Source organism: Spermophilus citellus (genome assembly GCF_964194105.1).
Source record: "Spermophilus citellus genome assembly, chromosome: 5".
Lineage (NCBI taxonomy): Eukaryota > Metazoa > Chordata > Mammalia > Rodentia > Sciuridae > Spermophilus > Spermophilus citellus.
Genome location: NC_138186.1, coordinates 22,723,434 through 22,787,432, shown reverse-complemented (window position 1 = coordinate 22,787,432; position 63,999 = coordinate 22,723,434). Strand labels below are relative to the sequence as shown.

Sequence of the window (63,999 nt, the reverse complement as noted above, 5' to 3'; positions counted from 1 at the left end):
AGATACATAATCCAATAAAGTAACTAATATGATGCTTTCAAATTGAGGTCCCCACTGTATTCCTAGTTCAGTGATTAGTTCCCTTCATTCTCTCTAACAGCATGTTCTCATTTAGGGATCATTGTAAATATTTTCATATTAGCATGTTTTGGATTATCTACATGACCACTTTATAGCTGAGGACTCAACTTTCAGACTGTGTTGATGCTGAAGAGTATTAAATAAAATGTGGTAGAGGATAAAAAAGGAGAGCAGTAGATCTTAAATGAATGATGCATCATTCTATGAACTCACCAAGCAGTATCTAAGAAGGTTCTATAATCATTTAAATAGACACAGTGGTATGAAGAGAGAAGAGATTTAGGTCAATTAAATATACCCCTTAGTATAGCTGTACTGAACTCAATCAAATTGGCATCAAAAAGTCCATATCATTTTTGATTGAAATAGCAACTTAGCTTCTACAAAATGGCATCACAAATCATATAGAACAAGTCATTCAGCCTGGTTGCTCTTGGAGAAAATGAAAATTCCATTCCTTAAAAGGTTCTCAACTAACCACTTCTTCTTCCTCTTTCTCCTACTCCTGTTTTTCCATTGCCTTCTCCAGGGTTGTGGGAGAGGAAACCCAGGGCCTCACATAGGCTAAGCTTGTGTCTACCACTGAGCTGTGCCCCTACTCTGGCCCCTGATTTTTATCAGTACATCTCATCATAATTATACTCTTCTTTCCTCACTGAATATCTGGGACACTTTGGTAGTTTTGTGTAATATTATTCCACAGGGCTTGAAAGAGAAAGTTCTGTTCTGGCAGGGAGGACACAGGGACCTTGGACTGGTTTCTTCCACAAAGTGTCCATGGGATCCCGATCAAATCCCAAAGACTCCTTCACATCCATCTCCCCTGAAAGACACAAGAAGCACAGTCAACAATTCCCTTAGCACTTTGAAGCTTCTGCTTCTTGTAATGTTTTCTCCTGGGATTAATTAACAGGTGAATGTGTTTTTATCTCATGCCTCTTTGAAACCATGATGGAAATCTGATGGAAGGGTACAGGCATGGACATAGGGAGTGGCCAAGGCTAAAGAACCTGGACAGTCATTGAGTGTAAAATTTGAAACCTAGTTGGAAAAAAACATATGCTGCTGCATGACTAGTCCTACCTGTTCTTTTTCAGGCATAGGGTTTCTTTATCTCACCCACAAGGACTCAAGTTATTTTAACCCATCCTGGGGACTTAGATGCTATCTGGCTCCATTCCTTCCCTGGGCCAGCAGAAGTCTGAGATAGAGATGCTGAAAGCCCAGCCTGAGGGTTTCCTTAGGTATGCCAAATCTGGAGCTGAGGGAATTGGAAAAACTATATCCAAGGTTGACTGGGGGATGAGCAGCAGTGAATCATACAGACTCTCTTCTGGACCAAGCAGGCAGGCTCTGCTGAACCTCCTTTTCTACTAGGCCTCAACTATGGCTTATAAAAAATGCACATATGATTTTGTTTATTGCTCTATTCCACAATAAAATACTCAAACAAACACTAATATGGTTTCCAATAGTTTAAGGCCATATCTGCATGATGAACCTAGCCCTTCCCCTTAAAGTACCTGCCTCAGAAAACTCAAGACTGCTCAAAGAATTCACCATTTGTTACAGCTAACATTTTATGAAAGGGCCTGACCTCACTTTCCCAAAGCATTTACTCTAAAGGGTTTACCATTGTGAGTCTTCCCTCTGTCCCTTGGTCTATAGAAATATGTATCTCTTACAACCCACAAGTGCATTTCTCAAGGCCCTGAAAACCATTCCTTTGGAATGCAATCATCAGGGAGACAAGGGCCTCTGCCTTAGTCTCTGTGGGAAGACAGAACCTGAACTTGAACAATTACACTTTGTACTTTTAAATTTTTGTTCCTCAGCCCTTCCCCCACCCTCCCTCTTACTAGTTCAATGCTCCATTTAAAATATCCAGTCCTTTCTGCACAAAGTTGAAGTTGGTTCTTGTTGGAACTTCTTCACTACTGCCATTGTATAATATTGATTAAAACTTTGACTGGTTTTATTTATCTTTGACGTAGGTATGCCCAAGTCTTGGCTGAAGAGCTGTGAAATGGCATAGGAGAAGCTGGGACTTCACTGGGCACTGTGTTTTCACTGGTGGCTGAGGTCTCTGCATCCTACCTGCCTTGACCCCATTTCATCTTTCCTCTTTCTCACCATTGCCCATGAGAGCGGTCTTCCATGACATACTCTTCAGAATAATCTTTCTAAGACACAACTATGATCATTTTTCTCCCCCTTTAGAATCATTTGGTGTTCACCCAGAGACCATAGGACAGAGGACAAAAAGAAACCCACTTTCTGTGTTGATTACTTTTGTGTGTCAACTTGGTCATCATACCCAGAAAGTCAATCAAACACCAGTCTGGCTATTGCTGTAAAGGTCTTCTTTAGATGTAATGAGCATTTATGTGAGCAGATTGCCTTCCAAAGTGCTCATGGATCACAACTAATCAGCTGAAGTCCTTAAGAGGAAAAGATTGAGGTTGACAATAAAATGTCATTCCACACAATGGAATTGCTCAGCCCTAAAAAGAAATAACCTATCAAGCCACAAAAAGGCACCAAGGAAATTTGCACTCATATTTCTAAGTGAAAGAGGCCAATTTGAAAAGGTACATAGTCTAATGTCACTGGGAAAGGTAAAACCACAGACATGGTAGAAAGATCAGTGTTTTCCAGGAGTGTGGTGCTTGCTGGCCTTTTGCATTTTCTTTTCCTTCTTTCACTCCAAAACAGCACAAATATAACATGTACTGCTCAGAGAAGTGCTTTTATCATTCCATTTCCAAAAGACAGTTATCTCCTTATGAGTTTTAAAACAAATATATCTACAAAATGTTTTATTTACTACCTCGACTTTTAACACACTTTGTGCACTTCTAAACATCCAGAAAGACTAAATTTTTCAAATAAGGACTTAAGTGTGTCCAGTAATGTTGAATAAACTCCACACATGACACTGGTTATATCTGAAAATGTCTTCAAAATTGCATCATTCTGGCCTAGAATCCTTCATTTCTTCCTATTTATTTCTCCTATGTCACATCTGATATAGGCACATGTGTCACTCAGATGTGATGTTACAATTTAACTTATAAAAGTTCTTTTCAGAAGAATGCCTTTCTATGAATTTTAACACACACTACAGAAAATGTATTAGTTTATCAGCTCTACTTTTGTCATATACTGTCAATTTCTTTCATATCTAGAGACTAAGCATTATAAAATTAGGACTTCATTTCCAGGATATACATACTATATACAGTACAGAAAAGTTAAATGAAACACACCTTACAGGACAAGGAGTAAGCTGAGATTTTATACCACATTCTAACAAAAAACCTTGTGTAGCCTCTTCCCTTCTAACTCCCTTAGCCCAGTGAACAATAATAGACAGTAAACCATTCATAGGTGGTTTAACAATTTCATTCAGAAGTGGTCTAACAATTCCAAACACAGTATTTCAAATCAGTTTTTAAGAGCTATTTTAAAAAAAGTTTTATTCAATCACTTTTAGTTTAAATGTGTCAAGCACTTCTAAATATATAGAAGGACTAGACACTCTGCATAAGAAGCTGTTCTCTATGCACACAGCCCTGGTAAATAAAATTGCACACATAGCAATGGTTATAATCCAAGGTATCTTCTAATATAAGCAATTGTCTTTTAACATTTCCCTTCTCACATCCTTCTCTCTACTTTTTGTCCAGTGGACAATACCGGCATAGATAACACTTAAAGATGGTTGAACAACTCTATGTCCAACCATGATAAACAAAAGTTAAAAGAATTTACAATTTAGAAAGCCTGAACTATAGAACATTCTCAGCAAATTATTACAAGAGGAAATGAAAAACAATGATGAAAATCAGCAGAGGGAGGGATTATATAGTGCACCAAAGAAAAATCTAATCAGAGGAGAAACCAAGTCACCTTGAATACAAAAAATAATCAGAAATAACTGAGAAAACAAATCATGTCCCAATAATAATCCTGAATGTTAATGGCCTAAACTCACCAATCAAAAGACATAAACTAACAGATTAAATAAAAAAAAAACAACAATATGCTGACTCCAAGAGACTCATCTCATAGGAAAATACATCCATAGACTAAAGGTTTGGGAAAAATCATACCACTCACAGGGACTGCAGAAGCAAGAAGGGGTTTCCATCCTCATATCAAATAATGTAGACTTCAAACTGAAGCCAATCCAAAAGGATAAAGAAGGACACTACATACTGCTCAAGGGAATCATACACCAACAAGACTTAACAATTATAAATATATATGTCCCAGACAATGGAGCAACTATTTCATCAAACAAACTCTTCTCAAGTTCAAGACTCAAAGAGACCAAAACACAATAATTTTGGGTGACTTTAACACACCTCTTTCTTCACTAGATAGACCTTCCAAATAAAAGCTGAACAAAGAAACTATAGAACACAATAATACAATCAATAACTTAGACTTAATTGACATATATAAAAAATTTCACCCTTCAAAGAGACAATACACTTTCTCCTCGGCAGCACATGGATCCTTCTCTAAAATAAACCATATACTATACCATAAAGCAACTCTTCACAAATACTAAAAAGTAGAGATACTACCTGCATTCTATCAGGTCATAATGAAATGACATTAGAAATCAATGATAAAATAAGAAATAAAATCTACTCCAACACCTGAAGACTAAATAATATGCTACTGAATGAACAATGGGTTCCAGAAGACATAAAAGAGGAGATTAAAAAATTTAGAGGTGAATGAGAACACAGATACAACATATCAAATTCTCTGGCACTCTATGAAAGCATTTCTAAGAGGAAAATTCATTGCATGCTGTTCATTCCTTAAAAGAAGAAAAAGTCAACAATTTAGTGACTTAACAGTATATCTTAAAGCCCTAGAAAAGGAAGAATAAACCAACACCAAAAGCAGCAGAAGACAGGAAATAATTAAATTCAGAGCTGAAACCAACAAAACCAAAAATAAAAGAAAACTTGAGAAAATTGACAGAGCAAGTTGATTCTTTGAAAAAATAAATAAAATTGAGAGACCCTTAGCCACGCTAACAGAGAGAAGAAGAGAGAAAACTCAAATCACTAAAATACGTGATGAAAAAGGAAATATCACAGCAGACACTACAAAAATACAGAAGATAATTAGAAATTATTTGGAAAACTTGTGCTCCAATAAAATAAAAATTATGAAAAGCATCGACAAATTTCTAGAGTCATGTAATTTGCCCAAATTGAATCAGGATGATATACACAACTTAAACTGATCAATTTCAAGTAATGAGATAAATGACGCCATCAAAATGTACCAACTAAGAAAGCCCAGGACTGGACCTACACAGCCAAGTTCTATAAAACGTTTAAAGAAGAACTAATACCAATACTCTCCAATTTATTTTGGGAAATAGAAAAAGAGGCAGCACTTCCAAACTCATTCTATGAGGCCAATATCACTCTGATTCCAAAACCAGACAAAGACACTTCAAAGAAAGAAAACTTCAGACCAATATCTCTAATGAACATAGATGCAAAAATTCTCAAAAAACTCTGGCAAATCAAATACAAAAACATATCAAAAACATCCTGCACCACGATCAACTGGGATTCATCCCAAGGATGCAACATTGGTTCAGCATACGGAAATCAATAAATGTAATTCATCACATCAATAGACTTAAAGATAAGAATCATATGGTCATCTCAATAGACACAGAAAAAGCATTGGACAAAATACAGCACCCTTTTATGTTCAAAACATTAGAAAACCTGGGGATAACAAGAACATATCTCAATATCATAAAGGCTATCTATGGTAAGCCCAAGGCCAACATCATTCTAAATGGAGAAAAATTGAAGGCATTCCCTCTAAAAACTGGAACAAGACAGGGATGCCCTCTTTTGCCACTTCTATTTAATATAGTTCTTGAAACACTGGCAAGAGCAATTAGGCAGATGAAATAAATTAAAGCTATACACATAGGAAAAAATTCAAACTGGCACTATTTGTTGATGATATGATTCTATACCTGGAAGACCTTAAAAGTTCCACCAGAAAACTTCTGGAACTAGTGAATGAATTCAGCAAAGTAGCAGGGTATAAAATCATCACCCATAAATCAAAGGTATTTCTGTATATCAGTGACAAATCCTCAGAAAGGGAAATGAAGAAAACTACTCCATTGTTAATAGCCTCAAAAAATAAAAATTAAAAAAAAAACAACATTGGGAATCAACTTAATGAAAGAGGTGAAAGATCTATACAATGAAAATTGCAGATCCCTAAAGAAAGAAATCAAGACCTTAGAAGATGGAATGATCCACATTGCTCTTGGACAGACAGAATTAATATTAACAAAATTACCATTCTTCCAAAAGCACTATACAGATTTAATGCAATTCCCATCAAAATCCCAATGTTGTTCCTCATAGATATAGAAAAAGCAATCATGAAATTCATGTGGAAAAGTAAGAGACCCAGAATAGCTAAAGCAATCCTTAGCAGGAAGAGTGAAGCAGGTGGCATCACTATACTGGAACTTAAACTATACTACAGAGTAAGAGCATGGTATTGGCACCAAAAGAGACTGGTAGACCAATGGTACAGAATAGACACAGAGACCAACCCACAAAACTACAATTATCTTATATTAGCCAAAGGTGCCAAGAACATACATTGGAGAAAAGATAGCCTCTTCAGCAAATGGTGCTGGGAAAGCTGGAAATCCATATGCAAAAAAATAGAATTAAACCTATATCTCTCACCATGCACAAAACTTTACTCAAAATGGATCAAGGCCCTAGAAATACAACCAGAGACCCTGTGTCTAATAGAAGAAAAAGTAGGCTGTAATCTCCATCATGTGGGGTCAGGCCCCAACTTCCTTAATAAAACTCCTATGGCACAAGATTTAAAATCAAGAATCAATAAATGGGATGGATTCAAACTAAAATGTTTCTTCTCAGCAAAAGAAACAATTTGTGAGGTGAATAGAGAACCTATACCTTGGGAACAAATCTTTACCCCTCGCACATCAGATAGAGCAGTAATCTGTAGGGTATATAAAGATCTCAAAAAGCTAAACACCAAAACAAAAACAAACAAACAAAACAAAAAACCCCAAATAACCCAATCAATAAATGGGCCAACGACCTGAACAGACACTTCTCAGAAGATGATGTACAATCAGTCAACAAATATATGAAAACAATGTTCATCATCACTAGTTAGAGAAATGCAACTCAAAACCACTCTAAGATTTCATTTCACTCCAGTTAGAATGGCAGCTATTAAGAATACAAACAACAATAAGTGTTGGCAAGGATGTGGGGAAAAATGTATACTCTTACATGGCTGGTGGGACCGCAAATTGATACAGCCAATAGAGAAAGCAGTATGGAGATTTCTTGGAAAATTGAGAATGGAACCACCATTTGACCCAGCTGTTCTTCTCCTCGGTCTATACACAAAGGACTTAAAAACAGCAGACTCTAGGGACATAGCCACATCAATGTTTATAGCAGCACAATTCACAATAGCTAAACTATGGAACCAATCTAGATAACCTTCAATAGATGAATGTATAAAAAATGTGGCATATATACACAATAAAATATTACTCAGCAATAAAAGAGAGTAAAATCATGGAATTTACAGGTAAATGGATGAAGTTAGAGAAGATAATGTTAAGTAAAGTTAGCCATTCCCAAAAACAAAAATGCCAAATGTTTCTTTGATATAAGGAGGCTGATTCATAGCGGGATAGGGAGCAGGAGCATGGGAGGAACAGACAAAGTCTAGATGGGGCAGAGGGGTTGGAGGGGAAGGGAGGGGGCATGGGGTTATTAATGATGGTGGAATGTGATGATCATTATTATCAAAAGTACAGGTATGAAGAGTATGAATATGATATGTATACAACCAGAGATATGAAAAATTGTGCTCTATATGTGTAATAAGAATTGTAATGCATTCTGCTGTCATATATAAATAAAACAAATTTTAAAAAGACAAGCAGAGACTCTTATCAGTTGCTTTTACTGAACCATGGTGAATAAGCATGACATGATGTCTTGGAGATCCAAACATTATGGTTTCAAATGTGCTGAGTTTGGAAGGTTAAGTACAAAAGTTAAAAACTCCATCTATGGGTTTGTATTTATAACAACAGCCACTGCAAGATCCACAAGTTGGAGATGGTGAAAGACTTCTAAGTCACTGGAGGAAAGCAGAGTGACATGAAGCAGAAACTTGACACCAGGATGGAGAAGAAAACAAGCAGCAAAGGAGAGGGGGCTGGGTAGGAGCTGATGTTACCTGCTGTGGGTAAGAGCAGTGTCAGGTCTAAGGCCCTGTGGTCAGGCCCAGTTCTAACACTGTACAGCTACCTGGCAAAATTTCAGCAGCAGACAAAATTGAATACCTCCAGTCAGGGGCATAGAAGAAGTTTTTGAAAAGTACTAGAAGAGATATTATGATTGAATCCTCCTGATACCTGGAATCCCTGGAACAGGTAATGATTTGGGTAGATGAAGTTATATTCTTTTCAACCTGGATATCAAGTGGTACTTTCCAAAAAAAAAATTAGAGGATCCCCAGGAATTTTCTGCCTCAAGAGGACACAAGACTCAAAGATTCCAAGAAGAAATAGTGGAAAGGACTACCTCTATTTTTATGTTCTCATTTATTAGAAGAAATAGGGATGTTCCTAGTGGTGCAAAAGTATCTAAATGGTTTAAATATCAAACCATCATTGATCTTGAGGACCAAGCATAGAACTTGTCACACTCTGAAAGAGCAACAGGTAAGTTTTAGCCCCACATGGAGGGTTTTTTCAGTGTGTTGGAATGGATCAGCCCTGAGAGAGACTCTGTAGCTGACTAATCAAGTCTAGGCTTCTCAAGTCTGATGAAGGGTGCTTAAGTGAGAGACAGGAAAGAAGCAGTAGGAGAAGTCACATTCACATGTAAAAATTGGAGGAGTGCAGTCCAAATTGGCCTTAGAAGAGGAGGGTCAAGGACATGTTTGGATAAGATCTGGCCATTGATCTTCTCACAGAGATGACAGTCAGCTGCCATGTTAAAATTCCAGGCAAGTAGCAGTTTATTCTAATGTAAAGTATTAAAATGGAAATCTGGCCTATGAGTTTCTTTAACCCTTGTATTAGCCACTCTGGTCCTAGGAGAACAAATATCATGAATCCTTTGGTTTTGGATTGATAAGAATGTCAATCTTAAGGATTGATCAGAATGTCTGTGAGACAGAGACTGTTGGACCCATTTTTTTCCCAACTCATGCACTTGGGATGCCCCTCCTAGAGTGTGTGTCACTTTTCCTGCTACCTTTACATGTTAAGGGGACTACATGTTTCCAATATAAGCTCCCTTAATTGGACTTGAAATTACTAGATTTGATATATTAACTGCAGATCCTTCTCAGGATTGAGCAGTTCTGCGCACTGAAAATATCCTTCTTCTTGGTTCAAACCTCATTTATTTCTTTTTCAGAGAAAGACCTGTTTGAACCATGGCCCCTGAGATTAATGATGGCCTGATGTGTGAACCATTTAGATGCCTCTGCACCAGTTGTACTTAGTACCATGTCTTCGTCCAACTTCTGTTGCTAATAATGCAATAACAAAGACTGTCTTTGCTATGAAAAAGGGGGGTTTATTTTGGGTCACATTTCTGATCAGAGGTCAAGTGTTCTTATCTGGTTAGGAACTACTTGCTGACAGAATTCAAGTACAACGCAAAGTATCACAGAAATAGCCCCAATATATATGATCCATTGATTTTTGGCCAACTTGCAATTGTAATTCAGCAGAGAAAGAATGGTCTTTTCCTCATATGCAAATACAAAATATATATAATTATAAAATCTAATAATAATATTCTCATATTTGATAATAAAAATACATTGAGAAAACAAAAAAATCTGATAGTTGAAATTTGGTAAAAATATAAAAGAAGGAACCTGAAACCCCAATTCCTGCCTCACTTAGGAGCACTTACATTCCTTCTCCCTTGGGGTGTTATCCGCTGTATTCTTTGCTTCCTTTGAATAAATATTGCTTTCCTAAATCATTTTTTATTGTTTGCTTTTGATGCATCCTGAAATTTCTTTCTGTGGTGTAAGTCAAAACCTGCCTGAGCTGAGTTGAGGTCCCCTTCTCCCTGTGCAGGATATCCTTAGGGGTTCTCCTGTGACAGTTGCATGATTTCTGAAAGTATGGGAGGGGGTGATGCAAAGAAGTTTGAACAAGCGATTGCAAAGAAGGAATGTTTGGAGTGTAATAAATATACTCATTATCTTGATGGTGGTGAGGGTTTTACTGGAGAATACAATGTTGAAATTTGTGAAATATAAATTAGACATTTAAGTGTTTATCATGTCAATTATACTTACTAAAATTTTACGAACATGTTTTAAAAATTAGAGAAGAAAATGAATTAAATACTTTCAGTTACAAGCTTTGTGGTTCTGTGGATTTATTTTCTGCCCAATCTACTTGGCTGTCTTCTCTAAGTGCTTGAAATGTGTGTCAACTAAAATGAATGTGGTCTAAGGGGGAACATGGTCTAGTTTGGTACATTTTGAGTGAGAGCTGTATTATGAATGGCTTGTTTAACAGGATGTGAACTGTGAGTCCAAAGTAAGAGACAGGAGCAGACACTGTGCAGCACAGTTCAGAAAAAATAAGTGAGACCACTGTTCATAGTGTAAGCGGTAGTGTCCATGGGATTGAAAAGTGGCAAAACATTTTGGAGACCAACTTGGGAGAAGCTTCAAAATGTACCCAATTTTTATCTCCACAACACCATTTTCAAGAAAGGGTATGAGAAAATAGATAGGATATTCATTATGGTCTAGCACCTAATACAAATCATTGTAATCATCTAAGCTTTCAATAAGTAGTTTATAGATGATGAAAAATAAGGAGGAACAGAGAGGAAAGTGGGAGGAGCCAAGAGGAAAACTAGGAGGTCCACTGCTGTCTTTTGTCCTTCCTGCTGCCTGCGCCAGAGACCTCAAACATGTGCCAACAATTTGTTAAAACAATGTGTTGCTATGAAGTTCTAGGTGTGCAGAGACATGACTCACTCAAGGCGATCCAAAAGACATATCAGAAACCGGCACTAAAGTGGCATCCAGATAAAATTCTGAAAATAAAGAGGACCCAGAGAGCAAATTCCAAACAAATGGCTGAGACACAAGAGGAAATTTTCAGATGCTATAAATGAGACATGTACGCCAAATGTGGCAAAGAAGGACGGGTGGAAATCATTTCCTAGTCCTAAATCCAGACGATGACTTCAGGCAACATTTTGGTGGAAGGGACCCATTTTTGTTATATTTGTTTGAAGGCCATTTGAGAATTTTGAGAACAAAAAGCTGCCTTGGAAAGCAGAGGCCATGTTGTGGCTGGTTTTTTTTTTCCTCTGCTTTTAGGGGATTAATGCATTTGGACATGGATTTTTATGGATATGATACAGCTTGGCTCTGTAGGTCAGGGGGGCCTCATTCATTTGCTTCCATGTCATATAGAGGCATGGGATGAGAAACTTCAAATTCATATAAATTCCTGAAAAACTAATAAATGACATAGAAATCACCACAAAGAGATTTGTCAAAAATGGTGAAGAAAAAGTAGAAGTTAGAGAAGATGGCCACAGTTCCTAATGAGCAATGAGAGGGAGTAGCTGCTATGCTAGGATAACAGGTAGTTCATATGCACTAACAGAATGTGGAACTATCACCAGCGCCATGTGAGGATCAACAGGAACTCTTTTTGGAAGATGCTGTTACAGGACACTGGCTTGCTGAGAAGCTGAGGGAGTCTCAGAGTCCCCCTCTTTAAACCCCAACTCTTACAATTGTGCCAGAAAGATTTCAGACGTGTCTCTCAGAGTAACAGGTGTGAGTTCATTAGAAGGAACAGAAAAAGGGAAAAGAAGACACTCTGTCTTGTGAAGGGGGGTCCCCTCAGAAAAGAAGATGACACTCTTCTCCTGCCCTACAGTTGTATTGGGGGTATCCCAGGAAGTTTATAGAAAGTCCCAGCCAGGTCCATCTCTTGAGTTTTCACTGAAAACAGGATGACATCAGATTTTAAAAGTCTCCACCATTACAATTCTAGGTCACTTGGTCCAGAAGTCATGATTAGGGGGAATGATCCTTATCTCCCTGACTTCTGCAAACTGGTCTTCATAAGGATCACAAATGTTCCCCTTCAGGGAACCTTTATTGGAATTTCTGGCCTGTATTTCTCCTACAGATAACAGATAGTATTCTGAGGAATGTGACATATTCTGACAACTTAGGCCAGGCAGAACTGGAGGCAAATAGCTTTTTAAAAAATAAAGCACTTGGAAGTTGGTACTGTGGACACACACATTAGAATTATTCCTTTGACCTCAGTTCCCACTGCTCACATCTCTCTGTTCCCTATTTCAAACAAACCTTAGTTTTAGTGTAATTATACTTAAAGTATTTATTAGCATCTCATCTGAGCCCCTGCTGCTCCAGGAATCCCTGAGAAGCTCCTGAGAATGCCCACATTAATGTGCATAGCATGAGAAGTGTAGTGTGTAGGTGTGGTCAGAGCCACTCAGAAGACCCACAAATGCTCCAAATGGCCAAAGCCTTAGTTATAGTTAAAGCAACATCCCAGGGTTTCATAAATTGACTTTCAGACCACTTGATTCATAATTGAATCAAGCCTTTATCGAAGCACACAAGTGGCGACTGACCAGAACATAAAGCTGTTCCCCTGATCAGCCCCGAACAATTGTAAGGGTGCCCCTTTTAAGCCTGAAAACCACAAAAGGAATGTTTGGGGGTTTAACCAATGCAAGCAAGCCAAGTTACAGAAGCTGGAGATTGCAATCAGGCAGTAACAAAATACCTCAGACTGTATGATTCCTTACATGAAATGCTCTCAATAGGCAAATACATAGAGAAAAATATGGATTAGTGGTTTCCAGAGCTTGGGGAAGAGGGAGCAGTTACTGGAGAATAATTATAAATGAGTATCCCATTTGTTTTTGAAGTGATGTAAATGTTCTTGACTAAGATAATGGTGACAGTTGTACAGCTCTGTGAATACTTGAAATTGAATGATTTCAAGGGGTGAGTATTGTTAAACCATAGTTTTGAGATGGAGAGATCTCTGAAATACAAGCTGTGCTTGTTGTTAGCCTGGTCCATGGGCAAATTCCCTAAGTCACTAGCAGCATTATCATGTAGCAGTTGGAAAAATGTCCACGGGATCTAAAGATATTTTGTTGTAAAAATCCAGGGAGCAGGAGGTGCAGATTACTTTCATTAAATCTACAATATATAGAGAGAAGAGGGATATGACTGGGATAGGAAGAGAGTCAGTAGAAACATGTTTCTGTAGCCTCTTGGTTGGTTGAGTCAATAAACAGAATAAAATTTTGTCTCAATGGCTGATCTTAAAAATATGGGAAAAAATATGCTGCAGTTATTTTTTTCTTTGTTGGTTTAGCTTGAAACTATCAGTTAAACTCATATCTTTTCTTTTCTTCATCCTACTTATAACTGAATTTAGAATGTCTCAGATTCCTTCTCTTTTCAATATTATGGTAAGCATATTCATGTTTTTACAAGCATTATTTATCTGTTTACTTTCACGTGTATTCATTTATTTATTTTTGTATACAGAGAGTAAAGCCAGGGATACCTAACCACTGAACCACATCCCCAAATATTTTTATTTTTTGATTGTCACAGGGTCTTGCTAATTTGCTGAGGTTGGGTTTGAATTCTAGATCCTCCTGCCTCTGCCTCCCTAACTGCTGAGATTACAGGCATGTGCCAAGGAATAATGGTGTTATTAAAAAAATGCCATGGCACCTTCAGTGAAAATTTATGGAAGCCCTCATTCTCGGGTCATTTAAATGGAGGGTTAGCACCTAAGAACCTGATAAATGCCTGATAAATGTTTTGCCTCACCCTAATTCAGGTACTCAGGAGAGAAAACTAATTTTCATTAATTTGAAAACAGACAGGTATCTGCTGATGGACAAACTTCTAGAAAATGTTCCCTGCTTCAGAGGAAGAGACATTTGGTCTGCTCTCTTCTTGGGACAACATGTCAACATGAAGTACTTCCAATTGCTTGAAGTTGGTACAAAGAGGGATGGGGAAGAGTGTGGAGCTTGGATGACATGAACTACTAAACCAATGTGCTCCAGGTGGTCCCTGCCTCAGAACCTGCTGATGGACACACTTGAGGTCCGAGCCATTTTGATTCAGTCTCTGTTTCTGTCACATTGCCAATGAGGAGTAGGACTGCTTATATACCAGTTCCTCAGCCTAAGCACCAAAAGTTGGAAAAGGGATCAGCTGCTTCGATTTTGGACACTGTGTTTTCTAAGAGGGTGCTGCACTGGTAATAATGAGTGGTAGAGAACTGGAAAACAAAGTTTTTATTTTTTTTTTCTGGTGTGGGAGATTAAGGCCAGAGTCTTGTGTGTATGAGGCAAGCACACTACCACTAAATTATATACACAGCCCTTGGAAACAACCTTTTTAAAAATTTATTTTTATATAATTATGAGTGCATAGTAAGTATGCAAAAAATTTGTTTAATTGTAGCAATTTCATGCATGCATATAAAGTACTCTAACTGAATCCACCCTACCTGTAACACTCTCTTGTCCCCCCTTGTGCTTTCCTCACCCCTTATCTTTCCTATTAGTCCATATTCTACTTACATGTCATTTTATATCATTCTCTATACTCCACATATGAAAGAAAACATCATATACTTGCTTTTCTGAAACTTGTTTTGCTTAAACATGATGTTTTCCAGTTTCATCTGTTTTCGTACAAATCACATTTCCTTCCTTTTTATGGATAAATTAAACTCTACTGTACACATATACTTACCACTTTTTTGATGAATTTATCTGCTAATGGGCACCTAGGCAGATTTCATAATTTGGCTCTTGTGAACTATGCTGGGACAAACTTGGGTATGCAGCTGTCTCTTCTACTATGCTGACTTTGATTCTTTCATGTGAACACAGAGAAGAGTGGTATAACTGAATCATGTGGTAGGTAGCACTACCTTTAGTTCCTGATGAAACTCCTTACAATTTCCCATAGTGATGGGGCTAATTGACATTCCCACTAACAGCATATAAGGGAAAGGGACACATTCCATTTAGCTGAATCTCTCCTTTGTGTCAGGCAGGAGGCTCAGAATACAGACCTATATGACTTTCCTCCCCTAAAATCTCAGCCTGTCATTCTGTCTTTTCTTTCTGTCAGTAGGGAAGCCCAGATTTGTAGGATCTGTGTCCTTCCCCAGTCCCCACTGTGTTTTTCCCAGGGGACTTTGTAGCCTGCCTTTGGCTGTCAGTTTAGAGTGCTTTCACTTTCAGAATCCTCTAGAAAACATGCTGTGCCCAACTCCACCCCAGTGTCTCCCTTGGTGTTCCAGTGTAAACCAGTGGGTGACAGAGGCCAGGCTAGGGGAGCAAGAGCAAGGGAATTCATGACCTGACTCAGGTCCCATGGATTTCTTCCCTGGGGCACTGAATGCTTATTGGAAGGTAGGAATTCCCAGATCTAATCAGGCCTGGTAAAAGGTCTTTGGGAGTGCAGAAGCCCCAGAGTGGACCTGAGAGAGGCACAGCTGTAGATCCTGGTCCTGTGATTCAGAAGTCAGCACAAGGCTAGTAGAACTGAGACCTGAGAGAGAGACTCTGTGGAAGGTGGCAGGTGAGGACTTCTCTGTGCAGGGGCTGAAATGGACCAAGGCAAGTTTAGAAACCCCAGGCCACCACTGGGAGAAGGGATGCCAGAAACTGAGATGAGAAAAGACAATCTAAAAAGTCAGTGTCATTGCTGTGTTTAGAAACAGCTTCTTGGGAGATCATGGGGGTCAATGGTACAGCAGGACCTTGCTTAGGGCAAGTCCCAGAGAAGGGCAGCAGGGTTCCAAGAAGACAAAGGTGCTGCACAGCCTCCTGGCTTCTCTGCTTGCCTCTTGCCTGCCCCTGGTTGGCTCTGGACCTCTCCATGTTGGGTGTTCATGCTCCAACACCACTCCCACCTACTGGCCCTATTTTCTCACCTCTCCTCTCTCCTCGGGGAGTCACAGAATAACTCTGCCTTACCTTTCACTGTGCTTTTAAAATCTCCATTATACAGTTCACAACCAGTGCAACCTTTATTTATCTGAGGTTTCCCCCTAATTGATGGAGCTCTTGCTGTTTCCTGAGCATACTTGCAGGTGCTTAAAATCAGGATTCCAGGTACCTTTCCTGCCAATCTTGTGGGTCCAACAATAAATGAGAAAAGGAATTACAATTTCAAGTGATGAGTCAGGGTGGGGAGGAGGGAGCTGTAGACTAGGACATCTGGTACCTCTTGGTATTGAGCCTAGGAGAGAGCAATGAGTGATTTGAGCCTAGTGACAGAGATTTGAAGGGGAACCTCTTAATTTGTATATCACTATTTTCCAAAGCTCAGAGGCGATTGGGGGGATCAGGGTGGGTAGTGGTGGAGGCTGTGATAGAGGAGAACTGCAGCAAACTACCAGGCCAGGCAGGTGGGATGCCATCTACAAAACACGTTTTGAGCTTCTCCCAAGCACCACTGGAGACTTAAGGGAGAGCTCAAAGGATCAAGATACCACTTCTTGTTCTTATCAGAACATGGGACACCCATGTTCTGATACTTCCCAGCCCACTTGCTTTGCATTTTAGTGAGCAGGGGCTGATTGTACTTGGGATCTCATGGTCATGGAGGTCAGAGGCTATTCAGTGGAGACATGTGGTTTGTACTAGGCACAGGATCACAGGGGCTAGAGAAGTGGAGTTGGGTGTAATGATTTGGGAGGGTACTGAAGGCTTGCTTGGGCATGGATTTAGGGGGATCTTTGAGAAATGGGAAGTTGTCAAGGAGGTTTCCCAGAATCTAAGGCCCTCCTCGGGTGAGGGAGGGTCTCACTGCATAGAGCTGCCCCATGGTGTTTAAACCCACTGTCTCTGGCTTCAAGTAGCACCTTCTTGCTCTTTCTTTGACTACTCACTCTTCTTTCTTCAACCTGTCAACTTCTGTTCTCCTCTGCATGCTTTTCTGCTCTTCCTTTACTTGACAGTTTGATGTTATACAGAGATCAGCCCCTTCCTCACATGTCTAATCCACTCCCATGGATTTCACTGGTACTCAGAAGTTTTCTGATTCACAAGAAAAATGAAAGCCAAGCAGAGACCACACACAGTGTCCTCAGCCCCATTTCATTGTGTTTCTCTGTCTTCTTTGCCCCCAGACCCTGCATCATGGATTCTCTTTCAAAAGCAAATGGCACCTTTGCCATCCAGGTTTTGAAGATGCTGTGTCAAGACAGACCTTCACAAAATGTGTTTTTTTCTCCCCTGAGCATCTCCTCTGCTTTGGCCATGGTCCTCCTGGGGGCAAATGGGAACACCAAAGACCAGATGGCTCAGGTAAGCTCACCTGTCACTCAGGAGGAGAGACTGGTCTGCAAGGAGAGGGTACAGAATGAAGGGACGGAGAGAGGTGAGGTGTTTCCTCAAGTGAAATGTTGTGGTGGTTGCTTGCAGGGGTTACTGTGTAATCTCTTTTTCATTTATAACTTTTCTTGTGAGTATTGATAAATTTTTCTTACAATTGCTGATGTCAGTCTATGTTTGGTAGATATGTGTGCTTTCTTTGAAAAGATCAATTTTTGGACTCATGAGCATTTTGTGTTTTTCCCTAAATTCCTCAGGATTTTTTTTCTCCCTTTTCTAACATTGTGTGTTGGGAGTTTTGTTATATCATTATTTCCTTTGGAACATTAAAATAATTAATGCTGCTTAACTATTTTTTGATGAAATTACTTGGTTTGGTAATAGAACATTCATATTATTTTCTAAATTATAAGTCATATATTTAAATATTATATTAAATATGAGAATCATTCTTTAGAAGAGGATAAACATTTTTAGTCTTTATTAAGAATCATCAAGGTCAGTGTGGAAACTCTCTTCAACTGCTGCTGCTGGCATGAAAGACTTACGGATGTCTCCCCAATAATAGCCACTCCAGAGTCCCCTTCTTCTGCTGCAGTCTTGCCAGGGAGAGGTCCTTCCAGTGACACCAAGATAAAAATGGACATAGTTCTAAAGGCTGTGGGGCACCCCTATAATGAAAACAAATTTGGGTTGTAGAGAGAACCTGAACCATGCAAGGACTCATTGACTTCATCAAGAAGTTCCTTAAACTTGTGGCCTTGGAACAGTTGTTCACTTATGAGAATCAGTCCTTTGCTCCTCCCCCAGATGAGGGATATTTGGGCAGTGATGTTAAACTGCTCCTACATTACTGCAAATCTCAGGCCTGGGCATGAGCCACAGAGGAAAAAAAAAAAAAACTTGCTACTCAAAATCATGTTTCACACAAGAAACAGCTCCAAAAAGTTCTAATGCTTATTGTGACAAGAGACTTAACTGATATGATCTATGTGTCTACTATGACTCATGCTTATTCATAAGAAAACAATTGTGGAGTGAATAGACTAACAAAAATATGATTGTGTTAATACACAAATATTCTCAAAAGATTGCCATTACATTATGCCTGTTGCTCCTGCCTGTTACTACTGTTGTTTCAGATTTGCCTCTAAGGTTGAAAAGACTGAAACTACACAAACCTGTATTACCACTTTTGAAAATGATTCAAATTGGCTTCTTGTAGAATTGTCATTCTGCTAATTTCTTTCATGGTCAAAATTAATTTACTAAAAGGTTTTTCTTTCTGGTTTTAAATTATTCAGGAAACTTCAGTTTGTGTGGGATAAAAGATGTTTATATATTTTTTCTTTCAAATTAACTTGTCAAACCAAGTCACATTGACCCCTTTGCTGAATACCTTATATATTCCGTTAGACGGCATTCCAGTTACAAAATAAAAGGTTTGGTAATTTGGTTGTACATCTTTGCCAGGTGACAGGACTTTTCTTGTTAATTTCTGGCTAATATCTAGGCAAAAAAGAAGGTATATTGACCAACTGGAAGACTGAGAAAAATATACATAGCTTAAATTTAATTATGTTGGGAAACGGAAGTCATTTTACAAATTCTAGGAATATGAGTTTTATAGATTTTTTTGAGTACTGTCATTTAAGATTGCATCCCAAAGTTGTGCTGCTTTGTCACTTATTTATACTATGTCAAAAGCTAGTGCTGAGTAAATATGAAGAAAACAATAGTCAACATGTTAGTTATTTGATTGTTACATAGGAAAGTTATTTCTTTAGAAATTGTTCTTAATAATTAGTTAGTAGGTTAATTTCCATGTTGTTGGTATTTTATTTGTAGTGTTATTGATTTTTAGTTTCCTACATTGACGTCATTAAATATAAATTGTGTGATTTACGTATTTCAGAGTCAAATGAAACTCCCTTGTTGAATATGACACCTTTATTGAAATATAAAGTATCATATAGTAATCATATATTATCTCTCTCTAGGATACTGTTTAAGAACTGATTTATTCTTATTAATCATATTGCTCATTTTATACTTTTATTTCCTTTTAAATGTTATCATGATGATTGCATTACTGTCCAAATTTTTCTTGGACTTTTAGTTTTTTGAACTGCATCTTTGTAAATAAATAAAGGCAAGTAATATTACTGTTTTGAACTGCATTATTTTGTACATAAATAGAGGAAAGTTTTTCTCTATTCCTGACAAATTTATGGTTTCCATGGGATATAGGACTTAAGAATAGTCCCTTTTCTGAATCTCTCTTGCCCCTTTCGTTTTGTAATATTGCTCATCTATAAACTATGCAGAGAGCTCTGTGCAGGTACAAAACCCCCGTATCTTACTCAGCAGTTTCCTGGCCCCTCTCTCCACCTATCCCACCAGTGTCACTTCTCAATTAGAATCAACTTCCTCTCAAAGGATAAATTCATGCAGTATTTGAGAAGAATATTGCTTGAAAATTCTTGTGGAGATCAAGATCAAAACTGAGAGGGTTTTCTTGCTTTCCTTCACAGGCAATGTCTTTAAACACAGAGGAAGACATCCATAAGGGCTTCCAGATGCTTCTCCCCCAAGTGAACAATCTTGGGTCTAAGTACTTGCTTACAACAGCCAACAGGCTCTTTGGAGAGAAGACCTATGATTTCCTCTCAGTAAGCTGATTCAACAGAACATTAAAAGTGGAATTTAAAATACCTGGAAATATACAACCCAGAAGAGAGACCCTAGAGACCAGGCAGTATGGCATTTTGGGGAGGCTGTGACAAGAGGATGGAGAGTAAGGGGCCATCTTGGGCAACCTAGTGACACCCTTGTCTCAAGAACAAAATGGAAAACTGTCTTGGGACATAGCTCAGTGGTACAGAATTTGCCTAGCATGCTCAAGGCCCTGAGCTCAATTCCCAGTACTGAAAAACCAAGCAAAAATAAATAAATAAGAAAACAAATAAATAAATAGGTAAATAAAAGGATAATATTCCAGAGAACTTGAGAAACTCACAGTAAACTGTTTTTTATAAAGACCCCAATTCTACAAACATAACTTGTATTATTTCAATTTTGGCAATATCTAAAATTTCATTTATTTTCTCTCGAGCTCAGGAAATATCTCCTAACAAACTGAAATATTTCACCATCAAGTAGCTTAAGATTTGATCATGTTTTTAATTTTAAGAACAACCTAAAAATAGCCTTCAGAATGCCTTGAAGCTCACTGTCATTTTATTGAGCAACCTGGCCATTTGAACTATTTCTCTCCAAAGACATTTAAGGCGTCCTGTCTTCAGTTCTACCATGCGGAGCTGGAGCTGCTGTCCTTTGCTGAAGCTACAGAGAAGTCCAGGGAGCATATAAATACTTGGGTCTCTAAAGAAACAAAAGGTCAGAATTATAAGTTATTTCCCTCTCCTCCCACCCCACCCCTGTTCTCCTCTCTTCTGTCCTCTACCTCTCCTCCTCACTGCTAATGTCACTGGTGTTGCAGAACCATCAGAGCAAGGTTGCCTGGCTGAGCCTCTTGGTGCCTGTGAACCTTAGTGGCTCACAGAAGATCTGATCAGTGCTCAGGTTTTCAAAACCAGAGAATTAATGCTGTCTGTTTTCCTAGGGCCAGAGTGGCTGATGCAAGTGTCAATAGAAACCTGTAGGTCAGATTTCCCATGTAATACTTTACATGTCACTGGCCTGTATTGTTCACACAGCAGATGACTGTCATCTATGGGAACAGATCAATGGCCAGATCTTCCCAAGTCATGCCTTTGGCCTTTCTCTTCCTGGGGTCAGTTTGGACATCACTTCTCCCACTTTTACATGTTAAGATGACTTCTCCTACTTCTTCTTTCCTATCTCTCACGTAAGTGTCCTTCATCAGACTTGAGAAGCCTAGACTTGATTAGTCAACATCTCTCAGGGCTGATCCATTCCACAGATTGAAAACACCCTGCTTGTGAGGTTAAAATGTACTCATTTCTGTTTTAGAGAGTGACAACTTCTAACTTTGGTCCTCTAGGTCAATAATGGTTTGATATTTGAACCATCAGTCACTTACACATCTCTAGGAATGTCCCTATTTCTGCTAACAAATGAGACAGTAAAAAATAGAGGTAGTTCTTTCCACTACTTCTTCTTGGAGTCGTCTCTTCTTGTGCCCTCTAGAGGCAGCAAATTAGCAGGGATGCTCTTAGTTCCTTGGAAACATACCACTTGATGTACAGGGAAAGAAGGACATACCTTCACCTATCCAAATTATTACCTGTTCCAGGGATTCCAGGTGCCAGGAGGATACAATCATATTATCTCTTATATAGCTTCCAGAAACTCCTCCTATGTCACTGCTCTGGAGCTATTCAATTCTCTCTGCCCCAGGAATGTGGCCAGGTATCTGTACAATGTTAGAACTGGGCCTGACCACAGGGCCTTAGACCTGAAGCTGCTTTTGCCACAGTAAGTAATGTCAGCTCCTACCCAGCCCCTCTCTCCTTTGCTGCTTGTCTTCTTCTCCAACCTGGTGTCAAGTTTCTGCTTTGTCCCAACCTGCTTTCCTCCAGTGACACAGAAGTCTTTCACCATCTGCAATTTGGTGGCTCTTCCAGTGTCTATCATCATGAATACCATTCACAGCTGGGATTTTAGACTTTGATACATATCATCCAAACTCAGCACATATGAAACCATAACGTTTGGATCTCCAAGACATCATTGTGATGTTTATTCACCATGGGTTCAGAAAAAGCAACTGACAGAATTTGTGCTTTTCTTGAAAGGTAAAATTCCAGAGTTGCTATCAATGGGCTCGATTGATGAGCAGACCAGGCTGGTTCTTGTCAATGCCATCTACTTCCAAGGAAAATGGGACGAGACATTTGACAAAGCATGCACAACAGAAATGCCTTTCAAAGTAAACCAGGTAGGGAGAGACTTTAAAAAATTATGCTAGTCTGAGGAAGAAATTGAATAGAAAATTTAACTTTGTAAAGGCATAATTGGTTAATAATAATTTCAAACTTATCATCTCTTTTAATGAATTTTAATCTCAATGGAAAAATGACTTGAATAAATAATACTTGCTATCTATTATGGTTTACAGCCTATTAGCGCTTTAAATGCCTCTGATGAAGTCTCATAATGTATTGGTTGAACCTTATTCTGGACACAAATATCTCCTTATAGACACAAGTTGCTTGGATAAAAAGCAAAAAGAGGTGATATATATATATATATATATATATATATATATATATATATATATATATATATATCAGACATGAGACAGAGTACAAAGAGGGAATGTGAAAACACATATATTGAATCATGATTTTTGTTTTGTTTTTACATTTTTGTGCAATGAGGGATCAACCTCATAACCTTGTCCATGTTAAGCAAGTGGTGCACCATGAAGCTACACCCCAGATTTTTAATCTATTATTCTTTAAATTAAAATAATGTCACATTTAGGTACTAGAGTTGTGCCTCTGTGGCACAGCACTTGCCTAGCATGTGCAAGCCTCTGGGTTCAATCCTAAGGACCACATATAAATAAACAAATAAAATAACTAGTTATTGTGTCCAAGCACAACTAAAAAATATCTTAGAAAATAATCTCACAGTTGAATTGTTGTTAATCATACCTTATCATTATTGATTCAACATCTGCTGCTTTGTATTATTAAAAATGACTGCAAAGGCCCTAGTCAACTTTAAATAAAACTGATATTAGTATAGTTTGCTAAATTCTGTAAACCCTTAAGATGCAATGTAATGCAATAAGGAAGCTTGTATGCATTAAATTCCTCCCCTTATTTATAAGGCATATTTCAGATAATTATTCATTAATTTCTAGCAGTGCTGGACCCCAGCAGAGTTGAGAGTTTTCTTGCCCTTTTTATACCATTTTAAATGCTGTGTTCATGTGGTCATTCCTCTCAGTGGGACGTATGGCCAGTGCAGATGATGTGGCAGCAAGCCAATTTTAACTACATCTACATCAGTGAGGCCCAGACACAGGTGTTGGAACTGCCCTACGCTGGCAAGATGCTGAGCATGATCATCCTGCTCCCAGATGAGGACGTGGACCTCAGTGTGGTGAGTTGGGAGGGGCTGCACTCCTTTAAACTCACAATTTCTGTGGGAAGAAGTGGGTACACCCTGTGCCTTTCCTTCACAGTATCTCCAACCCAAGAGCCCAAATGGCCCAGCCCTGTCCTCCTTGCTTCCTTGCGGTATGATCCTTATAGAAAGAGAGTCAACCATCCTCTCAAGGGTGGCAGTGCACCGTGATGACCTAAAGGGTCTCTGTGAGCAGAGCAGCTCCCATGGGCTTTCCCTCTCTTCAGGTCCCTAATGTGAGGATGAGTTTCCACAAACAGTGCCTCATTCCACCTTAGACAGATGTCCCTCTCCTGGAGAGGCTCACACTGAGAGCCCTTCCTTTCCCCAGTCTCTTTGGCTTGCCAGCAGTGGTTTACCATGTGAAAGCTAAGCCTCCTTCAAAGCAACAAATACCACTAGAAAAGCACCACTGACTAGGCATAGATGCTTTTCACAAATAAACATGGCTTGCTAGTGGATGAATAAGGAGGGACAGCCACAGTCTTCCTGCAGGGAAATCATCTATGGGATAGCACGTGGGGGTGGTGGACAAGTCAGATCTCTCACAAGCTTCTGGGCAGCTGAAGGCACTGCTGGTCCTGTGTGGACAGTCAACAAGGAATATTCATGGAAATGTCTGTGTGTCTGTCGATACCCACCATAGTCTGAATATGAACCTGTGATTCTGGTCTTTCAGGTGGAAAATAACCTGACTTTTGAGAAATTCATAGCCTGGACAAAGGCAGCCTCTTTGCAGAATACTGAAGTGGAAGTTTTCCTTCCAAGATTTAAACTGCAGGAGGATTATGAAATGAAGTCTGTGCTTCAGCGTTTGGGAATGGTCGATGCTTTTCAACCGGGCCAGGCTGAATTGTCTGCCATGTCAACTGAGACAGACCTGTGTCTGTCCAAGGTTGTGCACAAGAGTGTCGTGGAGGTGAATGAAGAAGGCACTGCAGCTGTGGTAGCCACAGCCGTAAACATAGTTCTATTCGGCTCATCATGTAAACCAACATTCTGTGCTGACCACCCCTTCCTTTTCTTCATCAGGCATAATGAAACCAACACTGTTCTGTTCTGTGGCAGGTTCTCATCTCCCTAAGGGTTGTACTTCCTCTCCATGGAAAATTTCCCTCTTTCCATGTCCCCAAAATTTCACTACAGTTCATAAGGATGGGCCTTTAGTTGAACACCAAGTAGAAAAATGAGGGCAGGGTCCTAAGCCTTCTGAACAACTTGCCAGTGTGATCTCATCGTGCACCACACTCAGCTGTCCCCATACTGCCCACTCATTTGTACCATAGAACCAGGTCATGGCCAGTAGGCTGTCCTGATTTCTTGTTGTATTATGCGTGGAGTACAGATTGCATAGGATAGCTTGCAAACTTTCCCCAGATGGCCCCAAACACATTTCTAACTCATTTTAAATGCAATTCTTCTACTTATACTGTGCTTTCCTGGTACTTCAAATTTGTCACACACCTTTCTTAGTATGAATGCCACAATAGTAATAAATGCTGGAATATACTGTTAGTATTATCCAAGTTTATAGAGAAACAAGTTTTAGTCTGAAGGTGTTTCTCAGTGGTAGAGCACTTGCCTAGCATGTGTGAGGCACTGGGTTAGATTCTCATCACCACATATAAATTAAAATAAATAAAATAAAGATATTGTGTCTATCTAAAATGAAAAAAAAAACAAAAAACTTTACCAAACATTTTGTCTATCTTTGACATTCACCATTGCTTTGCATATCATTACAATATATACTAGGAACACAAGGGGACAGAGTCCTTTGACACCTGCTCTTTAATATGTGTTCCCAATTTATACAGTGTTTATGTCAACCAGATTGGACAGTTGAATAGCTTTGATCTACCACATACCCCTCTTGCAACTAGGAAACCTTGCCTGGTAGTATTGCATTTCTCAACCTCCAACCCAAACACTTATATGCCATTAGTCCTTAAAGTTCCATTAATGTCATCTTCTTCAAGATATTTTCCCATTCTCCATAATCAGAGGTACATCTTTGAACTTTCACAATAACTGCCCATGATAGATGCACTGCTTATTTATTAATCATTTTTGTTCTTAGTCTTTGGACTAGGCCTTAAAGTCTCCTAGATTTGTCTACATGCTATAGTGTGGTAATAAATAATTTGATCCTATATGACCTCGGTAGTAATTTGTTAGTTGTTGAACATCACCAACTTTGTTGTTCCTTTTAGATATTTTCATCCCAATGACATTCACATTTTCACAGTCCTGAGCCATCTAATACATGGCTCAAATGTGTTGTGCAACCACAAGTTTTAATGTGTGCTCAAAGGTTTTCATTGCCTCCAAGAAAAACCTGTATCTACTAAGCAGTAAATCATCATCCCTTCCTCCCTCCAGCCACTAGCAACCATGATTCTGCTTTTTGTGTCCATGGATTTCCCTGTTCTGCATATTCCATATAGACTGAATCATAAAATATATTACCTTTTGTGTCTGGCTTCTTCACTTAGTGTGATGTGTTCTAGGTTGAATCCTGTTGTGGCATATATCGGTATTTTATTCCTTTTTTATGAGAATTTGCTTGAATACCTATTTACACTGTTCTGTGTACATATAAATTTAGAAATAGAATTGTTGTTCATAAGATAATTCTATTTAACTTTTGAAGAACCACCAACCACAGTGGCCGAACCATGTCACATTCCTACCAGCAATGTATGAGATTCCAATTTCTCTGCATATCCTCACGTACACTTGTTATTTCTGTTTTCTTTATTTATAAATCATGAACACACTAAAGGTGATTCTTTTCATGGTGTTGGATGCTCTGTCTTATCCCTGCTCCAGAGCCCTGGAACTGGACAACCATGGACGGAGACTCTGTAACTGGGAGCCAAAAGGAAATCTCCTTCTCCTGGTCATTCTGGTCAGATGATTTCGCCACAGAAATGAAGAGCTGACTAACAGAAAGGAGCACAGCTGATTGCAAAAAGTCTAGAATAAGTGGTCCATCTACATTCATGCTATGGGGGGGCCACTCTCTGGTGATCAGATTATAGTTTTCCATTGCTTTTAGGATAGATATTAAGCTTTTTTTTTTTTTTTTTTTTTTTTTTTTTTTTTTTTTGAGAGAGAGAGCTAACCGGTAGTTCCTGATTTAACCTTTTCTCCTCTCACAGTTGCCATTTCTCAATGTCAATCCTTCACTCCAGCCTTACAAATTTTTTTGTAGTTTCCAACTACTCCACACTCTACCTTTTCTCTGGGGCTGTACATACTGTACATAGTTAGCTTCCCATTACTGTGACAGAGTACTTGTGATAATCAACATAAAAGGCGGAACCATTTTTTGTGGGTCACAGTTTCAGAAGTTTCAGGCTTGGTTGGCCTCTTTGGTTGCTCTTGGGCCTGTGTCAGGACAGTTCTTCATGGTGGCAGTAAGTGATGGAGCAAAGATGCTCACTCACTGTGGCCTGGAGAGCAAAGGAGGAGGTGGCTGGTGTCCTGAATATTCCCTTGCAAGACACACCACCCATGGCTTAACTTCCTCCACTAGGCCCCACCTCCAAACATTCTCCCTCCTTGAAAACTGAGGCTAGCCAAGGCCCTGAAGGATGGGAAAGACTCCCCTCCCCTCGCCCACATAACTTGATGGTGGCAGTGACAGGTTGGACACAGGACACTGTGGGCTGCATGTCTCCTAGCCCAATCTTGCCCATCTCAGCTGAGGACAACGCTGAGGACTCTGAGGATGTGGCACCTTTGGGAGACACCATGTGGCCTGGGTGGTGCTCATTGCACAAAGGCTCACCAGGGTGCTCAGGGCCGGTGAAGGTGCAGGATACCCCAAAGCTTGGCCACCTGTTAGGCATCAGAGACAAGCTGACCAGTGTTATGCACACTTAAGTGATACTCTTGTTTGACCAGCATGCCTAAGTTGAAACATTTCTATGTGCCCTTCAAAATTATTTGTGTGTATTTGTGTGTGGAACTGGGGATTAAACCCAATTGTGATTTACCACTGAGCCACATCCTCAGTTTTTTTATTTATTTATTTAGAGACAAGGTCTCTCACTAAGTTGCCCAAACTGACCTCCAACTTATGATCCTCTAGCCTCAGCCTCCTGAGATGCTGGGATCACATGTGTGGTCCACTACTCTGGGTTTAAAATGATTCCTAAACTGCAATCATAAGCATAACATGTAAAAGCTTTTGGCTTTATGGCTATCTACCTATTTTTATCTATTTGGCTTTCTGTTTATACTAAGTGTTAGGTGCAGGATAGGCTGAATAAGTTGTCTGCAGGGCATGCCAAACAAAGTTAGCTGCAGGATGATCTGGCCAGTCAAACTCTCTGTCTGGTTCTTTATCACCTGTTTGCTTCAAGCCCAAATGCCCAAGCCCCTGCTCAAGGCTGAACACTCAATCCCCCCTTGCCATCCCCCCCCCCAAGGCTGAACACAACCCCCCTTGTGCCATCAAGGCAGCTTGCAGACCCAGAAACCTAATTAGATTTGGGCTATAAAAACTCCCTCCTGCCGGGCCCCTCTCTCTCTCTCTCTCTTGCGCTCTCTCTCTCTCTCTTTCTCTCTCTCTTCTCTTTCTTTCTTTTCTCCTCTGTTGCACTGCTGCAATAAAGATCTCTTGGTCACTGTGAGTGTTGTGGTCACTTTCCTTTCACTAAGATAGGAAGTTATTTGTGTTGCTTGGAGGTTTTTTTGGATTTTGATTTTTAATCTCAGCCCACTTGCAAAATGCAATCAAAAAATTAACTTATTTGAGATTCAAGAAAATAGAGATTAGATTAGAAAGGTTTTTTTTCTGAATAAGCTGTTTCATGTGAAAATTTTGACTCAAGGCTTAGATATGGTGTGCAAACAAAAAATCATAATGTTTAGTTGTTGTGTTAGTATTTTATTGCTATGATCAAAATATCCAAAAGAGGAAGAAGAATTTATTCTGCCATATGGTTTCAGAGGTATCAGTCCATGGCTGGCTTGCTCTAAAGCAGAAACATCCAGGTAGATAGGCATGGCCGAGGAAAGATGCTCAGCTCATGATAGCTGAGAGAGAGAGAGAGAGAGAGAGAGAGAGAGAGAGAGAGAGAAGGAACAGGGATAAGAAGTATTTTCCAAAGGCACATCCCCAGTGAATTATTTTCTCCAACCTTGCCCCACCTGCTACAGTTTGTAACTCCTCCCAGTAGTTCATTCATGTCATTAATCCATCAAGTGCATTAATCCACTGATAAAGTCAGAATGACTATGAGTACATCACTTCCCCAAAACCTGACCTCTCGACATTGCTGCACTGTGGACCAAGCCTTCAACATGTCAGCTTTGGGGGGACATTCCTGATCCAAATGACAACAGTCATATAAACATATGACCTTAGATTGGTTCAATTTCTTGTGAATGTAATTTGTATTCAACTCTCATTTTACAAAATAATAAGTACATATTACCATATTATTCTGTCTCTTAAATAGAATTTAATGTAAGTAGATATCTCACAAATGAGTTAATTTAAATTTGTTGATAAGATAAAATTCAGAATGTCTAAAATTAGCCAGGAGCAGTGGCTCACACCTGTAATCCCAGTGGCTGGGGAGAATGAGGCAGGAGGATTATGAGTTCAAAGCAAGCCTCAGCAAAAGCGAGTCACTAAACAACTCAGAGAGACCCTGCCTCTAAATAAAATAAAAAATAGGGCTGAGGATGTGACTAAGTGACTAAGTGCCCCTGAGTTCACTCCCTGGTACCCACCCACAAAAATAAATAAATAAATACATAAAAAGTCTAAAATTGCTAACTTTTTTTTTTCTGCCCATATTCCTGGCCATTCAGGATAATATTTATCTCTGTTAGGTGTTCAAGAAGCAATGTCAATTGCTTTCTATGTTTAAAATGCAACATCAACTTTTAGGTTTGACAAAGAAATAAGGTGTTAACTATGCTGGTCTGATATGTTGGTTTTCATGAGTAATCTAAAATGGGCAAATTAGGTAAATATAAGAAGGTAAATGTTTATATAGATGGAGATAAAACATCTGAATCATTTACATATTAAAATACTCATAAATCAATTGCTAAATATAAATTCAAGAAGTCTTAGCTTTCTAAATTATACCAAGTGTCTATCTATTAAATGTATTTTCATAAACTGTTGGTATATAGGAAAATAACTTTTCCCTGGATCTTTACTCTTAAAAATAAGGCTTTACCAGGTGCAGTTTCACCCACATGTAATCCAAGTGGCTAGAGAAGCTGAGGCATGATGATTGCAAGTTCAAAGCCAGCCTCAGCAATTTAGCAAAGACCTAAGCAACTGATTGAAACCTTGTCTCTAAATAAAATGTAAAAGACTGGGATATGTGGCTCACTGGTTGAGTGCTTCTGGGTTCAATCTCAGGTACAAAAAAAAAGTCTTTTAAAAGTTAATGTTCTAATTAACATGTGCAATTCTATACAGAAAGAAAGAGAAAGGGAGAAAGAGTTTTAAGCTGCATTTTGATGAAAATATTGGAGAGTGTAGTATTTTTAAAAAAGAAGTAATTTATCTAAATTTTAAAAATGTATGTGTTGTTTCAATCTGTAAATTTTAAAAGAGACAAAAAAGTAGAACAAATCTTTTCTCTATTTTAAACAAAAAATTGAGGTGAAAAGATACAAACAAAGTTATAAGGATTAGGATATGTCTTTTAGAGAGTGTTTTTGAATGAGGAAAGATTTTGTATGGTAAAGTATGATGTTTGTCCTAAAGTAAAATGACTGGATTCTTTCAAAATGGGAAGAAAGATAGGCCAAAAATTCAAAAGCTAAAGGTTTAAACAAGTTGCAGATAGTCTAAGCAGGTTGCAGGTTTGTGAAGGACCAATGTCCTAAAAGGAAATGTATGTGTAATTATTCTGGATATAATTAAGAGAAACTATTTGCAGGGTTTTCAAATATAAAAATTTAATCCACTGGATGTAAAACCAGAATCTGGGTTTCTACATTTTTTTAAAAAATTTGTTTTATTCTGTTACTAGGGTTTTTGTTTTGACCTCAAGTGCACCACTGAGCCACATGCTTACCCCACATTAACTTTCAGGATATATAAAAAACTCAAAACACTTAACACCAATAATAATAATAAAAATAACACAATCAATAAATGAAAATACTGACTTCATTGGGCCTGCAGTAGGTGTCTGATAGGTGACTGGGATGGAATGAAAAGGCTGGTTATCTCTGTCTTCATACTAATCTCTGCCCCCCTTTGCTGCCTTAGCACTTGGGTCAATTCCACTCAGCTCTGCTTGTAGACATACTGATTGGTGGTGGGAGCTGCTATGTGTTTTCCTCTACTCTGCCACCCTGGTGCTTTTCCACCAGCTGTAGCAGCACAAGCATCCAAGGTCCTTCTGTGCTATTCTAAGACCCAGATCAAGCCACAAGGCCAGGACATTTGCACAGGATGATGGTGGCAGCTTCAAGAGTAGGTCAGCTGATCCTGGTACAACTCTACTGGTACTACCTGGTGTCTGAGTCTCATACAAAAAATAGTTTCAAGAACTATGCCCTGGGCCAGTGGTAAAATACCAGACCATAGCCCACCCCAGCATATCAATTAAGACCTTCCATCTCCCTTTGTTAGGGAAGCTGTCTGGTTCCTCCATCATGCTGTTTCCCTTCAATGGAAGTCCTACTTATTCCACAATTAAAGCCCTGCCTGCAAGTGCTCCCAAACCTTGGCTCAGTTTTGTTCCTAACATTTCTGAATCAAAAGTTCCCTTTTCCTGTTATACAGAGGGCAGGCTCTTCAGAAAAGAACATCAGAGGAGGTGTGAGGAAGGTAGGGTGCTGTGGTCTGAGCTGAAGGGTGAATCTGGTGGAGCAAAGAGGTTAAGGCGAGCAATCTGAATGCCAGAACAGCATTCGTAACTGCTTGTGTGCTTAGTCTCATTCCCACCATCTACATGGCAGCCTCCATTGGCACAGACTTTTGGTATGAATGTTGAGGTCCAGTTCAAGAAAATCAAGTGATTTGAATAAAAGTATTTGGGAAGACTTTATTAGTGATGAGGCAGATGAAAGGACTTCTAATGATGCACACTTTTCAGGGTACCTTGTCCCTTACTCTGTTCCCATCAAAGCATGAAAGCTCATCCACAAAATACTGAATGCAAACCCCAAGAAGTGGATCATGGTCAAGCAAATCTTACAGCACCCGTGGCTGAGGCAGGGTGAACCATGTGTACCCCATCACTGTAGCAAGGCACTCCCCAAACACAAACACCCAGACCCCGCAATCATGACCATCCTGTTTTACATGGGCTTTGATACATACAAAACCTGGGTGTCTCTGGCCAAGAGAAAATTCCAAGTGGCCATGGCAACCTACCTGATCCTCCAGCCCCAGAAAGGCAAGGGGTGAGGGTGCACATTCCAGGGGAAGCCTGTTCCTCCCAGGGTCATGCCTCATCCATGCCTCATCTCCAATGGCTCTGGCCTCCTGGAGAGCAACACCAGCGAGCCTGCTCTGCGTACCTGCCCCTTGCCTGCTGACACTCATCTGCCTGAGGAGGCCCAAGAGCCAGGCCAGAAGGGCATCAGATGCACCAGCCTGCCTGCCATTCCTCTCCACTTCCTTCCTGCAAGGCCCTCACTCCCAGGGGAGCCTCCCAGTCTGACTCTGGGTCCCTCATGTCCAAGCTCTGGACGATGTTTGTTAGGTGGGCCAGGACAGGCAACAGCCACTCCTCCCAAGATACACCCACCGGCCCAGGCCATGGCTACAGAAATGCCTGGAAGTGGGTGAGGAGGAGGAGCACTGCTAACTGTGCCCGAAGCCTCTGCTGCTGCATGCCATATCAGCAATCAAGTGGCTCCAAAGACAGAGAAAAAAAATGTGCCATGTCCATAAACAGTGAGGCTCCAAGGAGTGCAGAGCTGAGCCAGGAGACAGCAGCTCAGGGCCTGAGTCTCCTCTGCCTCCACCTGTGGAAGACATCAGACTGTTCTGCCTGAGACACTTTGCCCTGCCCTGCCTCCAGTTGGAAAGAAAGGACCCTTCTTCTAGGAGGGCTCATTCTGCCTGAAGTGCCAGGTGGGCAGATGTCAATAAAGCGCAGTGGACAAAGAGTAGGCTTGTGAATTCCTGAGTGAAAATTCTTACTTTGTAAAGAAACTGGTGGGAAAGCCCTGGTAGGTTTTCATTTGACCTAATGTTCAAAAACAGAATGATCAAGAAAAAGGGAGGGAGTAGGGAAGAGAGGTGATGGTGCACTGTTTGTCAGTCTTCCCCAGTGAAAGAGATGACCCATAGCGACAAGCTGAAGGACATGTGGCCTGGAAACATTTACAAATTAGGACAAGAGGTATGCTCTTAAGACACCAGGCTGAGCCGGGCTTGTTGGTACACTCGTCCTATCTCAGCAGCTCGGGAGGTTGAAGCAGGAGGATGGAAAATTCAAAGCCAGCCTCAGCAATGTAGTAAAGCCCTAAGCAACACAGGAAACCCTGTCTCAAAATTAAAAATGAATAAATAAAAAAGCCTGGGGACTTAGCTCAGTGGTTTAGTGTGTCCTGGCTACGAAAACAAAATAATAAAACAAAAACAAAATAAAACCAAAAAGACATACCACCGGATGGAACCTGCAGGACAGCGTTCTCTGAGCCCCTCTGTTAACCTGTGGTTCAAACTCTGCCCACTCTGGGGCACCCATAATCAGCCACAGCCCTCAGGAGCTGACATGTTGGAGTCTTCCAGAAGGCCTCAGGGCCTGGGGTGGATTGGCCCCTTGACTTTTCACCTTTTCAGACTCACATTCCAGCAGATGCACCCTTCCTGCATTCCCTGCCTCTTCTGGGGTGCTGACACCAGGGGGAGGGGAGACAAGTGGGGGAGGAAGAGAGGTGCCACCTCCAGCCCCAGATTCAGGTATTTTGTATCACAGGCCTGGGAAAAGGTGCTCAGGGATCTCTGAGACAGTGTTCTGTGGTGGCTGGAGTTGGGGCCCAGTGACAAGACAGCCACCTAGACTTGGGCCTGGAAATGGAGGTGGAAGGAAAGTCCTTTTTTGTTCTTGGTTTGGACATGAAACTAGAAGAGTCTTCTCTCACTCTTATTTTGTATCAGGTATTTCTCTAGCATCTCTCTCACTTCAGTAAAACACTTTGGGCACTTTACCTTGCAGTGTAAATAATGCCAGTTGGAGCAGCTTTATGGAGGCTGTGGGGTGCAGACTGAGGAGTAGAAGGCTCCAGTCTCCTGGAGAGGCAGCAGGAAATGACCAAGCCCAACCCATTCAAAAGCTCTTTGCTCAAGCACCAAGAGCTTGCCTTGCTCAAACCTGTTCACAGCCACATCCCTAGAGAGGGCCCTTGGTTTTTATCACCCTGCCATAGAAAGAAACCAAGCACCCCTCCAAGACAGGGCCCACTCTGCTTGGTTCATCTTCTCTGCTTAGGCCCACATGAAAACCCTTTTACAATGTAATACCTGAACATCAACTTTTTAAAAATGCTGCTATGCTGACTTTTGTCAAGTAATAGCTCTCATGGGACCCAGGCTTCTGTCTTAGCCTTGGACATAAGAGACCTCAGAGCCAGCCTCAGCACATGGCAGTGACCTGCAGACTACCATAGCCATGGCCCCAATTGTTGACACAGGCCTTTCCTTTTTATGGTGTATTCTTGACTTCATTATTTCTAGACACAAATTCATTATTTACCAAATTTTGTAATAAATTGTGACACATTGTATTTTTGAAAATCTTGCCTTTCTTAATTGCTCTGAGCAAGTACTCAAGCTCAAGGTCTGTGTTTCTTACTGAGCCCTGGGAATTGGGCCATGAGCATTTAAGATGGATACTCTAAGCCAAATCAAAGCTGGTAAAAATTCCAGTGTAGCTAAGGGATTCACCAAAATGTATTTCACCATGACCTTGTTCTAGCAAATGGTTTTCTGGGTGTTCTATGGCCTAGTTTTTCATGGTGCTTTACAGCAACCCATGGCTTTAAATATCCTTTGCAAATTAGGTTTGCCTAGCATGTGCGAGGCCCTGGGTTCGATCCTCAGCACCACATAAAAATAAATGAAATAAAAGTATTGTGTCCAACTACAACTAAATAATAATAATAATTAAAAACAACTACAGTCATCCAAAAGAAGATTAGAATGGGAGGAAAAATGAATAGTAAACGCAGGATACATTGAAGGTACGAAATGTGATGTTGGAAAAAATCCAAATATATCTATAAACACTAAAAAGGGTAACATATCAGTTAAAAGTTTACATGGATTTAAATATTAAATTGTCTACCTTTACCAAAGATATGTCTGAAAGCACAAATCTCTACAGTCTCACTATAAACATGAGAAAAGTGCTACACTACAATGTGACAAAGGCTATCAGGTCACTAGGTAGCAGCAGGTTTTCAGCTCAATTGTACCTTAGGACCACTGTCAAATGTGTGGTCTCGCGGGGACTGAAGTGTTGCTTGCTGTGTGACTACATTTGCAGTGTTTCTTTTTCCTTGCCTTTTGGATTTTTGTTTTAGATATGTCTCTTATAAACTGTGGGCGGCTAAATTCCATTTTTTTAAATACAATCTAATCCTTTTACTGACGTGTTTGTCCATTTATCTTTTTTAGTGATTATAGATATATTAGGATTTTTTTCTACCATCATATTTTGTACCTTCAATTTGTCCTGATTTTACCATTTTTTCCCCTTCATTCTTACCTTTTTTGGGATGATTCCATTTTTTATTCCATTTCCCCCCCTCTATTAATTTGGTACTTGATTTCTATCATTTCAGTGTTTGCCTTATAAACTGGAAAACACAAATATCAATTAAAACCTATAGTTAGGGTTTTAATTTTATCCTCCTCCTGGAGAAAAGGAAGAATCGGCTATTTTAATATATAGATTATACCTTCTATCTTATGTTATTTTTATCCAGCATGTTATATTAGATTTTCAACACTATGAATTATATCATGTTGGTTTTGTTTTATACAATCATTGTATACATTCAACCATGTTCACTATTTTTTCTTGCATTTTAGAACAACTTCTAGAAGTATTGCCCTAAAAGATATAGAATTTTTTAGAATTCCTTTAGTAATGTCTGTTCATAGCAAACTATATTTTTTTATTTTTGTGAAAAGCCTTCATTTTATTCTAATAATTCAAAGACAGGTCTAGATTTATAGTTATTTCTCTTTTTTTTTCAATATATCCATGATACTATTCTACTATTTTGGTTTTCCATTATTGCTCTTGAGAAATTTATTGTCAGTTAAATTGTTGTCATAGGTGATCTATGTGTTCTTTTACAATGAACAGTTTGGGTATTTATTTATTGGTACTAGGGACTGAAGCCAGCGGCACCTCACCACTGAGCTACATTCTCAGATTGTTTTTCTTTATTTTTGAGACAAGTTGCTTAGGGCCCTACTAAGTTGCTGATGCTAGTCTCAAACTTGGGATCCTCCTGCTTCAGCCTCCTGAGCTGCTGGGATTCTGCACCTGGTTAGACAGTTTTATCATGTATATCTGATATTGGTTTTATCTGTCCTACTTGCAGCACATTTAATATGTAGCACATATTAAATCTGAGTACTAATGTATTCGATAAATCCTAGGAAATTCTCAGCTATTGTCTTTTTTGCAATATGGTACTCCCCCATTTTCTCATTCTAGACATCTAGTTAAAACAAGATCAGGTATTTTAATCTATCTCTATGCCTCTTAAACTTTCATTCTTCTCATTTCTTTCCTTATCTATTCAGATCTTTCATTTCACTAATTCTCTTTTCATCTGTGTCTATTCTAACATCAACCTAGTCAGTCTTTAAGTTCAATGTTTATGTAGTTCAATTATAGATGTTATATTCAGTTATTTTTCAGATTTGGTGGTGACCGTGTCTTCAATTTGGTGGTGACCATGTCTTTTATACATGGTTATTTTATGTTCTAGATCTCATAATACCAATATTTGAAGGTCCTGGCTTGATGTTTTTGCATCACATTCATAATGTTTTTGTTTCTTCACGTGTTTGGTAATTTTGGAGGGCTTATATTAAGCTGATCTTAATCAGCAGACATCCTCACAGGCATGAGGTGATGCTTTCCTCTAGAAAGAATTTTAACCTATACCAATGATTGATTGCTATCATTTGGAGCCACTTAATTTCTTTAGATTTTCCCTGACTTCATAGATGTGGGTAGAATAAAGTCCAATCCAAGATTCTATAATACAGATTTTTTTTTTCTACCCAGAGCTGAGAAAGAGATAAGACAGGCTACCTGCCTGTCACCTTTTAAGAGTAGATGTATTCTTCACACCTCTTCATAAGGGTGGAGCCCCTGCGTGCAGGGTCTTGACTCAGCTTCCCACATTACACACATCCAACATCTGCTTTCACTCCCGTTTTTCCAGATTATTGGTGTCAGCATTAGAACCTGAGGCAGCCTAAGCTTCCGCACTTGCTTACCACTCTGCTATCGGAAACTAGTTTTCTTTGGCGGGGGTGAGAGGTTGGGGAACATGCTTGGATGTTTCCCATGATCTTAGTAATGTTCTGGTTTTTCTGGCATGTAAGTTTTACATGCTGCTGTGGGAGGGATTTTCAAAATCCTTGTCTGCCACAGAACAGGAAATGAAAGCCGGCAGGTTCTTTAAAAATTTGTTCTAATTAGTTATACATGACAACAAAATGCATTTTGTTTCATTGTACACAAATGGAGCACAACTTTTCATTTCTCTGCTTGTACACAATGTAGAGTTGCACCATATTTTCAATCATACATGTACCTAGGGTAATGATGTCCTTCTCATTCCACCAAAAGGAAGTTCTTCCCTTCTTCCCAGGACCCCTCCCCCCATTCCAGCCACTTGGCAAAAGAACTCCAACCCACAAAACATTAGTCCCTTGTTTTGCAGGGGGAGGTGGCAGCTTTGATTCCTCCTGGTCTTACTATGAACTTCCCTAAGAATCAATGAAGGTCATTTCCTAAAATTGACTTTGTTCCCACTGATGGGTTCCTTAGCCTGGGTGATCTAGAGCACAACCTCTGGAAAAAAAATGGTTTGGGTTTAATCTCTGATCAGCCAATTGTAATGGTGAGAAGCTGGTCAAGTTGTTTCAACTCTGAGTCTCAGCTCACCCATCTGTAAAATGGAGGTAATAATAAATCCATCTCACAGACTGCTAGCTCATGCTGGGAGAAATCAGCCCAAAGGTCAAAACTGAGTGAAAATAACACCTGATCTGATTCCTGATAAGATTTACCCTCAGTACATTTTCATGAAACATGTATGCATTGCACTTTAGCATATCAGTCCCACATAACAAATAAGGAAGTGTCAGAGCCTATGTCAGGGTCACCAGACACAATTTTAACTCATTCCTGGGGTTAAAAGCCTGGATAAGCTTGCCTCAGTGTGGACTTTGGTTGCAGGATGACACCCTCTATATTGTGATTTCACAGCTTCCAGTCCCAAATCATGAAAGGCTTCTCTTGCCCAGTAGATCCAATTAATCCCTGCATTTAATCTCATTGTCTGCTTAGGTTATTGCCGGGCAATGGAATACTGTGGAAGCCAAGCCCTTGTCTGGGAGCTGTGAAATGGCAGACAGAGTGGGTTGGAGTGGGGCACTGAGCATGGGCCCTATCATGAAGAGCCCACCATGCTAGTGTGAGCCTGAGGGTGTGATCCAACGCTGACTTGTTGCACAGTGGTAGCCAAGCCCAGTGTGGGCTGGTGAAGATGCCCACTCTACACACTACTGCAGCTCTGAACCCCTAAGCATCCATGATCCACCAACCTCAACCTCCAGGGCAGCTGGGATTGAAGGCAAACATTGAGAAAATGGAAGTGGAGCAGACCTGAATAGAACTCAAGGGTTAACCAATAGCATTAGTACTTTCCCCAAATCTGATTAGCGTAACTCTTAACCAACCTAAGCTAGCACTTTCCCAAACCCTGATTAGCATAAATAGGGACCAACAGCATTGACCCAAGTGTTATATGAACCCTGAGACTAGCACTCTCAAGCTGCAACCTCTACCAGGTCCTGCTGCCTGTGGGAGTTGTGCATCTATTCACACTTGATAAATTCTACTTTTACACTCCTCTGCATCAATGGGTCTTTGGATTTCATTCTTTGAATTCACAAGACAAGAACCCAGACAGAAGAAAGTGGCAGCAAGCTACTGGGGTCTGCTGCAACACTGAAGGGCATAGCCTGTCATTGAGAGTTGCACCATGTCGCTCAATGGTAGGAGAAGAAACAGGCTTTCATGGCTGCAGATGCTTTCGGCTTATGCGGACCCCACCCGCGAGGAGAAGCAGAGAAACTCTGGTTTCACTGTGATTGATAAGGTCTGTCAGGGGCTGCTCCTAGGTACAGAGGAGAGGTTGCTCCTATAAACATGTGTCTTGTCAAACGGACAATTCCCCAAGGAAGATCAGAATGTTGCCATCAAAAGGAACAGAAACGATGTAGGACAGGTAAAGATAACTGTTCATAACATCTGCCACATAACAGCACAATTGGTGGCCATGGTCTGTTTTCAAAGCCTACATCTGCCTCTCTATAGTTATGACCCTTGGGCAAGTTGTGACCCTAACTTTGCCTCACCTGTAAGTGGGGGTAGTAACTTGTTCATAGGGCTCATGGGGCTGTTACAAGGATTAAATGAATATTAACACAGGTAAAGGATTTACATCAGCTATTTTTTCTATTATAAACAGCATTGCTAAAGAACAAAATATTTAATTAATAAAATTACTTTCTACTTCCCTAGAATGAATCTTTCTTTCTTTTTCTTTCTTTTTTTTTTTTTTTTTCACTGCTAGGTGCAGAACCCAGGGCCTTAGCACATGCTAGGCAAATGTTACCACTGAACCGCAACTCCAGTCCTAGAATTCATTCCTGTAAACAGAATGCTCTGCTGTGGTCAAACTCTTTTTTCTTGACAGATTGCAATCTGCAGTACTGAGCCGATTAATACCATACCAGGCAAGTGCCTTGTATTGGGATATTCTAAGAAGAGAAACACATTTCTTTTTTTAAAAAAAAAAAATTTAGATTTTAATCAATCTTTGTTTTTTTCATTTATTTATATGCGGTGCTGAGAATTGAACCCAGGGCCTCACTGAGCTCCAACCCCAGTCTCCCCGCCCCCAAACACATTCCTTTAAGGGGAAAACAGTCACCTGAGCACACAACTGTCAGTGGGAGGGCTGTGTGGGACAGGATGGAAGGAACAGCTCAAAACCACCTCCTTCCTCATCCCTGTCCTGTCATGATTTTCTGGGGCTGTTTACCCTGTCTTCAGACTTATGCCCGCTGCTGTCTCCCCAGGGTATAAGGCAACAACTGTGTTCCGGAGTCACCAAAATTTCCCCCCAATTCCTGAGACTTTCTTACATTAAGCAACATACATATCCTTTCTCTTTTTTTACCAACCTCCACCCAGTCACTCAACTACCAAAGAGACCATTGTAAGTCCACCAGGGGCCTGTGCTTGAGAGAAATGGAGTTTTATTACACAGCCAAGTCTTCAGTCATTTCCTTTTCTTTTTCAAACAGTTATTACCATAATTTCCTGCTGCCCTGGTGACGCTGAAGTTATTTTCTTTTTAAGTTTTTCAGCAATAAGATTTAAAGAAACAGTGATTAGTACAGGAAGGTGATGAGCTGATGGTATCTAAGTAAGGTCTCAGTTCTCAAACTGCAAGCAATTTTGCTTGGGAGGCAGAACTAATGCTCTTGGCATATGCAAGGCCAAGTTAAAGACATCATCTCTCAGGGCAATAGGACTTGAGGAACTAGTACGGCAATGGGAAGTCCTACCTTTGAAATTCCCATCTTCTCACCCTGACACTTTGAAGTTGGTAAGAGAGGATGGAGGACTTCCTAATTCTTCATAGTCTGGGTCTAGCAACCTACAAGGACGGGTGTTGTAGTCTGTCTACCTGCCAGGCTCTTGGAGGCTGCAGGCTACTGAGCAAGGGATGGGGAGGGGAGTTATGCTGCTAAATATATCCTGAGCCAACAGGGAGAAGGGACCTGTTGATTTTAAAGAAAATTCTTCTGAAAAAAAAAAATGCTAAAGAAGTTAGGCCCTGAAAAGAAGCCCCAAAAGATAGTTCTAAGAAGGTACTTGGAAAAAGTCTTAAGATTCCTCAGAAAGTCTGAGGACTACTCTGAAAAGTAACTTGAAGATGGCTCCAAAAATAATACTGAAAAATTATCCTGAAAACAGGGAGAAGAAAATGGCTTGGAAAGATCATTCTCTGAAGATGATGAATGTTCAGTGAGGAAAGCCCAAAAGAGAGTGTGAAGACTCAGAAGAGAAGGTGTATCTGGAAAAGTATCTGCTAGAAAATGCAGCTGGAAAAGGGTCTGAAGATGCTGCTGAAGAGGGGGAGGGATGCAGGTGAGAAGCAAGATGAAGACGCAGAGGACAGGAGGACCAAGATGATAACTCCAGCAGGAAGCTGTCTGAGCAGTCTGATGAGGGTGGCTAAGAGTGGCTTTGGGAAGGTTAAGGAAGAAGGGCCCCTGGGCACAGGCTCTTTCTTCAGTAGTGACAACAGGGGGAAGGAATGATGATGACGATGAATATGTGATCCCTTAAACTTGCATTCAGAGAGATTCCTCCATCTACCTGTTCCTGTGCTTCAGGATAATTAGCAGTGGTGTCACGTGACCATGTGCATAGTGGCAGAATGCCATTCAGCTAATGCTTTGAAATTTTCACTGTAACCAGCACATAATGGTTCCAAGTACATGCTAACCAGATGTTCAATTAAAACTTCATAGTAATAATGCAAGTGAAAAGAAAATAGGGGAGATATAAAGAACTAAAACATTAGCTACGAATGGATTAAACTTCCTGGGGAAAAAGCAAAAATTCTCTAGTTGAGTTATGCCAGCTGAGTTATGAAATAAAAACAAACAGAAAAATATAAATCAAGCTCCATGTCCAGAGAACTATCTGAAAATTAATATTATCATGAAGGTTGAACATAGCAAGATAGATATTAAACACACATTAAAGAAATGAAAGCTTAAGTAAATAATTTCCAGTCAGCAGAATTCAATACAGTAAACTGATGATTGCAATATCTGATCTGGCTGTGTGATAGTAGGAGCAAATGTAACTCCATTTCGTTTTATGACTTCATCCTGTAAAACAACCATGCCAAGTAGAAGAGTCATGACTGGGGCAAGATGTTCTTTTCCTTTTGCTATAGAAACCTTTAAGAACACAACACTACCTTATGGGGTATTGTTTCTTTAACTAGGGTAACGGGGCTCTGTTTCTGTAACTGGGGTGACTGGGCTAACTGTGATTGGTTAGGCTTCCCTCCACTTGACTGCACTGTCCCGCTTCTGTAACCTGGCTTGCTTGCATTGGCTAGACCCCCCAAACATCTCTTTTGCAGTTTTTAGGCTTATAAGTAGTGCCCTTACAATTGTTCAGGGCTGATCAGGGGAACAGCTTTATGTTCTGGTCAGTCGCCACCAGTGTGCTTCAATAAAGGCTTGATTCAATTATACGTGAGTGGTCTGGAAGTCAGTTTATGAAACCCTGGGACGAAGCTTTAACTATAACAGCTGTATAAAACTCTTGAGATCACTCCTTCATAGTGACTTCATAGTGATTATTAACTCTATCCAGTTCACTTTGTTCTAATTTTATTTATTTATTTTTTAAAAGAGAGACAGAGAGAGAGAGAGAATTTTTCAATATTTATTTTTTAGTTCTTGGCGGACACAATATCTTTTTTTTATTTTTATGTGGTGCTGAGGATCGAACCCAGCTACCCACGTGTGCCAGGCAAGCACGCTACCGCTTGAGCCACATCCCCAGCCCCTAATTTTATTTTTGACAGTACCATCTCCTTGCATGTATTCTTAACTGCATCGTACACATGATGTACATGGGACACACAGTGTTATTCCCCAAAATACCAAGGGGGTGTGCAGTGGATGGGCTCTTCCTCCCAGATGCTCTTTAATCGTTGGGCCCAAGATGCCACCATTGCTTTTCTTTCTTCTTCTGATGAAAACTCAGGAGCAAAACTGATCTGAGGGGCAAGAATTTTAAATCCACAGAAGTGCAAAGCGCCATGCTGAAGACATAAAGAAAAGAACTGATCAGAAACCACATCCTTGATGTATGATTCAGTGAAATGATAAAAGGGAGAATGATAAAAAAATAAACCTTCAAAAAATAAAACAACTCTAAAGCTCTGAGGTCTGGAAACCTGTGACTTCCTTTTAACCTCAGGATGTGGGGAATAGATGAGCAGAAGAACATGGAGCAACTAGAATTTACAGATTTTCACCTGTAATTATTACTGCTGTTTCCAACCCTAAATGTCACTATTTTGATAGACTAGACAAATTATGGTACCTTCATAGGATGGATCATTCTAGACTAAGGTTTTTCTAGATATAGTATGTCACTATGGTTGAAGTTATTTGTAAATGAAAACTACAAATTTTAAGCATTACTTGTTGTATGCCATTTATATAAAAGAGCAATAAACATAACTAACCTATTAATAAAAGTTATGTGTACAAGAATATATATGGGTCTTAAGAAAATAAACCAAGTTATTAAAAGTGATGATTTTGTGGGGTTATAGATTGAGGGGACTTTTTATTATTTTTTTTACATTATCTCCCTTTGTCCTGTAACATGTATTTTTTTGCAAACTGAAAAAAAAGTAGAGATTTTTTTAAAAAGAAAGAATTTAAGTGGGCCTGTGAAGAAGCAAGCTCAGATTTGTTAACTGTCCTCTCGTACTTCAGCGGAGTGTCACTAGTTGGAATCACTATTCTTTCTCCTTTCAAAAAGGATCACTTGTTTTCTTAGAAATCTCACACTCAGTCCTGTGCACTGCTTTCTTTAAAACCCACATCCTGGTCCAGGCCTGCCCCATCAGGCGGGTAGGTGGAGTGGAAGAGGCTCACACACCTCTTACTACAGTATTTTTTTCTCACACAACATTATTTCCAGAAGTCAGCTTTTCAGAAGCACCATTATGATCAACAGAAGAAATCAGAAATGGTCTGGGTGAAAAAGTAGTACTTGGAAATCAACGGCCTCCATAAATACAGAACTAAGTTTTAGAAGACACAATGAAAAAGTTGACAAAACCAGCAACAAAGGAAAGGAATTCACTTAAAAATAAATGTGAACTCCCTGAAAGGAAGGTTTTCATGGTTTGAAAAGACACATAATAGGATTAATTTTGCTAACATCTAGAATGCTGGTAAATCAATTAAAAAAAACAGACCCGTGGGCAAAGCATGTAAATCTAGAGTTCACAGAAAAAAGGCAATTCCTACTTCTTCTTTTGATTTTCTTTCTTTCTTTTCTATTTTTTTTTTTTTTTTGTGGTGCTGAGAATCAAAGCCAGCACCTCATGCATGCTAAGTGTGTGCTCTACCATTGAGCTATACTCTCTACTGCCACAACATCTATATCTTTACAAGCTCACAGGCTGTGCTCTTCTCTATATATGCTCTCCTCTGATAGAAATCCCTCATGACAACCTGGAAGCTTCAGGTCTCCTCAGAGTCCCTCACCTAGAGTCTGCTTCTCTGCATCCTTGCCCCTTGCTCTGTCCCTCACTGGGGAGCACTTTGCACATGGACAACCGAGACTGCTAGAACTCACTCTGCCTACTGCCTTCCCCTTGGCAGATGCCCACTCCTTGGCTACTCATCAGGCCCAGGGTGTTCACACAGGCATCAAGAGTCCACCTCGGAGAGCAGGTCAGAGTGGGGAAGCTCAGAGTCTTGGGTACCTGGAGTGTGGGCTATCTCCATGGGGAGCTCAGCCAGCAGAGGCTCCTGAGAGGCTACGTGGAACACAGGGCCTGGGGCACCTCTTGCCGGGGCTGAGGGTCTGCATGAAAGGCTCTCTTGGGCCTTCCACATACTCATCACACACACACACACACACACACACACACACACACACACACACCTGGAACTACCTCTGAGCCATTCTGGTCTCCACAAAGCAGACAACAAGCTAACCAGGTTTGGCTTAGCTTTGGGCCAAATATCAGAGGCTACAATTATAATACATATTCCCTACTGATCAGCCTTTTCAATGCTCCCAAGTAAGAATTCAAAAGGGCAAAATGTTACCGTCTGTATCCAAATATAGTGAGAATGGTGTGGGGTGGCAGGCTCACATCACATGTCATTTCACACCTTGGAGAGGTGGGATGTACAACAGGCTAGCATGGCATGGAAGCCTTTTGTCATCTGTTTACCTGGAGTGGCCACAGAAAGTACCGAACATCTCCACTGACCCCTGCTTTTGAGTACATCTCGGCTGTGCCTCCCGTGGTTAAAGAAAGGAGGGCTAGTTTATCCTGCAGGAGAGAGAGCAAATGCATTTAATGCGGATGCCAGAAGAGGATGTGAGTGCTACGGTGATCCTGGCAAAAAGGTTTACGATGGCCAGGGGAAAATAGGGGGCCACTCACATCTCCCACAGGCCCATCCACAGGTGACAGCTATATCCCAACAGGAGGCAGAATGAAACAAAGGGACCAAGTGAACGCAAAAGCTCTCACATGCCCACTTCCAGCAGAAGCCAGCTTCCAGAGACACCATGTGAGTAGTCACTACTTAGGTGCTGTCTACAGAGCTGAGGAGGAGTGGAGCCCAGCACTCAGTGGCCACTCAGTAAATGACGGTGTCACTCGTGGCCCAAGACAGATCTTGTTGATGAGATTTGCTTTCCTCACATACACTCATTGTCTGAGGCTCTCAGAATTTGAGTCTCTAATTTTAGCAGGAAATTCTTTTAGTAAGAAATTCATAGCTGCTAACATTGTGCATCTACCAGATTCCATGCATTGCTCAGTGTGCAGTGTGGGTGTTGCATTCTCTTGTTTCATCAGGCCCACATGGGAAGTTCAGAGGGATGAACTCATACAAGGCCAGGGATGGTCTCTCCATCATGGAGTAGATGACCTCTGGAGCCAGGGCTGACCACTTTGCTGCCCATATTAACTTGCCCACTTCATCCCTAGCCCAATACTCAGCCCCCACATCCACTAGACAGAAAGATCCACAAGTTCAGAAATGATGGTTTTCTCATCTGTGTCTAGCACTCAATGCTGTGCACATAGTAGATGCTCAATCAGCACTTACTTAAAAAAAAACAAACCAGCAGCAAACTATAACTTGATAGCTGCCTCCTCCTTCCTCCCTCTCTAATAGTCCAGTGATCCTTGTCCCTACAGCACATACCTTGAGAAAACCAGAATCGTAGAACCCTGGGATGTCGAAGGCGAACCCTTGGCACAGCACCCTGTCCATCCAGCCCTTCAGGATAGCCGGCACGCTGAACCAGTACAGCGGAAACTGGGGACAGCATATTAAGGAAGAAGAAATACTGTGGCTTGTCTCAGGATTCCTAAGTTAGTCTGTTTGGTGATACAGAACAAATTGCACTCTCCTCCTCCCTGGTGGATTGACTGAGCCAATCAACGACTGAGAAGAAGATGCTGTGGAAAGATCATACACTTCCCACACCTGGGGTGAGTTGTTAAAATCTGGTGTCAACTGGGACTAATCAGATCCCTTGCTTGGAAATTCTGGATCTAGGGAATCAAGGCCTTGGCATGCAGCAAGAGAAACAGAACTAGGGGCTGGGGTTGTGACTGAGCAATAGAGTGCTTGCCTAGCATGTGCGAGGAGCTGGGTTTGATGCTCAGCACCACATTAAAAAATAAGTAAATAAAATAAAGGTATTGTGTCCAACTACAACTAAAAAACAAAAGTTAAAAAAAAGAGAGAACAGAGCCAAGGTGCAGGGAGATGTGGATGGATGGAATCTGGTGAAGAAGACATCAGAGATGTTCCAGCTTGGGTCCTGTGTCCCTGTAGCCCAGCCACAGCTCTGTGCTGCTTGTCTAGGAGACTCAAGTGGCCAAAGCCCTTGGTATGAACTCCCCTTTCTTTCCAGTTTGACTTGGATTTCTGTTAACCCACAAATTACCCTAAACACATGTGTTTACTTGACTGCTGCTTCTGTAGTGGCAGAAAGGAGCCTATATTCTCCTTGGGACAAATACAGGTAAAGTGGCTGGTGTGTGTGTGTGTGTATGTATGTGTTTCAACTAGTGAGAAGATGGAAACAAAGTTTTTCCCCCATAGTAATCAGGCCTTTGACTGATATTGCCTTGATAAACATTTGAGGCCTTTGACCCACATCCTTGATAAACAGTTGGGTAGAGAAAACTGGCCTTCAAGTGGCCCAGCATGTACAGGGTGGGGACTTAAAGAAAATGAAGCAACAAGACCTGCATGATTCTACTGTTTGTGGACCACTGGGCTAACAGAAAAATTCACTCCTGTTTACACAGGAGGTCAGAACTCTATAATGGCTGCATGAATCTCTCTACTAAACTAAGTAAAGTGTTGTAACTAGGTAAGTGTTACAACTAAGTGTTGTAACTAAGTACTGTGGTACAACACTCACCCAGTAAGTGTGTGAAAATGTGCTAAGGAAACACTGTTGCCACTTCTAGGAGTGCAGAATGTAGTATTTGCAAAGAGTCTTATGTAGGACGAATCTCATTCAATACATTAATTAAAGGAAAAACAAACCTGGAATATCACGAGATCAGCTTCCTGCACCTTTTTCTGCTCCTCAATGATGTCACTGGTTAGACAGTTTTTCTTGTAGGCTTCATAGGCTTCCACCCCATAACTGAAGACCTCAGGATTAGAAAGGTCACCTAAGGAAAGAGCCAAGTGCTCTCACTTCCAGGTGAGAGGTCACAGCCTGTCCCAACAATTTCACTAATGCTATGTGCATCTGGACTCCTCAAAGTGAGTCAATGACATTTGCTGTGATCCAACCCAGTTAGGCCCTACAAGGGCCACTCAGTGAGCATTTCCCACCCACCAGATGCTGTGCTGTGCACCCAACACACTTCTTATGCTCCTAACAACTGATGACATCATACTAGTTCTCTACCAGTGAGAAAGCCGAACTTTACAGAGCTTAGTAGTTTGTTTGGTGACACCCGATTCCTAAGTAGCAGAGGCAGGCGCAGAGGTGGGATGACTAGAGGAGCAAGTGTGACTTCCTCCACTGTTCCATGTGCAAACCTGGAGTCACTTTGACAAAAGCCACAAAGGGAAGTGAACTAGCCATCAATTTGTAATTTAAAAAAAAAAGAATGTTCTTTGCTTCCTCTTTTAACCTATTTGTATTTGATTTTCATTCAAAGAATACACACCCAGTGCTTTTAGGTATAAATCTTGTCTTTTCAAGAAAACCGAAGAGAGTAACTACTATAGGCCAGAGGCTGTGTGGCACCAGGGAGGTAATCAGATGGGGTCATAGCTGCCATATTACATCAAGCCTGAGACCCCTCTGGGCCCTTTAAACCTATAGTTGTCCCTCAGTATCCACAGGCATTTGGTTCCAGGACTTTCCAGGTCACCAAAATCCATGGAAGCCCAAGTCCCTTACATAAAATTGTGTAGGATTTGCATAGAACCTACAAACATCCTCCTGTAGACTTTAAATCATCTCTAGATGACTTCTAATATCTCACGCAAGGTAAATCTATGTAGGCAGTTGTTATATTGTATTGTTTACAGAATAATGACAAGAAAAAATGTTTTTATATTCACTACAAGTGCAATTTTTCCTAGATATTTTCTTTCTTTCTTTCCATCCTTCCTTCCTTTTATTTTTTTAAATTTTTTTTTTTAGTTGTTGACAGACCTTTATTTTATTTTTATGCAGTGCTGAGAATCAAACCCAGTGCCTCATAAATGCCGGGCAAGTGCGCTTCTGCTGAGCCCAGCCCCCAACCTCCCTATTATTATTTTTTTATAGCATCCTTTTTAAGCTTTTTATTTAATTAATTAATTTATTTTTATGTGGCGCTGAGGATCAAACTTAGTGCCTCATACGTGCCAGGCAAGCATTCTACCACTAAGCCACAATTCCAGCCCTTCCTTCCTTTTAAATTGGCACTGGGGATTGAACCCAGGGGTGTTTAACCATTAAGCTACATTCCAAACCTTTTTAATTTTTTATTTTGAGACAGAGCTTTGCTAAGATGTTGAGGCTGGTCTTGAACTTGTGATCCTCCTGCTTCAGCCTCCTGCGCTGCTGGGATTACAAATGTATGCCACTTCGCCCAGCTCCAAATATTTTCAGGGTTAGTTGAATCTGTGGATGAGAAATCCACTAGGTTCACTATATATCTATAGAGTCTCAAAATAACACATGGTATGCAGTGGGTTAATATCTAGAATAAGATCTACAACAACCCACTCCAGAAGGTTAAGTATGCTTGCCTCAGGGCTGTGGTGCAGACCTGGAGGATATGTGAAAGGGGCTTGCACTTTTTAGCCTTTGGTTGCCTATATTTTAAAATACTTTTTACAGTAAGCAGGCATGGTGGCTTATGCCTTTAACCTCAGCAATCTGGGAGGCTGAGGCAGGGGATCTCAAGTTTGAAGCCAGCCTCAGCAAGTTAGCAAGACCATTTTTCAAAATGAAAAACAGAAAGGGCTTGGAATGTAGCTCAGTTGTAAAGCACTCCTGGGTTCAACCCCCAATTTACCCCCCAAAATAGACATTAAATTTGAGTTGGCTTTTTCACTTAAAAATTAGTGGCAAGCTGGGTGTGGAGGCTCACACCTGTAATCCCAGCAGCTCAGAAGGCTGAGGCAGGAGGATCACAAGTTCAAGATCAGCCTCAGTAACTTAGCCAGGTCCTAAGCAACTTAGTAAGAACCTGTCTCAAATAGAACATAAAAAGGGCTAGGGATGCAGCTCAGGGGTTATACATGCTCCTGGGCTCAATCCCTGGTACAGATTAAAAAAAAAAAAAAAGACACCCCCCCCCCCCAAAAAAAAAAACAGTGGCAAACAAACAAAAACAAACCAGTAGCTCCTTATCCCACTGTTCTCTATATTTCTAGAGAAATAGAAAACTTTGTTGCTGTTTGCTAAGAGAAAATACTTTATGATGATGATAATGATTTTGCAGTGCTAAGGGTCAAACCCAAACTTTATGCATGCAAGGCAAACCCCAGCCCTGGTTGATTTATTACAAAAAAAAAAAAAAAGCCAAAAAACACACAAGATGAGTACTGAATATTGTATCTGGAGATGTAGCTAACAGAACTACAAAGAAATCTGAGATATTAAATACTGGAAAAGAGGAGGTACTGTCATTATTTGTAGATGATTTGGCTGCATGTCTGGAAAGTCCCAAAGAATCACCTGAAAAGTATTACAAACAAGAAGGAAACTAGGAGTGGGCTACGCACACACACTCCTCTTCACATCAAAAAGCTACTGTCGGTTGGTAAGAATTAAACAAGATCTGTATGATGAAAATATACAAATACACCCATTATAAAAATAGACCTGATGGAAAGTCACACCATTCTCTTAGAGAAAATCAACATGAAAGGTCAGTTCATCCCAAGTTCAGCTACACATTTAATGGGACCTGGATGAAAATACCATCAGGCTTCTTTTTGATTCTAGATGGCTGATTCAAAAGCTTTTATGGAGGGCTGGGGATGTGGCTCAAGCAGTAGCGTGCTCGCCTGCATGCGTGCGGCCCGGGTTCGATCCTCAGCACCACATACAAACAAAGATGTTGTGTTCGCAGAAAACTAAAAAATAAATATTTAAAAAAAAAGCTTTTATGGAAAGGTAAAGTAAAATAGTTAGAAAAATTAGAAAATAAGATAAATGTAAGTGACCTATTCTAGCTGATATTAAATTGTATTATTTGCCAAAATAATTTAAACCATGTGGACCTAGAAAAAAACAATAGGAGTAGAACTAATAAACTGGAATGTAGTTAGTTGAAAAGTGCTTGCCTAATCCCCAGAACCACAATAAATAAAAATAAAAAATATTAAAACAAGTAGAATAGAATTTAAGAAGTGGGAATTTGGATCACAATGAAGGTGGCATTTAAATCAAGGGCAAATAGCTGAATCATGCAGTAAGTGGTAATATGACAACTAGGTAGGCATTGGAGAAGAAATTGGGCCCATATTTCAAATCATATGCCAAAATAAATTTGAAATATATAAAATATTTAAAATTAGAAGTAGCACCTATAGAATATTAGAAAAAACTATAAAACACTTTTTCTTACAAGCTTGGAGTTCATGTAAATATAACAAATTCCTGAAGTCATAAATGAAAAAGACTGATCAAATATTATCTAAATGAAAGTAAATGGAAGCTAAAAGGAAAAAGTCACCATAAGCAAAGTCAAATAAACAAAAACAAAAACAAATTAGGTAAAAATATTTTCGGGCTGGGGTTGTGGCTTAGTGGTAGAGTGCTTGCCTAGCAGTGTGAGGCACTAGGTTCAATTTTTAGCACTGCATATAAATAAAATAAGTAAATAAATAGAGGTTCATCGACAACTAAAAAAAGATTATTTAAAAAAAAGGATTTACAATTCATATTCCATACTATTGGCTTTTTAGTATATAAAGAACTTTTTAAAATCAATAATAAAAAGACTAACAACTCAATAGAAAAATGAACAGATGATATGAACAGATAATTCACCGGAAAGAGAATATTTAATATTTTATTAAATGTTAACTAAAAATAAAAATAAAATGTTAATACAAATAAGTATTAATAAATAGAATATAAATATTAAGCTATTAAACCTCACAATGAGAGAAGGACAAATTAGAACTATTTGGAACACTATCTTTTCACCTGCTAGACTGGCAATTATTTAAAAAAAATTGGCAACACTATTGGTGACAGTGAGGAAATAACATTTGTAAACATTGCTGACAATAGTGTAAACTGGTATGAGATTTACGGAGAGCAACTTGGCATTATCTAGGAAAATCAAAATGCACATTCCTTTTCACCAGTAATTCCACTTCTAGACAAACTTGCAAATGTGGGGAAACACATATGACTCTGACTGTTCACTGCAACATTGTTTTTGATAGCGAAAGATCAGAAACAACCCAAAATGTCCTTTAGTAGGGAGATACCATGACTTGGCCATACAACGGAATACTTTCTACAATAAGAAAAATAAAAGCAACCTGTGAAATGATGAGCATAATATGCTTCCGTTTTTGTAAAATGTAGAGGAAAAATGAAGAATACTCTCATGCCTGCTTATATAGCAAGGACTATCTCAGAAAGGACACAGAGGAAACTACATCCTGACTACCTTGGGAACAGAGAAACTGGGTTGCTGGGGGATAGGAGGGAAAAGAGCCTGGCACTTTGGACTCCTTCCTGACCGAGATTTACATATTTTGTGCAATGATTAGCTTTTTAAGACATGTTAAAATTAAAGAACACAAAGAAGAAAGTTAAAAAATAACCAAGCATTTATGCCGTGACTCACCAGTGATATCTTTCCTTGTGGCCCTTGGCTCAAAGTTCATGGCGTACAAATCAGACACGGTGACGGTGCATCCCTGCTGGCTCAATTCATCCACTGCCACTTTCTTCAAGGAGCCATTGAAAGACTTGGGTTCTTGGTGTGCATAGACAATGAGCACTTTCTTACCTACATCAGGAGAAGGAACATCTCCTACTGAACAGCCATTCTCCTTCGTCAAAATCCCATGAAGACTAAGTTGAAAATTAAATGCTTAGGCACATCCCTACTGTTGAAGCTGAGCAATACAATGATCTTATTGGATGACAGTTTTAAAATGAACATTTTTAAATTCAGTTATATCATAGTTCATCTTTACTTGAGTGTGCAAATATAGGTTGAGTATTCCTTATCTGAAATGCCAGAAGTGTTCTGAAATTCATATCTTTCAAATTTTGGAATATTTGTGTAGACTTTCTAGGTAAAGCCTCCATAATATGAAAATCCAAAATCAGAAATACTCTAAAATCTGAAATTTTGTGTTCAGAGAATTTTGGATTTTAGAGTATTTTTAGAGTCATGAGCTGAAAAATGTTTTGGAGCTTTAGGGATGCTCAACCTGTACATACAAACACAGCAGGCCAAATTAATGTCTTCTCAAAACGAAACTACACAATTAAATCTTTAAAAGCCTGATATAATCTGGTTAGCTCTATGAGAAGTTTTAGCCTGACTCCCCAACACCAAAATAAAAAGCTGTCAGAACTCATCTTTGTGCCAACCCTACAGCTATGGCCCCTTTCAGGCTGGTACATTCTGCTTCCATCTTCCAGGTTCATGGCAGCAGGGCACTTAAACAAAACACGAGGAACTGTCCCCTCGTCCCTTGAGGAAGGCAGGACTAGGTGAAAGCCATATCTTGGTGGCAATGCTAAAGCAAAGAGGACTCTAAGAACAGGTTTTATAGGCACTAGCTGTATCATGAACAGCAGAGGCTTCTGAACAGAGTATCGTCCACATTCATGAGAGTCGGTGGGATTATGTACTGAATTCTTCTAGAAGGTAACTTGGTGATTTGCTCTGGCAACATCTAAGACTTGACTTAAATTTTGCAGTCTAGGATCTTGAAGAGAAAATACATATATTAACTTGAAGCAGACAGTTTCAGGGTATTTGGTTGAATGTAAAAGGCTGAATTCCATGAGTTAAGTAAATTATTAATCTTGGCTTTCTCCGACTCCAGTGTTATAAAGGAATTCTACTTGGGGGCTTACCAGGAGAATGGGTGTGAATGAAATCCTGCACCAATGTTTCTCAACTAGGAGCAGTGTTGCCTGTCAGAGGATATTTCCCCATTCCAGAGCCATTTCTGATTGTCACAACTGGTGGGGGTAGGCAGAGTCACTGGACTCTGCTAAACATTCTACAAGGCACAGGGATCTCCCCATAACAAAGGATTATGTGGCCCCAGACATCAGTAGTGCCAAATCCGAAACATCCAAATCTATAGTAGAATGTACAGAATAAAGTGAATATGTATATTCAAAAATGAAAGCATTTCCATGTTATATTGTTGAGTGAAAAAATAAGTTCCAAAATTCGCTGTATAGGTGTGCAGGTGTCTGTGCCTGCATGCATGATAAACAAACACAAAAGTACAGATGGGGCCAGGGGTGAGCTCAGTGGCAGAGATTCTGCTTACCATGCAGGAGGCCTTAGGTTTAATCTCCAGAACTGGGGGGGGGGGGGAGAAAAAGAACAAGGAACAAACAAATAAATAAAAATGGAATTATTTTTAAAAAAGTAAAGAAATAATTTTAAAATTGGGACTTGAAGTGTAGTTTAAAATTGGGCTCACTCACTCACTGAACAACTATTTTTTGAGGACCTACTATGTCACCAGATGATTTCTGGAACTGGAGGCAGGGTAAAGACAAGGTAAGTATGGCCCCCATTCTTGAGGAACTTGCCTTCTGGGGGGGGGGTTAAAAACAGACAAGAAAACTAAAAATATTCAAAACAAGATAATTCCAGAGAGTGATCCACAGTGTAAATAGGTTTTACACACTGCTGTGTTGTTTGGGTTTAGATTTTTTTAAATATCAAATGATATATTCAATCTTGGATTAAAAGTCTAACTCCCCCATAATGAGCCATTACCTGCCATGCCCGAGGAAGAGGGAGGGATTTTCTTTCTCTGATTTGGTGTGGCGGCTCCAGGCTTTCAGGTGCAGTCACTCTCTTTGGTGATCCCAATAATCTGAAAGAGAAAGTCCACTCAAGGGAGGTGGGCAATGCAGAGGTGAGGTGCAAGTACAAAGTCTAGGCTCTCTGCTTCAGGAGGACATGTGCATGCATCAGAAAAAAAGGCTCTTGGGAGAGGCAAGGCTTCCTTTGGAGACAGGCCTCCAAGGACAAATCATGCCAAATATCAAAACCAACACTTCTTTTTTCTCAGAGGACTTGGAACCTTCAGTGAAGGCAGCCAGCCATAGAGAAGAGGACCTGAGAAATGAGTCACAGGCAGGAAGCAGGCACTGTACCTTCTCAGCCTTTAGGTAATACATGAGGGTGAAGAGGCAAAGGGCAGGCACATTAATAAGCTGACATGCACTGCAGGGCACCTGAATACCCAGCTGGTGTTGGCGAAGCCCAGGAGATAGTACTGGGTGTCACTGGGTGCTTTTCCTATCTGTAAATAAGGAATTGGTTCAGTTCTTGTTTCTAGATAGAGATCTCAAAAGTTTCTCTAGGGAGGTAACCTAGGCCAGTGGAGACTTCCATATGAGATGAATTTTATCCAGATTCCAGTTTTGCTATGTCTAACTATGTGACCTGCAGCAAGTCCCTGTACCTCTCTGTGCCTCAGCCTTCTCAACTACAAAGCCACAGAATGGTTCAGGAGATACACACACACACACACACACACACACACACACACGCACATATATACATATATGTGTGTATAGTGGCTAGCACACAATATGATTCCAGAGGGCCAGGGTGGAGTTCAGTAATAGAGCATGTGCTTAGCATGTACAAAGCTCTGGGTTCAATCCCAAGCACCAAAAAAAAAAAAAAAAAAAAAAAAAAAAAAAAAAAAAAAAAGAAAGAACAATGTTAGTTCTCCCTAAGAAGACCTCAGAGGCACAAAGGAGGCCGCGTCCTCACCCCTGGCTAGCCATCTCCAGAAAAAGTAGCTTCGTGCTGAGAGAGCAAAGGTACTGCCAATAAACCTACTCCCACTGCAGGGGAGGGGGGGGGAGCTCAGATAAAACTCAACAACAAAAAACAAACAACCCAACAGGAATGGAATAGACCTTTCTCTAAATGAGGTATATAAATAAGGACTAAGCAAATAAAAAGGTGCTTGGTGTCATTGGTCACTGGGATTAACCAATCAAAATTACAATAAGATATCACCTCACACCCATTAAAATGGCTATCATCAAAAAAAAATCAACAATCCACAAGGTTGGTGGGAAGTGGAAGGATTTAGAACCCCTATGGACTGTTGGTGTGGATGTAAAAAGTACATCAGCTATGGAAAAATGGTACAGAGGTGCCTCAAAAGATTAAAAATGAAGTTACCATGTACCCTGCATTTCCACTTCTGGGTATAACTTCAAAAAATTGAAGGCAGGGTGAGATCACTTGTGCACCCACATTTACAGCAGGATTACTAATAGCCTTCAAAAAGGTGGAAGTGACCCTCTGGCTGGATACTGAACCCAGCTGCTAAGGCTACAGAGATGAACAAAATAGATGAAAATAGAACCCTTACTCTTTGGTGGGTGGGGGGAGAGACAATAAACAAGAAGACAAGGAAAGCACAGAATTCCAGACAGAGATATGTACTAGTGATGATGATAAGTAATAGTGATAGTGCTAAGAAAATAAAAAACCTTAGTAGATAAAATGGCAGGAGTATGTTTGCTATTTTAGATAGGGAGCTCAAGAAGGGGTCTCCAAACAGGGACAGTGAATATGCAGTTTGCCATGCAAAAATATGGGGTCCAGGCAGACAGAATAGCAAATAAGTGCTCAAGTGGAGACTCTGCTGAAAGGTTTGAGGAACTAGAAAGGCTATTTGGCTGGACTATGGTTTTCAGTTTCAGTTTCATTTGTTGGTTTGTTTAAGAGGTGGTAGGGGATACAGTCAGAGTTGAGTGGGTCCAACAAAGCTGACCTTATAGGGAAGGGGCAAAACTTTTATCCTAAGCCTAGCAAAAAGCCACTGGAGCCTCTTAAGTAGAAGAGTAGTACTGAAAGGTTCCCAGTGTCACTGCAGACTCAGAGATGCTCATCCTGAGATTGCCAAATTGAGGGACCAGAGACATCTTGATTTGGATCAAATGCTTCTTGGCGCCCTATGCATTTTTCAGCATTCCCAGGCCCCTCCACTCCCTATGTCTTGCTTGGCTCAGGTGAAATATTTCTATCACATATCTTGGCCGTTCAATAGCCACTTTAGTAATCTTAGTTCCCAATTCCAAATCATCCACTTCTAGAGGTTAAGAATAAGAAACTGAGGCCCACAAATGAATCTCCAACACAGGCTCTTCACCCTCAGGCACCCCATCCACAGCAAGAACAGCTCACCTTTGTTGGAAACCATGTACTTACCCAAGTCTACAGGAAGAGTCATGTGCTTTTAAACTATACATACCACACCAAATGTGTTCTATTTTTGACAAACATCATTTCATCTTAATGCATCCAAATGCTATTTTATAAAGTTTTCACTTTATTATTTCCTAAGCCTCTTTCCACAGTCAGCCCCATAAAGGTCACAGGAACAACTAGACAATTCTTTGTGTAGCTACACCATTGTCTGCTGCCCTTTTGTGCTCATTTAGGTTACTCTCCTCTCCCCACCCCAGAACTATACCTAGCACTATTAGAAGTCTGTATGATTTATACACGTTTCTTTTCATGTCTTTTCTTTGGCTGAGGTTTCCAGAGATTAAAGTTTACAGAAGTTGTTATTTTCAGAGATTACTGGTTAAGAAGATCCCGCCCCCCAGCCCCCCAGATTACCACAATGTTTTTGAAAGCACAGCCAAACTACAGCGGATCCGTGGCGCTTCGGTAAACGATGGCACCCTTCATGAACGGTGATCTTGGGTTCCCTGGTCCCTTATTAGTAATGTGAGGATAAGGCGGTCACCTATTTCACAGGGCTGCAGGCACATTAAACGAGATCATTCGTGTGAAGCACTGTGCCTGGCATGCGGTGGCGCCCAGGGAGAGGTAAGAGATCATATTTTCCAGCCTGTCCAGGACCCGGAGTGCCAGGAACCACGGGGACACACATCCACAGTCTAGCTGGCAAGTTATAAGCCAGAGACCTCTACGGCCTGCAGTCCCTCCCCAGCCCCCAGGGCCCTGGCCGGTGGGCACTCACTCTCTGGCCAGCGCGCCGTGGTAAGCGGCGGAAGGGCTCGCACATGTACGTCCGTGAAAGGACACTCCTTGTCCGCGCCAGCTTCCAACTACCCAACCCTGCCCTCGCACACTCCACTCGCTCTACCGCCGCGTCTGCGCTCTGGAGCACCCGAGCCCCCTGACAACGCGGCGTGGAGGCGCCTCGCCCTCTCCCTGAGGCCCCGCCCCAAGAACGAGCTCCACCCTGCACGCCCCCTCGCCCCCCCACAAGCTCCACCCAACCCCGCACGCCGCCCCGCCCCCCAACCAAGCTCCACCCCGCACGCCGCCCCGCCCCCAAACAACCTCCAAGCACGCCGCCCCGCCCCTCTGACAATAAGGAGGCGCGCCTTGGCTCTGCGCTGTTGCAGGCTGGACTTGGAGGCGGTGCTCCACCGCGCAGTGGAGGAGCCCTTCTCCTGCAAGCCTGGTGTGTATCCAGGTTAAAACAAAGGAGAATCTGTAACATGCTGCTTAGCAATAAAAAGGAATGAGCTGTGGATCCACTCGGCTTGAATCTCCATGGAATTACACTGAGTGAAAAAGGCCAATCCCAAAAGGTTACGTACTGTATGATTCCATTTCTTGAAAGGTCGAATTATATAAATGAAGAGCAGATTAGTGGTTGCCAGGAGTTAGGGAGGGAAGTGGCTGGGAAGTGGCTGTGCCTATAAAAAGGATCTGCGGTGATGTAAATGATCTCTCTGGCGGTATCTGTGTGTCAATTGTCTGTTTTGGTGGGTGGGGTAGTTTTGCTAGGTGTTGGGGAAAGCTAGATAAAAGGTATATAGGTAAAAAAAAAAAAAAAAAAAAAAAAGAAATTTAATCGACACAATTAAATTCAGGGCTAAAGGACACCCCCAAGAAAGTGGAAAGAGCCTATTAGTTGGTGGGAGGGAGTTTAGAGGGTATTGGTGAGCAGTTTGGGTTAATTGTCTCTTTTTTCAGCCTTTTTCTGGTGCTACCTTATTTGGTAGCCCACCTGCCATTGTGGCCCCTGCCAAGGGCCCTGGCCCTCTCCAAGCTTGTTTTTTGGTGTCCTGGGATGGTCTATTCATGCTTAGAGCAGAGAGAAGCTTTTGCCTGCATTTATAATGTTCCTAGTGAAACTTGCTGTTGATTGTACTCCATGTCAGTTCTTGGTTCTTTCTGCTTAGATTTAAGGCTTTGGGTTTTAGATTTCTTTTGACTTTTTACCTACAGTGGAACATCACAGTGTTGACTCAGGTTGGTCTGTGTGCTGCTGCTGTGAATTCCTGGTATTCAGAGGTGGGAATATGGCCTGAGATGCCCTCATAACTCTGTGCTCCCCAGCCAGAAAACCAGACATCCTTGTCTTGTGAGCCCAAATCCTAGAGGTCATCTTTATTTTGGAATAGAAAAGCAAGTGTAGGGAGCTTTAGTACCCGGTCCTTGGTCATGCATGACTGTGGTACAGCACTGCCACCTTGTGGTAGAAAGGAGAAATCACAGATGTGGAATGAGCAAGCCGCTTTCTGCTTGGGACTGGAAGCTGGAATGCCTACAATCCCTGGGTTTTTTTGAACGTTGTAAATTGAATGGTAGTTGACGCTAGGACAATTTAGTAGAAGGCCATTTTAAAAAGGAAAGAAAATAACTTCCTGCTAATCTGGTATCGTTGCAATTATTGCCAACATGTGAGATGTGACCTTTTTGTATTCTGAGTTTTAAGAGGATGTCTGTGCTCTCAAAATGAGATTAGAGTTAGCATCAATGACAAGCATCACCTCTAGGGGCTTGAAGATTTCCATTTTTTCATTTCATCTTTAAGTTGAAGAAATGCAAAAATAGGATTAGGTATTTTAGGCAAGGAGACAGATAATCCAGTTATACATTTCCTCTTCTCAACTCCCCATATTTTATTTAAGAATAAAATGGAACATAGTGAAACTACCTTAAGCCAAAGCAAATTAGCTAAGCTATCAAAGAGCTGGTAATTTTGGATTTCATTTTATAATAGCTCTTACCCTCCTGTTAAAAGCATCCACTTTCCTTTGGGAAACTTTATTATTTTTTTTTAATAGCATTTGTGTGTGTGTGTCTGTGAGATGTTATTTGCCATTCACCATTTTAAAGTGTACAATCCAGTGGCATTGATTACGTGCACAGTATTGTACAACCATTATGGCCATTTATTTCCAAAAAGTTTCCATCACACCTAACAAAAACTGTGTTCCCATTTGCTACCCTTGGGATCTTGAATGTCCTCCAAAGGCACATATGTTGAAGGCTTTGTCCCCAGCCCATGGTGTACTGGGAGGTGGTGGAGTCTTTAGGAGATTGGGTCTAGGTGAAGGAAGTTAGGTATTGGAGGCATGCCCTTGAAGGGATATTAGTACCCTTATCCCATCCCTTCCTCTCTCTCTGTTTCCCCATTACAGTGAGGTGAACAGCCACTCCCCCTCCTGCTCACTGCCATGATATGCTGCCTTGACATAGGCCCAAAAGGAAGAAAGCCAATCAACTGTGGACTGAGACTTCTGAAACCATGAGCCAAAATAGACATTTCCTTCTTCAAGTTGATTTATCTCAGGTATTTTGTCACAGTGATAGAACACTAACACACTATTTAACAATAACTTCCCACTCTCCCCTCCTCCCATCTGTAGGAGTCCAGCTCTGGCAGGGGGTCTCAGGAGACCAACAGATGGTGAGGAGTAGGAGAAAGGGGGTGGAAAAACAACACAGACACAAAAGTGAAGGTGCTAAATCCCGATCTTTCCTTGTGAAGTTAATCATATATACTTTGTGTTTTGGCAGGCTCACAGTATTTTGTGGTTACAAAACAGGAATCATTATTCAAAGAAACAAAATATTACGTAGCTACAATTAGATAAGAAGAATGTATCTTGGCTTATGCATAAGCAAGCATTTTTACTTTCAGTTCCCGTTTTGCTTTGAGCTGTTTCTGCTTAGTTAGCTTTTAATAATAGTTGGAAATGTCCCAGACTATTGGCCTATACCTTGACTATTCTTTCTTGACTTACTGACTAGAACCCGTGCCACGGTTATGGCAAGTGGTTCACTTGAAAAGAGAGGCTACTAATTTTAATCAAACAAGAGTAAGAGCACCAAACCATTGTGCACAGGAACAAGAACAAGTTGCCCAGTACTAAGCACTAATCTGTCTTCTTAATATTAATTCTTCTTCTCTAGATTTAATTTAATTTCTCAAAAACTTCCTTGACTGTTTTTTCTACAGGGGGTTTCTTATTAAACATTAACAATTTACGTTCCACAGCTGAATCTTGCATTTAGAGCAAACAGATTTATTCTTTAGAAGTAGTTGCATTAATTGGGAAAGTCATGGTTTTTTTTTTCATACTTAATGGTCATATGAGAAGTCGCAACTATACTTATTAAAAGAATACAAAAACAAACCAGCCCATTCCTAGAAGCATACTGCGCTCCTCCAGAGGATGGACGCCTTGCACCATCCACCTCAGTAGGGCCTTTCCATTGCCTGAGTCAGGGGAGGGGCGCAGCACCCATCCACTGGGAACTTAATAAATTTGTCTATTCTATATATTTCATATAATAGGGGTTCTTTTCACTTAGCTTACTTCCCTTGAAAACCGTGTTGTCAGGCTTCACCCATGTTGTAGCATATACCAGAGCTTCATTCTTTTCTCTGGATGAATAATATAAAAAGCGCATACCACATTTTATTTATCCATTTGTCCATTGACAGACACTTAGGTTGTTTGAGTACTGTGAATAGTGCTTCAAAGATAATTTTTATACAAGTATCTGGTTGAGTCTCTGTGTTTGGGCATTTGGGGTATATAAATAAGAGTAGAATTATAGGGTCATATGGTTAATCCAGCATATAGCTTTTTGAGGAGCAGTGAGTGACTACACTACTTTACGTTTCCACCAGCAGTATACAAGGGTTCTGATTTTTCCACATCTTCATCAACAATTTTACGTTCCTCTTTTTTCCAAATATAGCCATCCTAAAAGGTGAGAGAAGAGGTATCTCATTGTGGTTGTATTTTTGTTTTTGTTGTTTGGTGCTGGGGATTGAATCCAGAGCCTCATGCCTGCTAAGCAGATATTCTACCACTGAGCTGCATCCTCAACCCCTCATTGTGTTTTTGATTTACACTTTCCTAATAACTAATGATATTGAATATCTTTTCTTGTGTTTATTGACTATTCATATTCCTTCTTTGGAGAAATATCTATTCAAGTCCCTGGCTCATTGTTGAATCGGGTTGGTTGTCTATAAGTTGTTCATTTGTAGGACTTCCTTATGTATTCTGGATATTATCAATTTACAAAGAGGAAAGTTTGATTTGGGCTAAGAGTTTTATTTAGAGGTTTTAGTCCATAATTAGTTGACCTGTTGCTTTGGGTGAGCAACCACATCATGGTAGAAATGTGCGGTAGAGCAAAACAATTCACCTTGTGGCTGATAAGTGAAGAGAAATGATAAGAGGCTGGGGTCCCACAGTCCCTTTCTGTGGTACACCCTCAGTGACCTGAACATTCTCCAATGGGTCACACCTCTTAATCTTCTACCATCTCCTAGTAGCACTGTTCTGAGGACCAAGCCTTTTACACATGGGTTTTGGTGGGGCATTTAAAATTCAAACTATATCAATAGCCTTTGACTCATATAAGTGTTTAATTTTAATTAAATCCAATTTATCAAATTTTTTTGTTATTGTTCTACTTGGACTTTCTGTTCATATCTAAGAACCCACTGCCAAACTCAAGGTGATGAGTTTCAAGAAACTCCTAAGGTTTCTTCTTAGAGTTTTATGTTTTTAGCCCTTATATTTAGGTCATTGGTTTGACTTATTTTTTTTTTATATATATAGAGTATGAAGTAGGGTCCAACCTTACTCTTGGGTGTGGAAATCCAGTTGTTCTGACATGATACATTGAAAAACTGTTCTTTCCCCCAATGAATGGCGTTGGTATTTGTAAAAAGTCAATTGGCCATAAACATATGGGTTTTTTTGAGGATCCCTGGTGTATCAAGTATTACATCTCTCTTGCTGTTTTTAATATTGTCTTTTGTCTTATAACCAGTTTATTTTAGTTTGCACAGTTTCAGAGGTTCAGTCCACTGTTGGCTGACTCCAAAGCTCTGGGCCCTGAATGAAGAAGAACATCATAGAGAAGAATGTGGTGGAGAGAAACAGCTCAGTACAAGGCAAACAGGAACCAGAGAGAGACAGTTCTGCTCACCAGGGACAAAATATAAACCCCAAAGTCATGTGCTTATGATATACTTCCTCTACATATAGCATATCTGCCTACAGTTACCACTCAGTTAATTAATCCACAGATTAGGTTACATCTCTTATAACCCTCTGAAAAGTCATGCATTGTCTTCCAAGTGAGCCTTTGGGGGACACTTCATATCTAAACCACAACAATAATATGGCTTTGTACCAACTTTAATTAATTTGCTTATCAGCCAGGTTTCTAATAGGACTGACATGACTTAATCACATGATTCTGAACATTTTGAATACTTAAACTGAGCATTGGTTTCTCATGCAGTACATATCTGCCTTTGTGTGTGTGTGTGTGTGTGTGTGTGTGGTGTCCAATTTTCATATATGCTAGATATTACATAAATGTAAGTTCTCATGGCCTTACTATTGTATAGAAAAGATGTTCAGATTATTTAGTAAAACATGTGAAACTGAAGAGAATGGTAAATACAACTGTAGATAATAAAATATTAGATTCAAGCTGTTGTAACATACAGGTTTCTTTCAAACAGTGCAGTTTCTGACCTTTAGCTATTGTCACATTATTGATGCACGACATTTACAGATGTTGTTAACAGTTAATAATCAGGTCTAGAACAGTCTCAAACTGCAAAAGAATATGCTTTGAAACAAATGTGTCATTAATTTTTTTTTTTTTAAAGTAAGTGAGTCTTGAAATAATGTACTTTGGAGATCCTGGTATATCAATACAGGTAAAATGTTATTTTATTTTTATTTATGTATTTATTTATTTTAGAGTGGAAAGTAGAAGCTTTATTAAAGTCAGCAGAAAAGACTTCTCCCTAGAGGAAGAAGGGGACCTAAAAGGTGGAATCCATGAAGCGGGAGGTCGTCCCTCTTTTATAGCTAAGGTCTACTTTCAGCTTTCCTGCATTCCTGTTACATTTCTGTCCTTTGTTCTCCGCTATCTTGCAGTGATGGAATGTAGGTGGGAAGGCCCAAAAGGGGGACAGGTGAGCTGAAGGAGTAATCTGGGCAGGGAGGGCCTGGGGAGGCCTTTGGATTAGCATCTCCAAGTTTGCTAGGAGCTGCTTCATTAACATTTCCTTGGGATGGGCTGGGGGGCCTTGGGAACATTAACATTTCAATTTTCCCAAGTGCTGCTCTGGTTTCCTGGACTCTGTTTTCTATAATGGCCTCCATTCTTGATTTTACTGGATATTAGACCTGATTTACCT

The 63,999-nt window shown here is 40.3% G+C and overlaps 2 protein-coding genes across 4 annotated transcripts; one reads left to right on the top strand and one right to left on the bottom strand.

Annotated features, from left to right (window-relative positions):
- Positions 1–17,399: 17,399 nt before the first annotated feature.
- Positions 17,400–24,804, top strand: LOC308649101 (serpin B9-like; the record flags this gene model as incomplete). The annotated part of the gene is made up of 6 exons (XM_081294458.1): positions 17,400–17,570; positions 20,132–20,269; positions 20,879–20,996; positions 22,379–22,521; positions 23,541–23,696; positions 24,400–24,804. Exons 1-6 carry the CDS (start codon positions 17,403–17,405, stop codon positions 24,802–24,804), a joined length of 1,128 nt encoding a protein of 375 aa, XP_081150584.1. The 5' UTR covers positions 17,400–17,402.
- Positions 24,805–42,455: 17,651 nt separating this feature from the next.
- On the bottom strand, positions 42,456–57,741 carry LOC308649100 (ribosyldihydronicotinamide dehydrogenase [quinone]). 3 transcript variants are annotated; one of them, XM_081294455.1, is made up of 7 exons: positions 57,529–57,727; positions 54,282–54,381; positions 52,146–52,310; positions 47,365–47,495; positions 46,003–46,116; positions 45,015–45,116; positions 42,456–42,851 (listed from the first exon to the last, which is right to left on the bottom strand). In XM_081294455.1, the coding sequence occupies exons 2-7, from the start codon at positions 54,286–54,288 to the stop codon at positions 42,675–42,677; spliced, it is 696 nt and encodes a 231-aa protein (XP_081150581.1). In that variant the 5' UTR covers positions 54,289–54,381; positions 57,529–57,727; the 3' UTR covers positions 42,456–42,674. The 3 variants fall into 3 exon arrangements, with proteins under 3 accessions (XP_081150581.1, XP_081150582.1, XP_081150583.1); XM_081294456.1 differs by lacking the exon at positions 45,015–45,116 and having other exon boundaries at positions 57,529–57,735; XM_081294457.1 differs by lacking the exons at positions 45,015–45,116; positions 46,003–46,116 and having other exon boundaries at positions 57,529–57,741.
- Positions 57,742–63,999: the final 6,258 nt, after the last annotated feature.

Excerpts from the sequence above, each read along its gene's own strand:
- LOC308649100 (XM_081294455.1), bottom strand. Across the intron at positions 46,117-47,364 it reads CTGATCTCGTGATATTCCAG|TTTCCGCTGTACTGGTTCAG; the intron begins GTTTGTTTTTCC and ends TGCTGTCCCCAG. Across the intron at positions 45,117-46,002 it reads ACGATTCTGGTTTTCTCAAG|GATAAACTAGCCCTCCTTTC; the intron begins GTATGTGCTGTA and ends TCTCTCCTGCAG.